At 38.3% G+C, this 72,089-nt stretch overlaps 2 protein-coding genes, 1 long non-coding RNA gene and 1 pseudogene across 3 annotated transcripts in view; 2 read left to right on the forward strand and 2 right to left on the reverse strand.

Moving 5' to 3' along the window:
- LOC148696999 (uncharacterized) overlaps window positions 1-81 on the reverse strand; it is a 1,774-nt gene extending 1,693 nt beyond the window's left edge. Inside the window, exon 1 of the long non-coding RNA XR_015962997.1 lies at window positions 1-81. This exon is cut by the window's left edge and continues 151 nt beyond it. This is a non-coding gene — a long non-coding RNA (uncharacterized LOC148696999).
- A 30,422-nt stretch (window positions 82-30,503) lies between these two features.
- Window positions 30,504-33,279, forward strand: LOC148697000 (uncharacterized; annotated as a pseudogene).
- Window positions 33,280-38,849: 5,570 nt separating this feature from the next.
- On the forward strand, window positions 38,850-59,783 carry LOC148697001 (uncharacterized). Its single transcript, XM_088693422.1, has 4 exons — window positions 38,850-38,871; window positions 46,158-46,675; window positions 47,513-48,229; window positions 59,769-59,783. The coding sequence occupies exons 1-4, from the start codon at window positions 38,850-38,852 to the stop codon at window positions 59,781-59,783; spliced, it is 1,272 nt and encodes a 423-aa protein (XP_088549548.1).
- A 3,377-nt stretch (window positions 59,784-63,160) lies between these two features.
- On the reverse strand, window positions 63,161-68,649 carry LOC148697002 (uncharacterized). Its single transcript, XM_088693423.1, has 3 exons — window positions 66,603-68,649; window positions 63,843-64,607; window positions 63,161-63,182 (listed from the first exon to the last, which is right to left on the reverse strand). The coding sequence occupies exons 1-3, from the start codon at window positions 68,132-68,134 to the stop codon at window positions 63,161-63,163; spliced, it is 2,319 nt and encodes a 772-aa protein (XP_088549549.1). The 5' UTR covers window positions 68,135-68,649.
- Between the last annotated feature and the right edge of the window lie 3,440 nt (window positions 68,650-72,089).

Here is a 72,089-nt window from a genome sequence, read left to right on the forward strand (position 1 = left end):
TTGAGACCCATTGACCACAAGTCAACCGTCGATCAAAGATCGACGGTAGGGTTTACAACCCTGTATAACTTGACCCGGAAGATCCGCACATCAGATTTCCAATCGCAACTCCCAACGATCCACAATATGTTTCTAGAATAACATATTACAGTTTCATTACGATCCAACGGTCAGATCTCCGCCAATTGCCTAAAACAAGTGGCCGTGAACATTTATTTTACTAACTTACAAATCCAATTCAGGAAGATCCGTAAGTCGGATTCCCGATCCGTAAATTCCTATGATCTTTAAATATTACGTATTATAATGTACCCAAGTTTGGTGACGACCCAACGGTCGGATCGTCGATTCACATTTTCATCAAGCAATGTATCGTAACGAATTTAGGTTCCAACGATCAACCTATGTCATTCAAATAACAAAACTGAATTCAAGATATTCGACATAGCCTAAAAATAGCATTGGCGGCCCACTGGCCACGCGTGATAGGAGCATATTCATGCGACTTAAATGGCTTGTTCTCGTGCATTTACTTTATGCTTCTTTTGTGTGTTTTTAGGTTCTAAGGGCAAAGTATGCAAAAGGATGCCTTTTGGAGCCTTTTGGAGCAAATTAGAGATTGGAATGGATATCATATGCTTGGAGCCAAGAGGATGGACGAAATTGAAGACTTGAAGTAGGAAAGTTAAATCCTAAAAGACCTCATGTTTGAGCATCATTGAAGACTCCTACGCATTTTAGAACACAAAAACAACATTCCTTGCAACCTTAGGACATTGTCGTGTGTTTCCTTGTGTCTCCCTTCCTTGCCATGAAAGGAAGGGCTTTGTTCCCTATTTTAAACACTTAAACACTTCCACATATCATTCATCACTTATCATAATCATTCATTTATCACTTAACATATCATTCATTTATCACTTAACATATCATTCATTTATCACTTATCATATCATTCATTTATCACTAAACATATCATTCATTTATCACTTATCATATCATTCACTTATCACTTAACATATCATACACTTATCACTTATCATACTCATAATCATCTACACATTTCAACCATTTAAACACATGCATTTCAACTCACATGCACACCCACCTCTTTCCACCTAATCCACATGCACATTCATCCACCTTTCTCCCAAAACCACAAACACCTAGCCGTGCAAAACACTATCATTTCATACACATTCATTTTCAGCAATCACTTCAAAGCAACAACACCACTCATTGCACATGCATTCCATCCTTTAATTCACCCACATGCCCCTTTAAATCATTCAATCACACCATCACACATTCATTCTCCAACATTGCACATGCACTTTGCCTTTCATCAATGCAGCCACACATTCACCCACATGCAATTTTAATCATCCACCAACACAAAACAGCCCATCAATGCCGTGGCTTTCATATCCCATTTCCAGCTTTCCCCCTTGCAATTGCACATGCATTCCCACTTCAATCATTCACCCTAGTTGTCAATCACATACTTTCCCATTGTATAATTCATCCACATGCATCTTTAATCATTCACTCACAAGCTTTAACCAACAAAGAAATCAGCCACAACACACAAACACACCCATGCCGTATCCACCCTTGCATTTCCAGCATTCCCATTTGCATTTTCAGATTTCCACCAACCAATCTAGTTGTCATTACACATGCATTCCCTTCTTTAATCATTCCTAGCTGCCATTCACATGTTCTCCCATCCTTTCTCTCCCTATAAAACCATGCATTGCATTCATACAATTCATTCATTCACACTTCCATTTCAGAAATTCATCCATTGTACATACCACAAACACTTCCCCCATTGCCGTGAGTTTCTCCCTTATAATCCAAACACCACTCCTCATCCATTTCCATCACTCCCCAAACCATTCACACCATCAAACTATCCTTAAACCTTGTGCTACAATAAAGAGGAAGAGAAGAGGGCCTAAACGTTCATACAATTCAAGTTTGAGTTGTTGGAATGTTTAGGTGTTTCTTTGATTTCAATGTTTAAATTCAATTCTCTTTGTTTTGTATGTTTGAGAAATGGAAGAAAAGAGTGCTTAAACGTTCATACAATTCAAGTTTGAGTTGTTGGAATGTTTAGGTGTTTCTTTGATTTCAATGTTATGAAGAACTAAACCCCCCCTTTAGCTAGGGAGTGATTCGAAACTATGTTTATGTTTGCATTATGAATTGATTAACTTTCGTTGGAATTTCATAAGTTGTTGATTCAATTTGTTTAACCGTTTGATTGATAACTTATTTATGTATGTTTATTAAGAATGCGCGCTTAATTTTCATGCATGAATATGACGCTAGAATATAAGTGAGTTTCACCTAATCGTTATGAACTTATATTCACAAGTAGTGGAGGTTGCTTATAAACAATCGCGTTAAATGAATTCTTGGCACAAGTTTCATGCTCATCATAGTAACGAATGCCTCGTCAACACTTATAGTTTTCATAATGCTTAATGATCTTTGATTGTATCTTTATTGTGCTGTTCACGTAAAGGACTTTTGGAGAATGTTGTGAATTGCGTTGTGCTAACCCATCCAATTCATTAACTTAAGGAAAACTTGACGGTTAATTTAAGCGGACCTAATTAACCCGGAGTGTTGAGTTTCATAATTTATCGAAAGACCAACTGAGAATCAATCTTGTATGCAAGTGTAACATGTGTGGAGAAGAACCCCTTAGCTAGCATTCATCCATTCAATTCCATCACATTCATATTTACATTATGCTTTAATTTACAATCTGTGCATTTAGTTTAATTTAGTCTAAAACTCAATCCCCTTTACTTTCTTATTCTTTAGTGCTTAGAATCTGTTTAGTTTATATTTTAAAGCATTTTGAGTTTTTGGTTTGTTTTAGAGTTTTAAAGTTTAGTTTTACATTCTTTGAGTCTAGTTTAGTGTTTTATATTGCGTTTTTACGTTTTTGAGTCAGTTTCCAAGTGATTAACAATCCCTCCTAATCCCTGGTCCAGAACGATCCCTACTTATACATATACTACAATTGACAAAAAGAGGGTTTAATTTGTGTGCGTATAAATATCGCATCAACGCGCCGCCGCACGCGCCGCCGCGGGTGGCGGTCAGCCGCCCCGACTCGCCGGAAAATCCAACTATTTCCAAAAATTCTCAAACTTCACTGAAATGAAGATCTCAGTGAGTGGAGCAACTTTCATACCTGCCACGAATTCCAAAAGTGGACGGAAGATGGTCAATTTTGCCCACGAAGCCGGCGGGTGCCTAAAACTTCCCGACGTCGATTCGTCGTCTACGGTGGTCCAACGGGGTCAAGGTTGGTTGGGTTTTGCTCCTGGGATGATGGGCTATAAAGCCCAAGTGGTGGCATCGGCCATTGCTTTGCCGATTTGCTGGAAAATCGAAAAGGGTGGCCGGAGCACCATTGATTTTCGTTAACTTTCGTGGCCTCAAACCTCCACATCCCATGGTTAATCAAGGTGGTTCTTGGGTGGGTTTTGTAGAGGGGAATGAGAGATTCAAGATGGTGGTGGTGGCATCGAAAAACTCCACCGGAGTTGGCCGGAATCGGCCTTGGAAAATGGGTGGTCGCGAGTGGGAAAACCCACGGGAAAAGCTGGGATATTTTTTTTTTTTTTTTTTTTTTTCTCTTTTTCTTTCTTTCCTTTTTCTGATTGGGCTTCACCTTAAATAACCAATTTCTGATTGGGGATTTAATTTAATTAACACTAAACCTTGAATAACCAATTTCGAACGTTCGTAACTATACCGTTATAATCCGGACTCACAAACGGCTTTCGCCTATGCGTTCACATCCACGAGTATTACAAGAATATATTAAAAGAATAAGTCATACGTCTCTCTAGACGATGGTCAACAGAAGTCAAAGTCATTGCCTCTAGGGCAATTTCGTAAATTCACGCTTTTAAAATAAAATAAAAACGTAAAATTTGGAACGGGTTGTCACATTACCCTTTTATATTTAGAAAGGAAAAAAATTTACTCTTATAAGGAATGCACAATGAGATTTTAAAGTACTAAAAAGTAATTTTCTAAATATATAACATGATTACATAACATTAGATGGCAAAAATTTTGGAGGCCCCTTCAAATTTGGGGCCTTGTGCGATTGCATCTTTCACTCCCCCTTAATGCCCCTCTGCTTAGTGTGTGCATAGTATGTGGATATTAGACCTAACAATTTCTTAAACGACCCGTTAACACGACACGTAAACGATACGAAAATAACGGTTTTCGGGTCAACATGATAACTGATCGGGTTATTATCAGGTCACATGATAATAAGTCGTTAATAATGGGTCCTTAACAGGTTTACAGGATAATGACACACGGGTAACCTATTTCGACACGATAAGAAAAAAAAGTTATTTTAATGATTTTAATTTTTTAAACTACTAAAAAAAACTTACTATAAAATACAATAGATATAATGAATATGTATATATTGTTTATTAATTATTATTCTATATAAATTTTAAAATTGAAGTTTTATTTATTTATTTATTTTTATAGTATATTATAGGAAAAGATTGAGATTAAAAATCATAAAACACATTAATGATAAAAATACCAAACACATTAAAAAAATTATAATAATTAATTTACATGTGCGAAAAATATGAAAAAAATATGCAAACGCTCGTAGTCGCATCCTCTACGCTTTGAGGATGGGTGTATGATCGTTTGAATTTTTAAAACCATACAAACTCTCATGAATAGTATTCTTAAGGGAGTTCAAAATAAACAAAATTCATAATCATTAATGTATAAGTTTGAAAGATGTGAAAGCATAATAAACGTTCATAATTGCATCCTCAATGCTTAGATGATGGTTACATGGTTGTTTAGATTTTTAAAACCCTTCAAATCTCATGAACAATGCTTTTTGTTTGAGTGCAAAAGTAATAATAATTATTGTAGAAGTGTGAAAAATGTAATCACTCGTAATGAAAAGTTTTACAACTTTCATGAAGGGGTTAACTCCGAAATTTAGTATGTATATACTAATTTAGCATTATGTTTTACATTTTTTTGGGTCAAATTATATTTTTCATTTTCATTTTTATTGATTTAAAATATATTTTTCTTAATGGGTAACGGGTCGGATCATATTACTGATAGGAGCATATTCATGCGACTTAAATGGCTTGTTCTCGTGCATTTACGTTATGTTTCTCTAGTTATTTTAGTCCTTTATGCTTCTTTTGTGTGTTTTCAGGTTCTAAGGGCAAGGTATGCAAAAGGATGCCTTTTGGAGCCTTTTGGAGCAAATTAGAGATTGGAATGGATATCATATGCTTGGAGCCAAGAGGATGGACGAAATTAAAGACTTGAAGTAGGAAAGTTAAATCCTAAAAGACCTCATGTTTAAGCATCATTGAAGACTCCTACGCATTTTAGAACACAAAAACAACATTCCTTGCAACCTTAGGACATTGTTGTGTGTTTCCTTGTGTCTCCCTTCCTTGCCATGCAAGGAAGGGCTTTGTTCCCTATTTTAAACACTTAAAGCATTCACTTATCATATCATTCACTTATTATAAGCATTCACTTATCATATCATTCACTTATCAAACCATTCACTTATCACTTCCATTCACTTGTCACTTATCACTTCCATTCACTTATCACTCACCACATATCATTCATTTATCACTTAACATATCATTCATTTATCACTTAATACATCATTCACTTATCACTTATCATACTCATAATCATCTACACATTTCAACCATTTAAACATATGCATTTCAACTCACATGCATCATCATCATGCAACCAACCTTGCCACATGCTTTCCAAGCTTTCCCCCTTCATCATTAAGCCACATTCACTCCCATTTCTCTCCCCTTAACAGCCCTAAACCGTGCATAATTAAAGGACACCATTCAACACAGACATGCACCAAAAGACAACATTGGCATGCATCACATGCATTTCCAACACTTCCCCCTTTGTGCCGTGCCTTCCCTTCCACTTTCCAACCACATTCTTTCAATTCCCACTTCATCATTACACCACCTAAGCCACATGCACTCCCATTCTTTAATTCAGCCACTTAATCATTCAACCACAAAACAATCACACAACACACCAACACACATGCATCCTGAAATTCTTTGCCGTGCAATCACATGCATTTCCCTTGACATTTTCAGCCATCACACTTCATCATTACACCACCATTCACTCTTTAACCCACACACACTTCACACAAACAACATTCACATGCATTCACATGCATTTCCAACACAAAACACACTCAAAACCGTGGCCACCTTTGCATTTCAGCATTCCCATTTGCATTTTCAGATTTCCAGCTTTCCAACCTAGCCACATTCACATGCATTCACTCATAATCATTCACCAAACTTGCAGCCACATTTCCACCCACCTCCTAGCTGTCATGTTCCCTCCATTACTCCTATAAATACCTTTGCATTCATTCATTCAATATCATCTCATTTCATACACAACACACCACAAACACACCACCAAACTTCCTTTGCCGTGGCTTCCCATCTCTCCCTTATAATCCAAACACCATTCCTCTTCCATTTCAATCATTCCCCAATCCATTCAACACACCAACAACATCCCTTAGACCTTATGCTACAATAAAGAGGAAGAGAAGAGGGCCTAAACGTTCATACAATTCAAGTTTGAGTTGTTGGAATGTTTAGGTGTTTCTTTGATTTCAATGTTTAATTTTAATTCTCTTTGTTTTGTATGACGAACTAAACCCCCCTTGGCTAGGGGGGATTCGAAATATATGTTTATGCTTGCGTTTTGATTTGATTAATTCTAATTGCGTTTTATAAGTTGTGGATTCAATTTGTTTAACCGTTTGATTGATAACTTATTTATGTATGTTTATTGAGAATGCGCGCTTAATTTTCATGCATGAATATGACGCTAGAATATAAGTGAGTTTCACCTAATCGTTATGAACTTATATTCACAAGTAGTGGAGGTTGCTTATAAACAATCGCGTTAAACGAATTCTTGGCATAAGTTTCATGCGTATTCCATAGTTACGAATGCCTCGTCAATACTTATAATTTTCATGATGCTTAATGATCTTTGATTGTATCTTTATTGTGCTGTTCACGTAAAGGACTTTTGGAGAATGTTGTGGATTGCGTTGCGCTAACCCATCCAATTCATTAACTTAAGGAGAACTTGACGGTTAATTTAAGCGGACCTAATTAACCCGGGGTGTTGAGTTTCATGGTTTATTGAAATGCAATTGGAAATCATTTTATTATGCAAGTGTAACATATGTGAAGATGAACCCCTTAGCTAGCATTCATCCATTTCAATTCCATTCATTCTATTTCAATTTCATATTTACTTTCTGTCTAGTTTATTAACTTGTTTATGTTTTCATGTTTAATTTAACTTGTTATTCAATTATGTTAAACATGTGGAACTAATTTCTTTTTTTAGTTAGAGGCGAATTTGAAGCCATTTACATATGTTGGTTATGATTTGATTTACTCCAGTTATGAATTCATGAACTTTAGATGTGGGTTACTTTTCTGTTTTGATTAAGAACTTGTTTATGTATGTGGGTTGAGGGTCGACACTTAATTTGCATGTCTAAACTTGATGCTAGGATATAAGGGAATTTCACATAATCGTTATGAACTTATATTCATGAGTAGTAAAGATCGCTAGTCACGATTGTGTTTAGTAAACCCTAGGCTGGATTAACATGCGTATTCCATAGTTATGAATGCCTAGTCGATGTTTATGATTTCCGTTGAACTTAATGATCTTTGTTGAATGTCTCTATCATGCGTATTCCATGGTTAGGGACTTTGATTAGGAATAATTTGGTTGTAATGCGTATCCCATTCAATCCAACGAATCTAGGGAAATCTGAAAGTTAGTTTAAGCGAACCTAATTAACTTGGAGCATTGTCATTCATCGTTTGTTGAAGTCATAACTGGGAGTCAATTTATATGCTTATGTTCATGTGTGGATAAGGAACCCTCTAACTAGTCGTTCATCATTCTATTTCTTTAATTTCGTTTTTAGAATCTGTTTTAATTCCAAGTTTCTGTTTTAGTTTAAATTCATCCAAAACCAATCCCCCATTTATTTTAAAGTGTTAGATTAGTTAGAAATACATTCATATTGTTATTTTACGTTCTTGAGTCAAATCCAAGTGATTAACAATCCCTCCTAATCCCCGGTCCAGAACGATCCCTACTTATACATATACTACAATTTGACGAAAAGAGGGTTTAATTTGTGTGCGTATAATCTACGTACCAAATTTTGGCGCCGTTGCCGGGGATTAGAAAATTTGCTAATCCCTTGGATTGTTTTATTTTCGTTTGTTTTTATTTTATTCCAGATTCTTAATCTTGTTTTGTTTCTTGTTTTAGGTACTTGTTTATGACTCGGAGTTCTCATCCGATTCGTGAACATATCCTGGAGTGATTGGGTTCTTCGTCCGGCTGCAAGACGTAAAAGAAAGCACTACTTGGGAGGCAACCCAATGCACTGAATAAAACAAAGCATGTTGAAAAAAAAAAAAAAAAAAAAAAAAAAAAAAAAAAAAAGATACTAAACATGGAGAAAGATGGAGCATTCACAAAGGATGTTTGCGTGAAGCCCCACTACGAGGCGTCGAAGCGGAAGGCTTTAAAGCAGAAGGCATCGGAGCGGAAGGCATCGAAGCGGAAGGCGTCGGAGTGGAAGGCATCGGAGTGGAAGGCATCGGAGCGGGAGGCATCGGAGCTAGAGCATTCCAAGCCTCAATACTTGGCCAAGCGCTGGATGAGCCAGGAAAAAGGTGCCTCTGGAGGAAAGACGAAAACCTTTGACGGTCACTGTGAATCCGACCTTCAGACTCTTGCAGCTCATCAAGCTTCCTCTTCATGCCCGTCGAATAGTTGTTGGCAAGCACGTGCAAACTTCTATTCTCGTACTTAAGCTGCTGGATCTCTTGCTTAAGACTTTCCACCTCTGCCATCAATGATTCCACCTGACGGGAGCGGGCAAGCAGGCGTTGGCCCATGTTGGACACAGAGCTCGCACACTGAACACTAAGTGCGAGGGACTCTTGAACGGCCAACTCATCGGACCGTCCTGACAGCAGCCTACTATCTTTTGGAGTGAGGAGGTTCCTAGCTACTATTGTAGCTGTTGTGGCGTCCTGCATCACGGAGTCTTCACCTGTGAGAGGACCGTTAGAAGATAAGAAAGAAGGGTGCCATATGTTACCTTGACGCGGCGCGCCCGTATCACTGCTAAGGCTCAATTCCAAGCTAAGGTTCGATGAGTTTGCCATTTTTCAAAAGTGTTCAAAGAGAAGGGATGGAGTTAAATTTCGAAGGGCCGGAGTCGATTTTCAAGAATGGGAAATCTTCAGAGTGTGTTTGTTGGCGGTGATCGATACCTCTATAAAAAGCCAAGGCGACGCGTCCACCGATTCAAAAAGCCGGAATTTCCGGCGTAATTTTGGCGACGCTTTCTCGGCTTTTCAGAAGACGTGTTCAACTTTGTCAAAAGATTTCTTCTTTTCAGACAACACGTGGAGGCCATCATCGCAACTACACATCTTTAGCCGACAAGCGCAAAGTTCGGCGACGGTTTCTCTGCTTTTCAGAAAACACGTACAGCTTTGTCAAAAGGAGCCGCATCCGCACTACTACGTGTCGTTCAGAAAGCAAAGAGGCGTCGTTCAGAAATCGAAGGGGCGCCTGCTCAGAAATCGAAGAGGCGTCGTTCAGATATCGAAGAGACATTTGTCGACAAGGGTAAAAAAACAGTACCACCACTTGATATTATCTCTATATATGTCGACCTTCGTCTTTTATGGCAAGGCAAACCTGAAGAAAATGCCCAACTCTCCCTCACCTCTGAGGGCGCACTCCCAGCAAAGCCTTCCGAATTACTCAATTTTTTCTTCTTCCTCAAAGATGATACCAGATGCCTGGAGTACAGATGACCCAGGAGGAAACGGCGGATTGAAGTGTGCTGATTCATTCACCGCTTCTTCAAAAGCAAAGGTATCTCATATCATCAAGGTCAAAAGCAAAAGTATCTCATATCATGCTCTTTCCCTGTCTTTTTCTTTGTCCTTGTTCTTACTCGCATGGCAAAGTAAAAGAAGCAATCAGCCGGCACTTGGAGTCAGTCTTCCGATCTGGAGCCAACTGCCTGGAATCTATTCCTGATTGCTTACCTAGCGTTGCTCTCGAGTAGTCATCTTCAACGGTTGATACACTTCCAGAGAAGGGACCACTTCTGCAAAGGGGAGCGAGTAAGGCAAGTGAAAATGATACATTGAAGCATGTGGAGACAAACATAGGCTGAGTTATCCTCCAACCCTTTTCAATACGAATTGGAAAGATTGAACAAAGAAACAGACCAAAGGGGTAAGCACAGACCTTCGGGGAAGACCAAAAGAATCCTGCTGCCCAGTTCAAGAGTAGCACAAAGGAAAATCAATGATGGGCGGAAACCAGTTCAGGAGTCAGCCTGTGGAGTCACTATGATCAAAGCCATGTTTAGTATGTTTAGTTGTTGTTTGTGTGTTTACTTATGATTTGTGTGAATCTATGCTTAAAACATTGAGGACAATGTTTGATTTAAGTGTGGGGGGGGGGTAACTAATGTTGTTAATGCAAATTCGTGGGATTTTATCACCCATAACTTCAAATGTTGTTCCTTGCTGTTTTAAGGTGTTTTTAAATTGTTTTAGAGTGTTTTAGTGTGTGTTGTTTTATAACTCCGAAAAACACATAAAAATTTGAAAAAAATGTTTTGAAAAGCCTAAAAAGAGTGTTTTGAGTCGTTTTTGTGTCGTAGGTCACCTTCCAACACAATGATAAGGATTTGGTTTCTAATTGCATGACTGTTAAAAAGAGTTATAAACATAGAGAAAAGTTTGATTTACTCTTGGTATATGCTTGGTTATGGTTATAATGTATGACTTCACATGCAATCATAAAAGAAAAAAATTCGTTTTTGTAACATGCTTGAAGGAAGGAACTCAAACAAACGCTACAACCCTGAGAGACTTGAGCCTATAACGTTCTTTGGAGAGTATAATCTGTGATTTCTTGTTTTCTAAAGTCGTTGCATGATCTCATTATTCTTTGCTTGGTTACTACTTAGAAGGCGTTTCATCATATAGTTCCAAATGCTAGAACTCATGCCCATTTCATTCAAAGCATGTTATTGATTTGCATAACATATATCAAGATGAAGTTGTGTAGTTGCCACCATAGCCAAATAGCCTCACTTCCCATATTTCGTATTTGTTGTAAGTTTTAACCCCGTTGAGCCTTGTTTAGCCTCTATTCTTTGTTTACCCATATTTTCCTCACCTAGCCTAGTTTAGGACAATCCACACCCTTGTTCTTAAAAGATAGTGAGCATGACTTAAATGAATTCCTTTTGAGTTACATTATGCAAGAAAATGAGTGTGGGGGAAGGAATGCTTGTTCTTAAGTATGTTTGAGATTCAAAAGAAAAGAAAGATAGAAAGAAAAAAAAAAAGAGCTTGAAAAAAAAAAAAATGAAAGAATGAGTGATTGAAGAAAGGGTCCAAAAAGTGAATATGGCCCTAAGTTTTGTGTGACTTTCCCTTGGGTGTTCAAAGTTGACTTCTGCGTTCTTAAGGGAATTCTAAGTGCCTGATTCAATACTTTGCTCACTATTGCTTTAAGAATGTTTGTTTATCCTTCACCTTTCATTGTTAGCCAATACCCTAGCCTCGTTACAACCCTTGACTTCTATCTTGAGTGTTATGTGTTTCAATTTGTGGAGTTTGAACTTGGTATGAGCTTATGGTGTCACTGGTTCTCGCATCTAAGTAGTAGCATTCCATTCATGAGATCATATCTAAACATGCTTATTAACTCCAGAAATTGCGTTCTTTGTGATACATATATGTGAGTGTTCGTTTTCATGTTTACATCAATCTTCTCACATATGACTAGATTAGGGTGTGTAGTTAGAAAATCTGAGTGAAAATCGAGTGCATATCTTGTAAGGAATTGAGCAAATTCTCTAAGGCATGTTACTACATTCAAAACATGGTTTTAAATGCTTAATTGTGAACTAGTATATGGTGACTATGATTAAGAATGTACTTAAGTGTGAAGATGACTAAAATCTGTGGGAATGATGATTTTTAACGTGTCATGTGCATTGGAAATCCCTAAGACGGTTGTTGGAAGGTTTAGGTTGTGTTTTACTTGTTTTGTTTCGTTTGGTTTTGTTTTGTTTTTCTTTCTGTTTTGCTCGAGGACTAGCAAAAGATAAGTGTGGGGGTATTTGATAGGAGCATATTCATGCGACTTAAATGGCTTGTTCTCGTGCATTTACGTTATGTTTCTCTAGTTATTTTAGTCCTTTATGCTTCTTTTGTGTGTTTTCAGGTTCTAAGGGCAAGGTATGCAAAAGGATGCCTTTTGGAGCCTTTTGGAGCAAATTAGAGATTGGAATGGATATCACATGCTTGGAGCCAAGAGGATGGACGAAATTAAAGACTTGAAGTAGGAAAGTTAAATCCTAAAAGACCTCATGTTTAAGCATCATTGAAGACTCCTACGCATTTTAGAACACAAAAACAACATTCCTTGCAACCTTAGGACATTGTCGTGTGTTTCCTTGTGTCTCCCTTCCTTGCCATGCAAGGAAGGGCTTTGTTCCCTATTTTAAACACTTAAAGCATTCACTTATCATATCATTCACTTATCATATCATTCACTTATTATAAGCATTCACTTATCATATCATTCACTTATCAAACCATTCACTTATCACTTACATTCACTTGTCACTTATCACTTCCATTCACTTATCACTCACCACATATCATTCATTTATCACTTAACATATCATTCATTTATCACTTAATACATCATTCACTTATCACTTATCATACTCATAATCATCTACACATTTCAACCATTTAAACATATGCATTTCAACTCACATGCATCATCATCATGCAACCAACCTTGCCATATGCTTTCTAAGCTTTCCCCCTTCATCATTAAGCCACATTCACTCCCATTTCTCTCCCCTTAACAGCCCTAAACCGTGCATAATTAAAGGACACCATTCAACACAGACATGCACCAAAAGACAACATTGGCATGCATCACATGCATTTCCAACACTTCCCCCTTTGTGCCGTGCCTTCCCTTCCACTTTCCAACCACATTCTTTCAATTCCCACTTCATCATTACACCACCTAAGCCACATGCACTCCCATTCTTTAATTCAGCCACTTAATCATTCAACCACAAAACAATCACACAACACACCAACACACATGCATCCTGAAATTCTTTGCCGTGCAATCACATGCATTTCCCTTGACATTTTCAGCCATCACACTTCATCATTACACCACCATTCACTCTTTAACCCACACACACTTCACACAAACAACATTCACATGCATTCACATGCATTTCCAACACAAAACACACTCAAAACCGTGGCCACCTTTGCATTTCAGCATTCCCATTTGCATTTTCAGATTTCCAGCTTTCCAACCTAGCCACATTCACATGCATTCACTCATAATCATTCACCAAACTTGCAGCCACATTTCCACCCACCTCCTAGCTGTCATGTTCCCTCCATTACTCCTATAAATACCCTTGCATTCATTCATTCAATATCATCTCATTTCATACACAACACACCACAAACACACCACCAAACTTCCTTTGCCGTGGCTTCCCATCTCTCCCTTATAATCCAAACACCATTCCTCTTCCATTTCAATCATTCCCCAATCCATTCAACACACCAACAACATCCCTTAGACCTTATGCTACAATAAAGAGGAAGAGAAGAGGGCCTAAACGTTCATACAATTCAAGTTTGAGTTGTTGGAATGTTTAGGTGTTTCTTTGATTTCAATGTTTAATTTTAATTCTCTTTGTTTTGTATGAGGAACTAAACCCCCCCTTGGCTAGGGGGGGATTCGAAATATATGTTTATGCTTGCGTTTTGATTTGATTAATTCTAATTGCGTTTTATAAGTTGTGGATTCAATTTGTTTAACCGTTTGATTGATAACTTATTTATGTATGTTTATTGAGAATGCGCGCTTAATTTTCATGCATGAATATGACGCTAGAATATAAGTGAGTTTCACCTAATCGTTATGAACTTATATTCACAAGTAGTGGAGGTTGCTTATAAACAATCGCGTTAAACGAATTCTTGGCATAAGTTTCATGCGTATTCCATAGTTACGAATGCCTCGTCAATACTTATAATTTTCATGATGCTTAATGATCTTTGATTGTATCTTTATTGTGCTGTTCACGTAAAGGACTTTTGGAGAATGTTGTGGATTGCGTTGCGCTAACCCATCCAATTCATTAACTTAAGGAGAACTTGACGGTTAATTTAAGCGGACCTAATTAACCCGGGGTGTTGAGTTTCATGGTTTATTGAAATGCAATTGGAAATCATTTTATTATGCAAGTGTAACATATGTGAAGATGAACCCCTTAGCTAGCATTCATCCATTTCAATTCCATTCATTCTATTTCAATTTCATATTTACTTTCTGTCTAGTTTATTAACTTGTTTATGTTTTCATGTTTAATTTAACTTGTTATTCAATTATGTTAAACATGTGGAACTAATTTCTTTTTTTAGTTAGAGGCGAATTTGAAGCCATTTACATATGTTGGTTATGATTTGATTTACTCCAGTTATGAATTCATGAACTTTAGATGTGGGTTACTTTTCTGTTTTGATTAAGAACTTGTTTATGTATGTGGGTTGAGGGTCGACACTTAATTTGCATGTCTAAACTTGATGCTAGGATATAAGGGAATTTCACATAATCGTTATGAACTTATATTCATGAGTAGTAAAGATCGCTAGTCACGATTGTGTTTAGTAAACCCTAGGCTGGATTAACATGCGTATTCCATAGTTATGAATGCCTAGTCGATGTTTATGATTTCCGTTGAACTTAATGATCTTTGTTGAATGTCTCTATCATGCGTATTCCATGGTTAGGGACTTTGATTAGGAATAATTTGGTTGTAATGCGTATCCCATTCAATCCAACGAATCTAGGGAAATCTGAAAGTTAGTTTAAGCGAACCTAATTAACTTGGAGCATTGTCATTCATCGTTTGTTGAAGTCATAACTGGGAGTCAATTTATATGCTTATGTTCATGTGTGGATAAGGAACCCTCTAACTAGTCGTTCATCATTCTATTTCTTTAATTTCGTTTTTAGAATCTGTTTTAATTCCAAGTTTCTGTTTTAGTTTAAATTCATCCAAAACCAATCCCCCATTTATTTTAAAGTGTTAGATTAGTTAGAAATACATTCATATTGTTATTTTACGTTCTTGAGTCAAATCCAAGTGATTAACAATCCCTCCTAATCCCCGGTCCAGAACGATCCCTACTTATACATATACTACAATTTGACGAAAAGAGGGTTTAATTTGTGTGCGTATAATCTACGTACCAATTACCTGATAATATTAACGGGTTGATTTCGGGTCAGGTCATATTACCCGTTTACTTTAATGGGTATTACATGACACGACCCGTTAAGCTATCAGGTATGACACGAAAACGACACGAACACGAGAAACATGACACAAATGCCAAGTTTAGTGGATATAGTGCGCATGCGTTGTGCATATAATACATATGCATGAAGGGCGGTTATCTTTAATTTACTTCTGTAATGGTATTGGGTGGTTTTGTTTTTGAATTATTACGTGCACAAGAAGTTAACTTTTTGTCATGGGAAGTTGCACCGTTTGAATTGATAGGAGCATATTTATGCTACTTAACTATGTTGATTCCTTGCATTTAGTTAGTTAATTACTACTTATTATAGTCTTTTAAGCTATTTTCGTATGTTTTTACGTCCTAATGGCAAAAGGAGCAAGAAAGTGCATTTTGGAGCCATTTGGAAAACAGTTTTGGGCATGGATTGGATAGCTTAACTATGGAGCAAAGTGGATGGACGAAATTGAAGTCAAGGGAGGCTAGGAAATCCTACAAATCTGGAGAAAGAATTTCAAATACAAAGAAGATAAGGAAAGAGCAAGAAATAAGGAACATTATCCAACCTTATCTTATCCTATCCTAACCAACCTTATCTTATCCTATCCTAACCAACCTTAACCTTTCCTAAATCTAGCATTATCCTATCTTATCTTATCCAAATCAGTTTGTGCCTTAATTCTAGCTATTTAGAAGGGATTAGTTATACATTTAAACACATAATTTAGATTCTAGAAGCCTAATCCCTTTGTGTGCCGTATATAGGCCATTCCTTGGAGGTTTAGGAGTTATAATCCCTCTTCTGCATCGATGTCGTGAGTCCTTGTCCATTTAGGTCCAGAAATATGCCCTCAAACATCCTTTCTAGAAGCCCTATCTTCTTCCTAAAAAGGTGCCGCACCTATTTCGTCTAGAAACCCCAAATCCTATGTCATGTATTCCCTATCCCTTTCCCCCTTGGTTTCTGCCAAACCTTAACCTTTTTCCCTTAGGATTGTGCAATCATTTTCCTTCAGAAATTGTGCAAAACCTAGCCTATAAATTCAAGCTTATGCCACACCATTCAAACCATCCATTCACTCATTCATTCATTCATACTTTCAGCCATCAAACACCATAATTCACACCACATCACCCTAGTGCTGCAAGCAAGGAAGGAAGGAGAACATGACTTGTACAATCTGCCATCCAAGGGAGTGCCGTGCATGCCATTGGAGTGTGGAGCGTTTTTGCGTTCTTTCTATCCTTAGTTTTAGTTTGATGTTTATATTAATTTGGTTTTCAATTATGATGAACATGTGGAACTAATTTCTTTATAGTTAGAGGTGAATTCGAAGCCATGATTATATGTTTTATATGAATTGATTACATCCAGTTATTGTTTCTTAAGTCTTGAATGTGATTTGCTTATCTAAGTTATCAAAACTTGTTTATGTATGTTGGTTGAGGGTCGACACATGAATTTGATGCTAAAGTATAAGGGAGTTTCACGTAATAGTTATTCACTTATATTCACAAGTAGTGGAGGTTGCTAGTCACAATCGTGTTAAGTGAATCCTTGACATAAGTCTCATGCGTTTCATAGTGATGAATGCCTTGTCAATGCTTATGATTTTCACAAAACTTAATGACTTTTGATATGTATCTTTATTATGCGTTTCATATAAAGAACTTGAGAAAGATAATTTGGTTGTAATGCGTATTCATTCAATTCAATGAAATAAGGAAAATCTGATGGTTAGTTGTGCGATGCAACTAACTTGGGGCGTTGTCATTCATAGTCTAAAGGAATAATAACTGGAAATTAGTTTGTATGCATATATCATGTGTGGAGAAGGACCCTCTAACTAGCCTTTCACCCATTTAATTCACCCAAATTCGTTTTTACAGAGTGTTTTATGTAAGGTTTCTGTTTTAAGTTTTAAATTCGTCAAAAACAATCCCCCTATCATTTAGTCTTGTTATTTGAGTCAAAATCTGTTTTCTTTTAGTCTTTTGAGTCAAGTTAAGTTGTATTTTCGTAAAAATCACTTGTTAGGTCTAGAATTGAGTCTTTTTTATTGTTTGTTGTTGTTTTGAGTGTTTTAAGTTAGTTTTGAGTCTATAGTGTTTGGTTTAGTGTTCTTGAGTCTTATTTGTGTTGATTAGCATCCCTAGTTAATCCCCAGTCTAGGACGATCCCTACTTGCATATATACTACAATTGTCATAAATAGGGTTTAATTTGCGTGTCAAGTTAATTTTCACATTAAATTTTGGCGATGTTGCCGGGGATTAGCAAATTTGCTAATCCCTTTTGTTTGTCTCGTGTCAAAGTGTGTATTGTGTTTCTTTGTGTCTTTTTGTTTGTGGTTGCCATGCCTCTTTAAAGAGGTTGCTAATTTGTTTTTGTTCTTTGTTTCAAGTACTTGTTTTTGACTTATCATTCTCAACCTCTTCATGCAAACATATTGGATTTTGACGACGATTTTGAATGAACTTTGAGAAGAAAGAGGAAGCAACCAGAACCTAAACCACCTAATTCAAGTTCAGAGTCCGAATCTGAATTTGAAAAAGAAGAAAGCATGGATGCAGACAATCGAACAATCAAAGAACTTTCGGCCTCGGGATTAGACAATGTCGTGCCTTTTGCATTCAATATCTTATGGCAGCCCAAGGCAAGACCGATGAGTTCGAATTGAAGTCTAGCTTGTTGCATCACATTCCCAAATACCATGGGTTGTCCATGGAAGATCCAAACAAGCATCTTAAGGAGTTTGAAGTGGTATGTTCAAGCATGACACCCATCAATGTCGATGGGAACATTTTGAAGATGAACGCCTTTCCATTCTCTCTTTTGGAAAATGCTAAAGATTGGCTATACGAATTGGCACCCAGAACCGTCACTTCTTGGGAAAGCATGAAGCGAGCATTCTTAGAGAAATTCTTCCTAACTTCACGAGTGATTCTTTTGAGGAAGAAAATTAGTGGCATTCAACAAAACCAAGGGGAGTCTTTTCCAACATATTATGAACGTTTCAAGACTCTAGTTGCATCATGCCCTTAACATCAAATGAAGGAAGAACTTTTAATTCAATATTTTTACGAGGGACTCCTTCCAATTGAGAGACAAATGCTAGATGCCTCGGCAGGGGGTGCTTTGGTTGACAAAACACCGGTGGCTGCTAAGGTTTTAATTGCAAATCGAGCCTTGAATGCACAACAATACGAAGGTGTTGGACAGAGAGACACCCCACGGCAACAAGTCCATAAGGTAAGTTCAATTTTCGAAATTCAATCACAATTAGCTAACCTCACTATGCTTGTATCTCAGGTTGCCGAAGGATGCAAGGGGCAAGGAATTACACCAAATGTGTGTGTGGCGTGTGTTCTATGCATGGGCACCTCAACGATCAATGTCCTCAATTGATAGAGAATGGAGGATGGGAAAGCGCCAATGCCATAGGTTATCAAGGCCAAAATCAACAAAGGAATGATCCATATTCAAATACATACAATCCGGGATGGAGAGATCACCCAAATTTCAAGTGGAGGGAGCCTTAATAACCTCAACAAACTCACGGAAATGGAGGAGGATTTCGTCCACCGCCCCCTGGGATATATCAATGGCCATTTGCACAATCTCAACCTCAATCACAACCTACCCAACAAAATTCAGGTTTGTCAATGAATACTGATAATATTCTTCAATTACTAACTACCTTGTCACAGGGCTATTAAAATCAAGCCAAGGAGATAGGAGAATTGAAGAAGCAAATGGGGAAAATGGCGGAATTCATGGGCCAAATCAGAGAGGAAAGTAAATTGCCTAGTTCAACAATTGTCAATCTGAAGGCAGGTTTTGAAACTGCCAAGGCAATCACGTTGAGAAGTGGTAAGGAGGTTGGAACCACCCCAAAACTGTCCAAAACAAGCTAAGAGGAGGAAAAGCTGTTGCAAGAAAAAGAACAAGGAGCAAAGGCCATGGCAAAGGAAGCCAAAACCTTGCTGCAGCCTTCTAGTACACCAAAACCGTCCCAAACCACCAAGGTAAGTCCAAATTCGAATTCTTCTAGTTCTATTTCACTAAATGTGCCCTTTCCTAGCAGGTTTAGGCAATCAAAGAAAGAAGAGAATGAGAAGGACATTCTGGAAACCTTTAGGAAAGTTCAAGTCAATATCCCGCTCCTTGATGCAATCAAGCAAGTTCCTAAGTATGCTAAATTCTTGAAAGAGCTTTGCACAACAAGGAAGAGGATTTCGAACAAGGAGGTGGTCCAGGTAAGTGAGAATGTTTCTGCGGTGTTACAAAGGAAACTACCACCTAAATGCAAAGATCCGGGCAGTTTTACAATTCCTTGTGTTATTGGCAATACTAAGTTTGAACATGCTATGCTAGAATTAGGAGCTTCAATTAATGTCATGCCTTACTCAATTTATGCATCTATGAACTTAGGAGAGCTTAAAAATGATGGTGTGATTATCCAATTGGCTGATTGTTCTAATGCCTATGCAAAAAGATTTTTCGAAGATGTTTTGGTGCAGGTTAACAATTTGATCTTTCCAGCAGACTTTTACGTGCTTGACATGGAAGATTCAACCCATTCTACACCATTGTCGATCCTACTTGGGAGACCTTTCATGAAAACAGCCCGCACCAAGATCGATGTGTTCAAAGGGACTTTAACGATGGAATTTGATGGGGAAGTTATTGATTTCAATCTTTCTGAAACTATTAAATATCCTAAAGATGATCATTCTTGTTTTTCTATTGACATATTTGATTCATTGGCGTATGACTATCTTGATTCGTTGGACAAAGACCCTCTTGAAACAACAATTGCCGACGGATTGGGTTTAAAACCCAATCTGGCCGTGCATAATGATGAAGTTGGCGAGATGGTTGCTGCACTTAAGTCATCACCACAATATCAAGGTAAGCCCCCAATCCCAATTTCAATTCCCGTTCTACTAATAAGTTGTTACCTTCAGTGATTCAGGTACCCATTCTTGAACTTAAACCATTGCCAAGTCATTTGAAGTATGTCTATTTGGGAGACAAAGAAACGTTGCCTGTCATTGTTTCTTCATCACTCACGGCAATGGAGGAGGAGAAATTGGTTCGAGTGTTGAAAGAGCACAAAACACCCATAGGATGAACCTTGGCTGACATTAAGGGAATTAGCCCTACAACATGCATGCATCACATACTTCTAGAGGAGGGGGCTAAACCAACTCGAGAGGCTCAACGTTGACTTAACCCTCCAATGATGCAAGTTGTGAAGAAAGAGATTATCAAATTACTTGATTGTGGAGTGATTTATCCTATCTCGGATAGCCGTTGGGTTTCACCAGTTCAAGTTATGCCAAAGAAATTCGGAATGACGGTGGTGAAGAATGCTGAGAATGAGCTTGTGCCAACACGTATCCAAACAGGTTGGAGAGTTTGCATTGATTGTAGGAAGCTCAACGCCACCACAAGGAAGGATCACTTCCCTTTACTGTTCGTTGATCAAATGTTGAAAGGTTAGCCGGTCATTCTTTTTATTGTTTTCTTGATGGTTATTCGGGATATAATTAAATTGTCATAGCTCCGGATGACCAAGAAAAGACCACTTTCACGTGTCCCCTTGGTACTTTTGCTTATCGTCGCATGCCATTTGGTTTATGCAATGCACCTGCCACCTTTCAAAGATGCATGGTAAGTATATTTTCAGATTTTGTGGAGAAGATTATTGAAGTTTTCATAGATGATTTTAGTGTATTTGGTGATTTGTTTGATGATTGTTTACATAATCTCACTTTAATCTTGAAACGATGCATTGAAACTAACCTTGTTTTAAATTGGGAAAAATGTCATTTCATGGTAAAACAAGGCATAGGTCTAGGGCATATAATTTCGGCCAAGGGTATTGAGGTTAATAAATCAAAAATAGATCTTGTACGCTACTTACCCTTTCCTACTTCAGTTAGAGAGGTTCGTTCTTTTCTTGGACATGCAAGATTTTATAGGCGATTCCTCATGGACTTTTCAAAGATTTCCAACCCCCTTTGTCGACTCCTCCAAAAAGATGTCCCATTCAAGTTCGATGAGGAATGTGAGAAGGCCTTCAAACACCTCAAAGAGATGCTCACTTCGGCCTCCATCATTGTTACACCAGATTGGAGCCTTCTTTTTGAGCTTATGTGCGATGCCTCAGATTATGCATTAAGAGCTGTTTTAGGCCAAAGGAAGAACAAGCAGCCACATGTCATCTATTATGCATCTCGGACCTTGAATGATGCCCAATTGAACTACTCCACAACGGAAAAAGAACTTCTTGTTGTTGTTTTTGCTTTAGATAAGTTTCGTTCTTATTTACTTGGCACTAAAGTTATAATTTACACTGATCATGCAACATTGAAGTATTTACTCACCAAAAAGGAGGCCAAACCAAGGCTTATTCAAACCAAGGCTTATTCGTTGGATGTTTCTACTTCAAGAGTTCGATATCGAAATTTGGGACAAGAAAGGAACTGAAAACGTGGTGGCTGACCACTTGAGCCGTATGGTGCATGAAGAAGATGCCGTGCCTATCCTAGAGACATTCCCAGATGAGCAGCTGCTGTCCATCGAGGTAAGTGAGCCATGGTATGCCGATTTAGTGAATTATTTGGTGTCTAACCAAGTTCCAAGCAACCTAAATAAGTACCAACGTGATAAACTTAAAAAGGAGGCTCGGTTTTATGTGTGGGATGATCCTTATTTGTGGAAATATTGCGCTGATCAAATCATTCGTAAGTGTGCATGAATCGGAGTTTAATTTAATTTTAACTTTTTGTCATACTTATGCATGTGGAGGTCACTTTGGCACTCAAAGGATTGCATGTAAAGTACTTGAATGTGGTTTTTATTGGCCTACTATCTTTAAGGATGTTAGAACTTTTTGCATAACATGTGATCGTTGTCAAATGACCGAAAATATAGGTCCAAAAGACCAAATGCCGCAGACACCTATCTATGGTGTCAAAATTTTTTATGTTTGGGGCATTGGTTTTATGGGTCCTTTTCCTTCATCTCATGGTTTCCTATATATTTTACTTGCGGTTGATTATGTGTCGAAATGGGTGGAAACAAAAGCCACCTGTACTAATGATTTCAAAGTGGTTGCAGATTTTGTCAAAACTAACATATTTGCTAGATTTGGAATGGCAAGAGTTCTAATAAGTGATGGAGGATCCCATTTTTGCAATCGAACCATTGAAGCATTGCTCAAGAAATATAACATCACACATAAGGTAGCAACACCTTATCATCCTCAAACAAGTGGGCAAGCCGAGGTTTTTAATCGGGAAATCAAGTAGATTTTGGAGAAGACCGTTGGGCCAAACCGGAAGGATTGGAGCTTGCGTTTGAATGATACATTGTGGGCATATTGTACGGCCTACAAAACACCAATTGGAATGTCCCCATTTCGGCTCATCTATGGGAAACCATGTCATCTTCCCGTTGAATTGGAGCACAAAGCACATTGGGCCGTCAAAACACTCAACATGGACATTGATGCCGCTAGAATCCATAGGAAGCTTCAATTGAATGAGCTTGAGGAGATAAGGCATGAAGCGTACAAGAACACTTTTATTTACAAGGAGGAGTCAAAGGCATTCCATGATAAGATGATTCGTAGCAAGACATTTGTTCTAGGGCAGAAAATGCTACTCTTCAATTCCTGCCTTCGCTTGTTTCTAGGTAAGTTACGTTCTAAATGGATTGGCCCGTTTGTTGTTACTAATGTATTTCCTTATGGTGCAGTCCAAATTCAAAGTTTAAAGACCGGGCAAGAGTTCAAAGTGAATGGACATCGTTTGAAGCCATACTATGAGAACTTTGAAGAGCATGTCATGGATGGTGCAAGCTTCCATGCCGTGGGCTCCAATGAAGCTTAAGAGGAAGGATCGTCCAGCTGGAAAACGATAAAGCAAGCACTTCTTGGGAGGCAACCCACACAAATAAAGTAGAACTATAAAAAGAGTTGTTTTTATAGTCGTTTTTTTTTTTATGTTTGTTTGTGTCTTAGGATACCTTCCAACACAATGATGAGGATTTGGTTTTTAATTGCATGACTGTTAAAGAAAGCTACAAACATGGATGGAAGTTTGACATGCTCTTTGGTTTATGCTTAGCTGTAGTTGGCATTTACGAATTCACATGTAATCAAAAAGGAAAAAAATAAGTTTTTGTAACATGCTTGAAGGAAGAAACTCAAACTAACACTACAACCCTGAGAGACTTGAGCCTAAACTTTGCTTGGAGAGTTATTAATCTTGATGTTTTTGTTTTCTAAAGTCGTTGCATGATCTCATTATTCTTTGCTTGGTTGCTACTTAGAATGCGTTTTATCACTATAGTTCCAAATACTAGAACTCATGCCCATTTCATTCAAAGCATAAAATTGATTAGCATAACAAATAATAAGATGAAGTTGTTTAGTTAAACCAGAGTCAAAAAGCCTTACCCCTTGAGCCTTAGTTAGCCTATTTTCTTTGTTAACCACATTATCCTTACCTAGCCTAGAATAGGACTATCCATACCCTTGTTCTTAAAGGATAGTGAAGCATGACTTAGAGGGAATTCCTTTTGATCTACACCTTGCAGAAAAACAAGTTTGGGGGGAAGAATGTTCGTTTGAAATCTTTGAAGTTGTGTTTAGTGTGCCAAAGAAAAGAATAAGGCACGGGGGACAAAAAAAAAAAAAAAAACACGTGAAAAGGAAAGAAAAGGAGTTGAAAATAAGTGGGAATGAACTCACAAGTGTTGATTGTTGAAGAAAGGGTCCAAAAGTTTGAATTTCACCCTACATTTTGTGTGAATCTTCCCTTGGTGTTCAAAGTTGATTTTTGCATTCAAAAGGGAATTCTAAGTGTTTATTTCATTACGTTGCTTACTATTGGTTTAAGAACTTTTGTTTATCCTTACCTTTCTTTGTTAGCTAGTACCTTAGCCCCGTTACAACCCTTAGACTTCGATTTTGATTGTTATGTGTTTCAGTTTGTGGAGTTTAAAATTGGTTTGAGCATATGGTATCCCTAGTTCTCGCGTCTAAGTAGTAGCATTCCATTCTTGAGATCATATATATACATGTTAACAATTCCAGAAAATGCCTTCTTTGATTATACATATGTGAGTATTAGCCTACAAGTTTACATCAATCTTCTCACATATACTTAGTGTAGGGAGTGTAGTCAGAAAATCTATGTGAAAATAGAGTGTATCTAGTGAGGAATTGAGGGAATTCTCTAAGGCATGTTACTACATTCAAAATCATGTTTTAAATTGATTAAATGCGAGCTAGTGAGTGGTAACTATGATTAAGTATGTGCTTGAGGGTAGAGATAACTAAACTTTATGTGAAGTGATGATCTTTAGTATGTCATGTTGCATTGGAAATCCCTAAGGCAATTGTTGGAAGGTTTAGATTGTGTCTTGTTTGTTTTGTTTATTTCATTTTGCTCGAGGACTAGCAAAAGCTAAGTGTGGGGGAATTTGATAGGATCATATTTATGCTATTTAGCTATGTTGTTTCCTTGCATTTAGTTAGTTAATTACTACTTATTATAGTCTTTTAAGCTATTTTCGTATGTTTTTAGGTCCTAATGGCAAAAAGAGCAAGAAAGTGCATTTTGGAGCCATTTGGAGCAGTTTTAGGCATGGATTGGATAGCTTAACTATGGAGCAAAGTGGATGGACGAAATTGAAGTCAAGAGAGGCTAGGAAATGCTACAAATCTGGAGAAAGAAGTTCAAATACAAAGAAGATAAGGAAAGAGCAAGAAATAAGGAACATTATCCAACCTTATCTTATCCTATCCTAACCAACCTTATCCTTTCCTAAATCTAGCATTATCCTATCTTATCTTATCCAAATCAGTTTGTGCCTTAATTCTAGCTATTTAGAAGGGATTAGTTAGACATTTAAACACATAATTTAGATTCTAGAAGCCTAATCCCCTTGTGTGCCGCATATAGGCCATTCCTTGGAGGTTTAGGAGTTGTAATCCTTCTTCTACACCTATCCGTGAGTCCTTGTCCATTTAGGTCCAGAAATATGCCCTCAAACATCCTTTCTAGAAGCCCTATCTTCCTCCTAAAATGGTGCCGCACCTATTCCCTCTAGAAACCCCCAAATCCTATGTCGTGTATTCCCTATCCCTTTCCCCCTTGGTTTCTGCCAAACCTTAACCTTTTTCCCTTAGGATTGTGGAATCCTTTTCCTTTAGAAATTGTGCAAAACCTAGCCCTATAAATTCAAGCTTATGCCGCACCATTCAAACCATCCATTCACTCATGCATTCATTCATACTTTCAGCCATCAAACACCATAATTCACACCACATCACCCTAGTGCTGCAAGGAAGGAAGGAAAGAGAAGAGAACTTGTGCAATCTGCCATCCAAGGGAGTGCCGTGCATGCCATTGGAGTGTGAAACATTTATGGGTTCTTTCTATCCTTAGTTTTAGTTTGATGTTTATATTAATTTGGTTTTCAATTATGATGAACATGTGGAACTAATTTCTTTATAGTTAGAGGTGAATTCGAAGCCATGGTTATATGTTTTATATGAATTGATTACATCTAGTTATTGTTTCTTAAGTCTTGAATGTGATTTGCTTATCTAAGTTATTAAAACTTGTTTACGTGTGTTGGTTGAGGGTTGACACTTAATTTGCATGCATGAATTTGATGCTAGAGTATAAAGGAGTTTCACATAATAGTTATTCACTTATATTCATAAGTAGTGGAGGTTACTAGTCACAATCGTGTTAAGTGAATCCTTGGCATAAGTCACATGCGTTTCATAGTGATGAATGCCTTGTCAATGCTTATGATTTTCACAAAAATTAATGACTTTTGATATGTATCTTTATTATGCATTTCATATAAAGAACTTGAGAAAGATAATTTGGTTGTAATGCGTATTCATTCAATTCATTGAAATAAGGAAAATCTAATGGTTAGTTATGCGATGCAACTAACTTGGGGCGTTGTCATTCATAGTCTAAAGGAATAATAACTGGAAATTGGTTTGTATGCATATATCATGTGTGGAGAATGACCCTCTAACTAGCCTTTCACCCATTTAAATTCACCAAATTCGTTTTTACAAAGTGTTTTATGCAAAGTTTCTGTTTTAAGTTTTCAATTCGTCAAAAACAATCCCCCTTTCATTTAGTCTTGTTATTTGAGTCAAAATCTATTTTCTTTTAGTCTTTTGAGTCAAGTTAAGTTGTATTTTTGTAAAAGTCACTTGTTAGGTCTAGAATTGAGTCTTTTTTATTGTTTGTTGCTGTTTTGAGTGTTTTAAGTTAGTTTTGAGTCTATAGAGTCTGGTTTAGTGTTCTTGAGTCTTTTTTGTGTTGATTAGCATCCCTAGCTAATCCCCAGTCTAGAACGATCCCTACTTGCATATATACTACAATTGTCACAAATAAGGTTTAATTTGTGTGTTAAGTTAATTTTCACATCATGAATGACCATTTTTCGTGATGGAAAGGTGCACCGTTTGAATGACCCTTATTCTCCATCTATTTAATTTGTCTTGTGGGTTTGTGTTTCATTACAAAACCACAAGTTCAATTTCCATCCTCCCAAAGAAAAAAAAAATACCAGAAGTTGAAAATGATGAAGAAAGGCCGCACCACCTCTTCCTTTATGCAGTATATTTTTGACGACGTTCTTCTCAAAGTAAAAACTAGTAGAGCTCCTTAAAATATAAGGAAAGTTTTGTCTCTATATATAAATCTCTCTTTCCCTTTTTTTTTTATTTTTTATTTTATTATACACATCTAGCTATTAATAAAAGAATAAGGATAATACTTGAATACTTACGAGGAGTACCTAAATTACTGACCAATTAAATTTATTTTGAAAAAAAAAAAAAAAAAAAAACGTCATTCATGCTGAGGAGTACTCAAAAGGTTAACGGTGTCCTACAAACGATACGGCCAAAATCAGTGTGTCAATGGCGACCTACTGTCGCTGGACAGTACACCCGAGAAGCGGATTGAGTGGTTAGTGATGGTTGGGGGTTTTTAGGGATCGAGAGGTTAGCGATGAAGGTTTGAGATGGGTTTTTGAAGTCTTAATTAATTTGAAAATCTGGGTTGTCTTGAATAATAGTGTGATCTAGGTTTGTGAAATAGGCATTGATTGTTAGCTTGGAATTTCACGAATTCAATTGGAGGTTTTCATAATTTTCTTTTATTTTCAATAGAAAATAAATTAAAATATAATAATAATAATAATAATAATAATAATATATTGTTAGTCCAACTTCTTAGTCCAACACTGCACCAAATGCTTCACTAAGTTAATCCAGCCTAGTCTAGTCTAAGCCAGTCCACCTTAGTCTCTGAAGGCTGAAGCTAGTCCAGTCTGAGATAGTCCGGTGCAACAAACGTACCCTAATAGTCCATCTCCCTCTCGCTTAGAATACCTCTCCCCTCGCTCACTACCTTGACCTCTCGCTCAGACTGCTATCTACCTAGAGCAGCGACTGTGAATTTTGAGCAACAACAATCAACAGCAAAATTTAATAGAAGAGCCAAATGATCTTGAAAAACAAGGAATCTGGTATTTTTTCGAAGATGTACAATCCAGTATTTCTCTATTCTCAATTTTTATCTTCAATTTTATTGATGTGAGCAGAGTTTTTCTCTTAGTAGGGTCTGTTCTTGTCATAGTTAATTTTGTTCCAATTAACCAATCATTAACAAATTCCATGAATTCAATTCTTTTCGATTCCCCATTTTCCTTTCAATTCCAGTGGACCTGAATGATCCATTATCTGCTGTATATTGTTATGTTATGTTTTCTGTCTTTATATAATTTGAATTTGCATTTGACATTTTAGGTGGTTGTTATAGGGTTTACTCTTGCTCTTGTCATTTTTTTTTAAATGATTGGTTAATTTTGTTAGAATTAATCATTTAAAAGTTCAGTTCAATTCAATTCTTTTCAATTCCACATTTTCTTTTCAATTCCAACGGACCCGAAGGATCCACTCTGAGCTGTATTTTTTGATGGTGTGTTTTCTGTCTTTTTATAAATTGAATTTGCATTTAAAATTTTGGGTGGTTGTTATTTTTGACAAAGTTTGCTGCTTTTGGTTTGGAAATTGTGATACTTGTGTTGAGTATGCTCTATTTCGTCTCACGTTGAGAGACAACAGAAAAAAGCAAAGAATTAATTTTCCCTTCAATACTTGCCACACCCCCTCTATCCCTTTTCCCTTGTGGATTCTAATTTATTAGGCCTTATTCCTTATGGATTTGGGTTATACAAATCCTTTTCTGAAATTAATTGGGCCAAACCCCCCTCCTAAGTGGATTTAATGACTTGTGCCGAACCCTAGGGCCCTAATCCTTAAAATCTGCTAAGTTGTAACCCTAATCTAATTAACCCTAGGTTTGGCCGAACATATATATTGATATTTTCAGCCACAATTTATGGAGAAACCCTTATGCCATTCAGAAAATCCTTGCCGCAAGCCCAAGACACCATTCTGCATCATTCATTCAATCCATTGACTTCCATCTCCAACCTGCCGTAACCTTTCACCCTAATCAGCCATCATTCATCATCCTAAGCAAGAATACACCATTCATAACCCCCAAAACCACCAACCACACCTTGTGCCACAGCAAGGAAAAAGGAGGAAAGCCCTAGACGTGCATGCCATTCGACTTAGAGTTGATGGAACGTTTTAGGTGTAATCTTTTTTGTGTTTTCAATGTTTAAATTCACTTATCCTTGTTTTGTGAGTATGAGGAACTAATCCCCTCTTAGCTAGGGGGAATTTCGAAACCATGGCTATATTTGCAATATGATTTGATTACTTCCGGTTGTGATTTCATGAATTGTGAATTCAATTTACTTATCCGTTTGAATTAAAACTTGTTTGTGTATGTGGGTTGAGAGTGCACACTTAATTTGCATGCATAAATTTGATGCTAGGATATAAGGGAGCTTCACCTAATCGTTGTGAACTTACATTCATAAGTAGTAAAGGTTGTTAGTCACAATCATGTTAAGTAAATTCCTGGCATAAGTATCATGCGCTTTCATAGTTACGAACACCTTATCAAAACTTAGGATTTTCATAGAATTTAATGATCTTTGATTGTTTCTCTATTATGCGATTTCATGGAGAGAACTGTTGAGGAATAATTTGATTGCAACGCGCTAATTCCATTCAATTCAATGACTTGAGGAAAATCTGAGGGTTAATTTAAACGTACCTAATTAACTTCGGGTGTTGAGGTTCATGGTTCATTGAAAAAGCAACTGAGATTGTTTTGTATGCAAGTATGTCATGTGGGAGAAAGACCTCCTAGCTAGCCCATCATCCATCTATTTCCACCAAATTCGTGCAAATATGCCTAGTTTTAGTTCTTGTTTTGTTTACTTTATTTTCAACCAAAACCAAATCCCCCTATATTTTGGAGTGTCTAACTAGTTAGGATATGTTTTAGATTATGTTTTCAAGTGTTTTGAGTCAAGTTAAAACCAAAATTCGTCCAAAATTGTGTTTAGAGTCAAATATGCCCAGTTTGTGTTTTTAGGCAGTTTTGAGTGTTTTTAGCTTATTTTGAGTCTTGTGATCTTGTTTTGAGTCTTTTAAGTTTAGTTAAGTGTTTTAAAGCTCAGATTTATCTATTTGAGTTAGTTTAAGGAGTTTTAGCAATTCCTCTTAATCCCCGGTTTAAGAACAATCCCTACTTACATATATACTACAATTGTCAAAAGAGGGTTTAATTTGTGTATTAAATTAATTTTCGCATCAAATTTTGGCGTCGTTGCCGGGGATTAGCAACTTTGCTAATCCCTTGTTATTTCTTTTTGTTTATTTTCGTGTGTTGTTGGTTTCAGTTGCTAACCTTGTTTTGTTTTCTTGTTTTTAGGTACTAGTTTATGACTCGGAGTTCTCAACTGGTTCGTGCGCATATCTTAGACTTTGACGACGATTTTGAGCAAACTTTGTGAAGGAAGAAGAATCAACAAGAGCCTCAACCACCTCAACCTGCACCAGATCTTGAAGAAGATGAAGTACAAGTGGAAGAGGAGACCACGGCTTAGATTTTTGAGGAAGAACAAGTTATGGCAGCAGACAATCGAACAATCAAGGAGCTTTCCACTTCGGGATTAGACAATGCCATGCCTCTATGCATTCAATATCCAAGGGCAGCCCTAAACAAGATCGACGAGTTTGAATTAAATTCTAGCTTATTGCACCATATACCTAAGTTCCATGGATTGTCCATGGAAGATCCTAACAAACACTTAAAGGAGTTTGAGGTTGTTTGCTCAAGCATGACCCCAGTGAATGTTGATGGGAGCATTTTGAAGATGAAGGCTTTTCCCTTTTCTTTCTTGGAAAAGGCTAAAGATTGGTTGTATGAACTAGCCCCCGAAACTGTCACATCATGAGAGAGTATAAACGGGCGTTTTTGGAGAAGTTTTTCCCAACTTCTCAAGTCATTCTTTTACGCAAAAGAATTAGTGGCATTCAGCAAAGCCAAGGTGAATCATTTCCAACTTATTATGAACGTTTTAAAACTCTTGTTGCTTCATGTCCACAACGCTAAATGAAGGAGGAGCTTCTTCTTCAATATTTCTACGAAGGGCTTCTACCAATTGAACGCCAAATGCTAGACGCCTCAGCGGGATGAGCTTTAGTGGACAAAACGCCCATAGCTGCCAAGACTCTTATTGCCAACCGAGCTTTAAATGCTCAACAATATGAAGGCATTGGTCAAAGAGACATACCACGACAATAAGAAGTTAATGAGGTAAGTGCTATTTCTGAACTTCAAAATCAAATGGCTAACCTTACTTCTCTTCTTTCGCAGGTGGTTGAAATACCAAAGGTACAAAGTGTGGCTGTTTATGGCGTGTGCTCAATGAATGGACATTTCACGGATAAGTGCCCTCACTTGATCGAGAACGGAGGGTGGGAATCTACCAATGCTGTGGGTTATGGGAACCAAAACCAACCAAGGAGTGATCATTTCTCTAATACATACAATCCCGGTTGGAAAGATCATCCAAATTTCAAATGGAGGGAGCACCAACAATCGCAACAACAAAGAGCATTTAGGCAGCAACCACTGGGATTCTACCAAAGGCCATATGCACCCACACAACCCCAAGCACAACCTGCCAAATCCAAATCAGGTTTGTCCATAGATAATGATTAAAATTTTCAATTACTAACTTCTATGGCGCAAGGAATGCAAAATAGGGACAAAAAGGTTGATGAATTAGAGAAGCAAGTAGGGCAGATTGCGGAGTTCATGGGCCAATTCAGAGAACAAGGCAAGTTGCCTAGTTCAACCGTTGTCAACCCAAAAGGAGGATTCGAATTTGCCAAAGCAATCATGTTGCGAAGTGGAAAACAAGTTGGAACGGCCTCACAACCATTAAATCAGCCCCAACTAAGGACGAAAAGTTGCAATTGGAGGAGGAGGAGCAAGAGCAAGCCACGGCAAGGGTAGCACCACCCATGTCGCAGCCACCCAAACGCTCCCATTTGTCTTCCAAAGGTAAGGAGGTTCCAAATTCGATCATTTCTAATGTTATTCCTCCAAATGTACCCTTTCCTCGTAGATTCATGCAATCGAAGAAGGAAAAGGCTGAAAAGGACATTCTGGAGAAATTTAGAAAAGTACAAGTCAATATACCACTTTTGGATGCAATTAAGCAAGTTCCAAGGTATGCCAAGTTTTTAAAAGAACTTTGCACCACTAGGAAGAGAATTTCGAACAAGGAGGTTGTCAAGGTAAGTGAAAATGTCTCAGCCATCTTACAACGTAAAATGCCCCCTAAATGCAAAGATCTGGGTAGTATTACAATTCCTTGTAATATTGGCAATAATCATTTTGAACATGCCATGCTAGACTTAGGTGCATCTATTAATGTCATGCCTTACTCAATTTATGCATCTATGAACCTAGGTGAGTTAAAAAATGATGGTGTGATTATTCAATTGGCCGATAGATCTAATGCCTATCCAAAGGGTGTTTTGGAAGATGTTTTGGTGCAGGTTGATCATTTAATCTTTCCGGCTGATTTTTATGTGCTTGAAATGGAAGACTCGGTTCATTCTCCACCCTCGCCACTCCTACTTGGAAGACCATTCATGAAAACAGCCCAAACAAAGATTGATGTGGCCAAGGGAGCATTAACAATGGAGTTTGGTGGTGATATAATTCAATTCAATGTTTATGACTCTATTAAGAATCCTAATGATGTTCGTTCTTGTTTTGCCATTGATGTGCATAAGGATATAGGGCAGGAACAATCCACACCTATCAAGAAGGATGCATCAAGAACCACCATTGAAGAGGGAATTGGAGTGGTTGCCCTAAAACCACCCAATCTGGCCGATAGTAGCCATAGTGACATTGTTGATAGGGCTGCCACTTTTGAGCCTCCATCACAATATTTTTGTAAGTCTCCAACCCGAATTCCAATTCCCATTTCAACTAATAGGTTGTTACCTTCTTTGGTGCAGGTACCCAATCGAATTCAAGGTGGTGGGAGCATTTACATAGACTTTAGGAACCAAAACACCACAATCAGGGAGGATCACTATCCCCTTCCATTCATAGAGCCCTACTATGAGAATTTCGAGGAGCATGTTATGGATGATGTACCTCTCCATGATGTGGGTACTAGTGAAGCTTAACATGGCATATTCGTTCGGCTGGAAGACGTTAAAGCAAGCGCTTCTTAAGAGGCAACCCATGCATTCAACAAGGAGAAGTTGGAACTTCCACTCCAAACCTATATTTGCGTTTCTAAACCCTTCTCTTTGCTGCTCTATTTTATCATGCTTAGTTGTTTGTTGTTTGTTTGCTTTTGTGTGAGTCTTCGTGCGAAACATTGAGGACAATGTTTGATTTAAGTGTTGGGGGGGGGGTAAAACAAGTGTTTTTATGCAAATTTGTGGGATTCTATCACCTATCACTTCTAATGTTGTTTCTCACTGTTTTTAAGTGTTTTTAGTGCATTTTGAGCTGTTTTGGTGTGTTTTGAAGTAAAAATCCGAAAATTTGAAAAAATAAATAAATAAATTGAAAAAAGTGTTTTGAAAATGCCAAAAAGAGTTGTTTTTGTGTGTTTGTTTGTGTCTTAGGGTACCTTCCAACACAATGATGAGGATTTGGTTTTTAATGCATGACTGTTAAAGAAAGTTACAAACATGGATGAAAGTTTAATTTACTCTTTGGTTTATGCTTGGTTATAGTTATAGTTTATGAATTCACATGTAATCACAAAAAGAAAAAAAATCAATTTTTGTAACATGCTTGAAAGAAGGAACTCAAACTAACGCTATGTCCCTGAGAGACTTGAGCCTAAAATGTTCTTTGGAGAGTATAAATCTGTGATTTCTTGTTTTCTAAAGTCGTTGCATGATCTCATCATTCTTTGCTTGGTTGCTACTTAGAATGTATTTCATCATTATAGTTCCAAATACTAGAACTCATGCCCATTTCATTCAAAGCATGATATTGATTGCATAACATACAATAAGATGAAGTTGTTTAGTTAAACCAAAGCCAAATAGCCTAACCCTTTTGCATATGTATTGTAGGATTACCCCTTTTGAGCCGTTTGAAGCCTATTTTCTTTGTTAGCCACATTATCCTCACCTAGCCTAGATTAGGACTTTCCATACTTGTGTTCTTAAAGGATAGTGAAGCATGACTTAGAATGAATTCCTTTTGATCAACACATTGCAGAAAACAAGTGTGGGGGAAGGTAATAGGGCATGGCAAAGAAAGAGAAAAAAAAAAAAAATTCGTGAAAAAAAAAAAAAGAAAAGAGAAAAGTTGTAAAAAGAGTTGAGAAATAAGTGAAAATGATCTCACAAGGGTTGGTTGTTGAAGAAAGGGTCCAAAAGTTTGAATTTGACCCTAAATTTTGCATGAATCTTCCCTCTGTGTTTAAAAGTTGATTTCTGCCATAAAAAATGAGTTTAAGTGTCAATTTCATTACTTTGCTTCCTATTGCTTTAAGATCCCTTGTTTATCCTTTACCTTTCTTTTTTAGCCAATACCTTAGCCTCATTATAAACCCCAGACTTCTATCTTGATGTTATGTGGTCAATATGTGGAGTTTGAAATTGGTATGAGCATATAGAATCCCTGGTTCTCGCTTCTAAGTAGTAGCATTCCATTCATGAGCTCATATATATACATGCATTAATAATTCCAGAACGTGCTTCCTTTGTTTAAAACATATGTGAGTGGCTCGTCTACATGTTTACATTAATCTTCTAACATATACCTAGTGTAGGGAGTGTAGTCAGAAAATATGAGTGAAAATAGAGAGTATATCCGGTGAGGAATTGAGGGAATTCTCTAAGGCATGTTACAACATTCAAAATGTTGTTTTAATTGATTAAATGTGAGCTAGTGAATGGTGACTATGATTAAGTATGCTCGAGGGTAAGGATTGCTTAAATCTATGTGAGTGGTGATCCTTGACATGTTATGTTTCATTGGAAATCCCTGAGGCAAATGTTGGAAGGTTTAGATTGTATGTTTTGTTTCTTTTGTTTGTTTGTTTTGCTCGAGGACTAGCAAAAGCTAAGTGTGGGGGAATTTGATAGGAGCATATTTATGCGACTTAGTTAGCTTGTTCTTGTGCATTTGTGTTGCTATTTCTTAGTTAATGTAGTATTTCAAGTCATTTTCGTGTGTTTGTAGGTCCAAAGGGTTAACGTGGCAAGAAAGTGCATTTTGGTGCATTTTGGAGCAGTTTTGGGCACTAAATGGATAGCACATGTATGGGCCAAGATGGATGGACGAATTTGGAGTTCAAAAGGCTAGGAATCTAATAAGAAGATGAAGAAATTAAATTCAAGACAAAGATGATAAGGAATCAGCTCAAAAGAGGAAACATTATCCAAAACCTTATCCAACCTTATCTTATCCTATCCTATCCTAACCTTATCATGCCTTAATCTTAGCTGCAAGGGGACCTAAATATATATTTCTAGAACCTATTTCTAGAAGCATTCTCTTCTAGAAGTCCCAAATCAGCCGCAAAACACATTATTTCTAGAAACCCTACAAAGGTAGCGACTATTCACTTCTAGAATGCCTTGCCTTGCCTTGCAATCTACTCCCCTTTTCCCTCCAATACTTACCGCACCCCTCTATCCCTTTTCCCTTGTGGATTCTGATTTATTAGGCCTTATTCCTTGTGGATTTGGATTATACAAATCCTTTTCTGAAATTAATTGGGCCAAACCCTCATCCTAAGTGGATTTAATGACTTGTGTCGAACCCTAAGGCTTTAATTCTTAAAATCTGCTAAGTTGTAACCCCAATTTAATTAACCCTAGGGTTGGGCGAACATATATATTGATATTTTCAGCCATAATTTCGGGAGAAACCCTTATGCCATTCAGAAAATCCTTGCCGCAAGCCCTAGACACCATGCTTCATCATTCATTCAATCCATTGACTTCCATCTCCAACCTGACGCAACCTTTCACCCTAATCAGCCATCATTCATCATCCTAAGCAAGAATACACCATTCATAACCCCAAAACCACCAACCACACCTTGTGCCGTGATAGGAGCATATTTAGGCGACTTAGTTAGCTTGTTTTCCTGCATTTATATTGTTAGTTCATAGTTATTTTAGTAGTTTAAGCTATTTTCGTGTGTTTTTAGGTTCATATGGCTAAGGAAGCAAAAAGGTGCATTTTGGAGCAAAATTGGACTTGGAATGGATAGCTTATGTTTGGAGCAAAAGGAATGGACGAAATTGAAGACCTAAAAGAGAGAGGATTCCTAATCACAAGAGTTAGGATTTCTAATCACAAGAGGATTCCTAATCACAAGAGGAGTCCTAATCAAATGAGGAATCCTAGCCAAAGAAGGTTTCCTACTTGAAGTAGGAAAGTTAAGCCAAGGTTTCCTATTTTGGTTTAACCTTTCCTAATCCTAAATGTCCTTAAATTCTAGCAAGTTTGAAGGCACCTTATGTATTTTAGGACACAAAATAAAGTTCCCTTGCAACCTAAAGTCCATGCCGTGGCCTCCCTTAGTGTTTCCCTTCCTTGCCGTGCAAGGGAGGGCCTTGTTTCCTATTCTAAATCATTAAAACACATTCCCTTTTCATCTAAAACTCAACCACAACTTACATACCTTTTCTATTCCAAAATCTTTGCCTAATTTCAGAAATAAAGCACATTCCCTTTCTTGCAATCCTTTGCTGCAAATTACCATTCCCTTTCCCTTGATTTTCTGACTTTGTGTTTCCTTTTCTTTAACAATTTGGAGTTAAATCCTTTCCTAAACTATGTAATAAAACCTTAGGATTCTTTCTTCCATATAAATACCCAATGTCGCACCCTTATTGAATGTTAATCACCCTTCCATACAACTTGCCTTCATTCGCACAGAAACACAACCTTGTCGCAGCCTTCCATCAAACTTTCCACCATTCTCCTCCTTCCATACCTTCACCCAAACCTCCATACACCATCCTTAACCCTTGCCGCACCACCCTACCCTCCTAAATCCATTCACAACCCAGAAAATCATCCACAAAACCACCCTAGACTCTTGTGCCGTGACTTAGCAAGGAATAAGAGAAGAAAGACGAAGCCTTGGACGTTTGTGCATTCAAGTTGGAGTGTTGGAACATTTTTAGGTGTAATCTATCTTTTGTTTTCAATGTTTAATTCTATTTTTTTTTTGTTTTGTTATGAACATGAGAGACTAAACTCGTTTTAGCTAGGGGATGCTTTGAAACCATGATTAGGTTTATAATATGAGTTGATTAATTCCCGTTGTGATGTCATAAATTGTGAATGCAATTTACTTAACCACTTGATGGATAACTTATTCTTGTATGTTGATTAGGGAGGCCTACTTAATTTGCATGCTTGAATTTGGTGCTAGAATATAAGGGAGTTTCACATAATCGTCACACACTTATATTCACAAGTAGTTAAGGTTGTTTTCACAATCATGTTAAGTAAATTCCTAGCATGAGTATCATGATGTCATAGTTACAAGTGCTTTGTCAATACTTATGATTTCCATTGAACGTAATGATCTTTGATTGTATCTCTATTATGATGTCATGTAGGGGACTTTTGAAGAATGCGTTGGGTTGTCGTATGATGTCATCCAATCCAATAACTTATGGGAAATCTGAGGGTTAGTGATGTCACGGTTAATCTGGGGTATTGAGGTTCATGGTTTATCGAAAAAGCAACTGGAAATGAATTTATGTTTGAATGTATCATGTGTGGGGAAGTATCCCTTGGCTATTTAATCATCCATTGGTTTTTCTCATATTCGTCAAAATATGTTTTAAGTCTTTAATTTACTTGTTTTTCTTTTAAATTCGTCCAAAATCAAATCCCCTTTACTTACTTGTTTCAAATTTGTCCAAAAGTGTGTTTTTGAGTCTTTTGAGTCAAAACTAATTGTATTTTCATCCAAATTAAGTCCTAGAGTCTAAATTGAGTCTTTTTTTATTGTTTTGAGTTGTTTTGAGTCTTTTAAGTTTGTTTTGAGTCATCCAAGTTTAGTTCAGAGTCTTTTCAGTTTGTTTACGTGTTTTGAAGCATATTTTTACATCTTTGAGTCAATTTTCATTAGATTAGCAATCCTTCCTAATCCCCGGCCTAGAATGATCCCTACTTATATCTATACTACAATTGTCAAAAAGAGGGTTTAATTTGAGTGCTATCTTTTATCACATTAAATTTTTGGCGCTGTTGCCGGGGATTAGCAACTTTGCTAATCCCCTGTTGTTTCTTTTTGTTTCTTTTTCATATAGTTTTTGTTTTAGCTACTGACCTTATTTATGTTCTTGTTTGTAGGTACTAGTTTATGACTTGTAGTTCTCAACCTATTAGTGCAAACATCTTGGATTTTGACGACGATTTTGAGCGCACTTTGAGAAGGAAGAAGAAGGACCCAGAACTTCACCCATCAAGTTCTAGTTTGGCTTCTAATCTTGAGGAGGAAGAGGAACCCATGGCAAGGGAGGAAGAAGAGGTCCAAACCATGGCAGCGGACAATCGTACAATCAAGGAGCTTTCCGCCTCGGGAATAGACAATGCTGCACCCTTTTGCATCTAATACCCAAGGGCGGCTCAAGATAAAATCGATGAATTTGAATTGAAGTCAAGTTTGTTGCACCACATTTCGAAGTTCCATGGACTGTCCATGGAGGATCCCAACAAGCATTTGAAGGAGTTCGAGGTGGTGTGTTCAAGCATGACTCTAATTAATATTGATAGTAGTATTTTGAAGATGAAGGCCTTTCCATTCTCATTATTGGAGAAGGCCAAGGATTGGTGATACGTAAAATTATACGCACACAAACTAAACCCTATTTGTGACAATTGTAGTAATGATGTAAGTAGGGATCGTTCTAACCGGGGATTAACTAGGGGTGCTAATCTATTTTGAAATGACTTGAAAACACAAAAACTAAATGTAAATACTCTTAACAAGACTACTATGACTCAGAATGGCTTTGAAAAACTCAAACTGCCTAAAACAATCAAATTGACTCAAATAGAAACTAGAACTTGATTTAGACGAATTTGAAAGTGTTTATGACTCCAAAAGCTTAAAGATACAAAAATAAAACAAATACGAATGATTAAGACTCAACGAAATATGGGGGAAATGTGTTTGGACGATATTAAATTACAAAGGCAAAATAAAAGGCAAAATGTAAATATGAATGTGATGAAAATATGGATGATGGAATAGCCAAGGGGTTCTTCTCCACACATGTTACACTTGCATACAATATTAATTCTCAGTTGGTCTTTCGATAAGTTGTGAAACTCAATGCTCCAAGTTAATTAGGTCCGCTTAAATTAACTTTCAGATTTCCCTAAATTCGTTGGATTGAATGGAATACGCATTACAACCAAATTATTCTTAATCAAAGTCCCTAACTATGGAATACGCATGATAGAGACATTCAACAAAGATCATTAAGTTCAATGAAAATTATAAGTGTTGACGAGGCATTCGTTACTATGGAATACGCATGAAACTTATGCCAAGAATTCGTTTAACGCGATTGTTTATAAGCAACCTCCACTACTTGTGAATATAAGTTCATAACGATTAGGTGAAACTCACTTATATTCTAGCGTCATATTCATGCATGAAAATTAAGCTTGCAATCTCAATGAACATACATAAATAAGTTATCAATCAAACAGTTAAACGAATTGAATCCACAACTTATGAAATTCCAACCAAAAGTAATCAATTCATATTGCAAATATAAACATAGTTTCGAATCACCCCCTAGCTAAAGGGGGTTTAGTTCCTCATAACTTTGAAATCAAAGAAACCCCTAAACATTCCAACAACTCAAACTTGAATTGTATGAACGTTTAGGCACTCTTCTCTTCCATTCTCATACGTACAAAACAAAGAGAATTCAATTTAAACTTTGAAATCAAAGAAACACCTAAACATTCCAACAACTCAAACTTGAATTGTATGAATGTTTAGGCACTCTTTTCTTCCTCGTTGTTGTAGCACAAGGTCTAAGGTGAGCCTTGGGGATTATGTGAAGTGTTTTGGAGGGATGGGAAGTGGTTGGATAGTGGCTGCAATGGAGGAGAAAAACTGCACAGAAATGGAAGGGGATTTGCGGCACAAGGGTTGTGTTTGTGTTGTGTGTTGTGTTGTGAATGAGATGAGATGAATTGTGGCTAGGTTGCATGCTTATTTATAGGTAAATGAGAGGGAACATGACAGCTTGGAATAGGTGGAAATGTGGCTGCAAGTTTGGTGAATGATTATGAGTGAATGCATGTGAATGTGGCTAGGTTGAAAAGCTGGAATTTCTGGAATTGTAATGTACCCCACGGCATTGATTAGTTTTAGGTGCATGTGGCTGCAATGTTTGTTGGTTAAAGATGCATGTGGATGTATTATACAATGGGAAAGTATGTGATTGACAATTAGGGTGAATGATTATGTGGCTACATGTTTGAATGATTAAAGTGCATGTGGGTTGATTGAATGAATGCAAAGTGAATGAATAATGAAATGGGAAAGCATGACCAAGGTGGAAATGCATGTGAAATGTTGGAAAGGGATTGGGAATGCACGGCTTTGGGGAAAGAATGAGTGGATGTGCAAATGTGTTTTAAATAATGAAAGTGTTTGGAGAATGAATGCAATGATGAAGAGTGAATAAAGAATGCATGTAGGGTTAGGAAATAAAATCATAACTTAAAGGGGGATGATTAAAGGGTGTTGAAAGGTTTTGCATGGCTTTGAAGTGATTGTGGATTGGGCTAGAGTTTAAGTACATGAAATGGACCCAAATTGCTCATCCTTGCATGGCAAGGAATGGTGTTTGTGTTAAGCCCATGGCAAGGTGTTATGTGATTGGGTTAGGGCCATTGTTTTGTGTCTTCAAGTGCATACAAGGCCTTCAATTTCATCCAACACTTGGGCTCCAAGTATAAGCTATCCATCCTTAGCCCAATAGTGCACCAAAACACTCCACAATGCATCCTTTCGTCAAACACGTCTTATTATCCTGAAAACACACAAAAGAAGCATAAAGGACTAAAATAACTAAAGAAACACAACGTAAATGCACGAGAACAAGCAAAGTAAGTCGCCTAAATATGCTCCTATCAAATACCCCCACACTTAGCTTTTGCTAGTCCTCGAGCAAAACAGAAAAACAAAATAAAACGAAACGAAACAGACCAAACACAATCTTAAACCTTCCAACGTTGCCTCAGTGATTTCCAATGCACATGACATGTTAAAAATCATTATTCCCACAGATTTTGGTTATCTTTACACTTAAGTACATACTTAATCATAGTCACCACATACTAATTCACAACTAAGCATTTAAAACTATATTTTGAATGTAGTAACATGCCTTAGAGAATTTGCTCAAATCCTTACAAGATATGCACTCATTTTTCACACAGATTTTCTGACTACACACCCTACACTAGCTATATGTGAGAAGATTGATGTAAATATGAATTCTAACACTCACATATGTTATATTAAAGAAAGCATTTTCTGGATTTACGACAATGACATGAATATGATCTCATGGATGGAATGCTACTACTTAGACGCGAGAACCAGTGACACCATATGCTCATACCAAGTTCAAACTCCACAAATTGAAATACACAACACTCAAGATAGAAGTCAAGGGTTGTAACAGGGCTTGGGGTATGTGGATAACAAAGAAGGGATATGGAAAACAAAGGTTCTTAAAGAAATAGTGAGCAAAGCATTTGAATCAACTTAGAATTCACTTTTGAATGAAAACTCAACTTTTGAACAAAAAGGGAGAATTTAGACAATTTACGCCCAGAATTGGTGTTTTTGGAACCTTTCTTCAATCACTTATTCTTTCATTTTTTTTTTTTTTTTTTTTCAAGCTCTTTTTTCTTTCTTTCTTTCTTTTCTTTTTTTTTTTTCTTTTCTTTTGCTTTTCTTTTGAATCTCAAAACATAAACACTTAAACATTCTCTCCCCCACACTTATTTTCTTTAATAATGTACTCAAAAGGAATTCAATTAAGTCATGCTCACTATCTTTTAAGAACAAGGGTGGGGATTGTCCTAAACTAGGCTAGGTGAGGAAAATGTGGGTAAACAAAGAATAAAGGCTAAACAAGGCTCAACGGGGTTAAAACTTACAACATATACGAAGTATGGGAAGTAAGTTTATTTGGCTATGGTGGTGGTCACTACACAGCTTCTTCTTGAATATGTGTTATGCAAATCAATAACATGCTTTGAATGAAATGGGCATGAGTTCTAGCATTTGGAACTATATGATGAAACGCCTTCTAAGTAGTAACCAAGCAAAGAATAATGAGATCATGCAACGACTTTAGAAAACAAGAAATCACAGATTATACTCTCCAAAGAACGTTATAGGCTCAAGTCTCTCAGGGTTGTAGCGTTTGTTTGAGTTCCTTCCTTCAAGCATGTTACAAAAACGAATTTTTTTCTTTTTTGATTGCATGTGAAGTCATACATTATAACCATAACCAAGCATATACCAAGAGTAAATCAAACTTTTCTCTATGCTTATAAATCTTTTAACCGTCATGCAATTACAAACCAAATCCTTGTCATTACGTTGGAAGGTTCCCTAAGACACAAACACACAAAAACAACTCAAAACACTCTTTTTAAGCTTTTCAAAACATTTTTTTTTTTTTTTTTTTTTCAAATTTTTATGTGATTTTCGGAGTTATAAAAACAAACATACTAAAACACTCTAAAACAACTTAAAAACATCTTAAAACAGTAAGGAACAACATTTGAAGTTATGGGTGATAAAATCCCACGTATTTGCATTAAATATACTTAGTTACCCCCCCACACTTAAATCAAACATTGTGATAGGAGCATATTCATGCGACTTAAATGGCTTGTTCTCGTGCATTTACGTTATGTTTCTCTCGTTATTTTTGTCCTTTATGCTTCTTTTGTGTGTTTTCAGGTTCTAAGGGCCTAGGGAGCAAGAAAGTGCATTTTGAGGCCATTTGGAGCATTTTTGGGCATGGATTGGATAGCTTATCCATGGAGCCAAGAGGATGGACGAATTTGAAGGCCTTGTATGCACTTGAAGACACAACACATTATGCCATACAAACCAACCTATTTTAGGCCCATTCTATGTACTTAAACCCTAGCCCTTTAAACTAGTTCATTTATCACTTATCAAACCATTCACTTATCACTCACCACATATCATATATTTATTACTTATCATATCATTCATTCATCTACATATCAATAACCACATATCATTCATTCATTACTTATCATATCATTCATTCATCTACATATCAATAACCACATATCAATAACCACTTATCTTATCACTCAACATATCATACACTTATCACTCATCACACTTCATCATTACACCACCATTCATTCTTTAAAACACAAACAACATTCACATGCAAACACAAGCTTTAACCAACAAACAAAACAGCCAACACATGCACCAAAACACCTTTGCCGTGGCCTTCACTCCCCCTTGCATTTTCAGCCATTCCACTTCATCATTACACCACCTTCTCCATCTTTAATCACATGCACCACTAATTCAACACATGCACTTGTTCCTCCATTAAATCAACCACATTCATCACCAAAGAACCTTTGTGCCGTGAGTTCCATTGCATTTCCAGCATCCTCACATGCATTCCCTTCACATTCACCCACATGCACATTCAATCATTCACACATCCACCACTCATTCTTCATCATTTCAACCACCTACATGCATTAATTATTAAACTCTTCATCATTGCATCCAGAAAATGAGCAAGAAAGCTTCCCAAACACATGCAAATCCATCCATGCCGTGGGTTCCCTTTGCTCCCCTTGTGCAATTCCAGTTTTCACATGTGTCCTAGCTGTTTTTCCATCATTCCTCCACACAAATGCTTAAACAAACAGCCATATGTTCCCTCCACTACCCCTATAAATACCCTAGCATTCATTCATTCACTCCCCATTCAATTCATATCTCATATTTCCATTCACAACACTTCACACAACACAAATACCATTCCATTGCCGTGAGTCCCACTTCATTTTCTGCATATTTTCTCTTCATTCTTCCATCTCCAACCACTCCCTACTCCATTCCACATACACCTAAAGCCCTTAAGCTCACCTTAGACTTTGTGCTACAACAACGAGGAAGAAAAGAGTGCTTAAACGTTCATACAATTCAAGTTTGAGTTGTTGGAATGTTTAGGTGTTTCTTTGATTTCAAAGTTTAAATTTAATTCTCTTTGTTTTGTACGTATGAGAAGGGAAGAGAAGAGTGCCTAAACGTTCATACAATTCACGTTTGAGTTGTTGGAATGTTTAGGTGTTTCTTTGATTTCAAAGTTATGAGGAACTAAACCCCCTTTAGCTAGGGGGTGATTCGAAACTATGTTTATATTTGCATTTTGAATTGATTACGTTTGGTTGGAATTTCATAAGTTGTGGATTCAATTCGTTTAACTGTTTGATTGATAACTTATTTATGTATGTTCATTGAGATTGCAAGCTTAATTTTCATGCATAAATATGACGATAGAATATAAGTGAATTTCACCTAATCGTTATGAACTTATATTCACAAGTAGTAGAGGTTGCTTATAAACAATCGCGTTAAACGAATTCTTGGCATAAGTTTCATGCGTATTCCATAGTAACGAATGCCTCGTCGATGTTTATGATTTCCGTTGAACTTAATGATCTTGGTTAAATGTCTCTATCATGCGTATTCCATAGTTAGGGACTTTGATTAAGAATAATTTGGTTGTAATGCGTATTCCATTCAATCCAACGAATTTAGGGAAATCTGAAAGTTAATATAAGCGGATCTAATTAACTTGGAGCATTGAGTTTCACAACTTATCGAAAGACCAACTGAGAATCAATTTTGTTTGCAAGTGTAACATGTGTGGAGAAGAACCCCTTGGCTATTCCATCATCCATATTTTTATCACATTCATATTTACATTTTGCCTTTAATTATATTCTGTCTTTTTAATTTAATATCGTCCAACCACAATTTCCCCCCCCCTATTTTGTTAAGTCTTAATCATTCGTATTTGTTTTATTTTTGTATCTTTAAGCTTTTGGAGTCATAAACAATTGCAAATTCGTCTAAATCAAGTTCTAGCTTCTATTTGAGTCAATTTGATTGTTTTAGACAATTTGAGTTTTTCAAAGCCATTCTGAGTCATAGTAGTCTTGTTAAGAGTATTTTAATTTAGTTTTTATGTTTTTAAGTCAATTTAGAAGGTTTTAGCAAGCCCTCCTAATCCCCGGTCTAGAACGATCCCTCACTTATCCATTCTACTACAATTGTCAAACGAGGGTTTAATTTGAGTGTCAAGTAAATCTCGCATCAAATTTTGGCGCCGTTGCCGGGGATTAGCAACTTTGCTAATCCTTTGTCTTTATTTTTATATTTTTTTTTTTTTTTTTTTTGTTTTTCGTGCATTCTTATTTTAGATTCTTAGTTTGTTTGTTTCCTTGTTTTTTAGGTACTGTGTATGACTCGTCGCTCTCGGCCTATTATAGAGAACATCTCCGACTTTGACGGTGATTTTGAACGCACTTTGAGGAGAACGAGGAGTCAACAAAGCAACTTTGCTAATCCTTTGTCTTTATTTTTATATTTTTTTTTGTTTTTCGTGCATTCTTATTTTAGATTCTTAGTTTGTTTGTTTCCTTGTTTTTTAGGTACTGTGTATGACTCGTCGCACTCGGCCTATTATAGAGAACATCTCCAACTTTGACGGTGATTTTGAACGCACTTTGAGGAGAACGAGGAGTCAACAAGAGCCACCACAACCTCCACCACAACCTGGGCTTGAAGAAGACGAAGTAGGTGTAGAAGAAAAGCCCACGGATCAGATTTTTGAAGAAGAACAAGCCATGGCAGCAGATAATAGAACCATCAAGGAGCTTTCGGCCTCAGGTTTGGATAATGCATTGCCTCTTTGTATCCAATACCCCACGGCTGCAGAGGGGAAGACTGAGGAATTTGAACTCAAATCCAGTTTGTTACACCATATTCCGAAGTTCCATGGCTTGTCTATGGAAGACCCCAACAAACACTTGAAGGAGTTCGAGGTGGTTTGTTCGAGCATGACCCCCGTCAATGTGGATGGGAGTATATTGAAGATGAAGGCCTTTCCATTTTCACTTATGGACAAGGCCAAAGATTGGCTCTACGAACTAGCCCCGGGAACTGTGACTTCGTGGGAGAGTATGAAGCGTGCTTTCTTGGAGAAATTCTTCCCTACTTCGAGAGTGATTCTCCTACGGAAGAAAATTAGTGGTATTCAACAGAATCATGGTGAGACATTCCCGGCTTATTATGAGCGCTTCAAGGGCCTTGTAGCTTCATGTCCTCAACATCAAATGAAGGAGGAACTTCTCCTTCAATATTTCTATGAGGGCCTCCTTCCTATCGAACGTCAAATGGTTGATGCGTCAGCGGGAGGAGCATTGGTGGACAAAACACCAAGGGATGCCAAGATTCTCATAGCCAACCGAGCGCTCAACGCTCAACAATATGAAGGAGTGGGCCAAAGGGAAGCCCCACGGCAACAAAGTGTAAATGAGGTGAGTGCTATTTCTGAAATTCAATCACAACTTGCTAATCTTACTTCTCTTGTTTCTCAGGTTGTGATTGGTCCAAAAGCACAAGAACACCAAGTTTGTGGCGTGTGCTCAATTCAAGGGCATCCATCCGACAAGTGCCCTCAACTAATCGAGAATGGTGGGTGGGAATCTGCCAATGCAATTGGTTTCCAAGGACAAAATTAAAACAACCCATACTCGAACACTTACAATGCCGGATGGAGGGACCATCCAAACTTCAAATGGAGGGAGCCACAACAAGCTGCCCAACAAGGAGGATTTAGGCCAAACCCCCCTGGTTTTTATTCCAAACCGTATGCACCCCAACAATCCCAACAACCTTCGGCATCATCTCATTCAGGTACGTCTTTGGAAAGTAATCAAGCTATGCAATTACTAACCTCTATTTCGCAGGGGTTGCAAAATCAAAACAACCGAATAGAAAATAACGAGAAGGAGATGATGGATATGAAGAAACAAATAGGGCAGATTTCTGAGTTCCTTGGACAGATTAGAGAGCAAGGAAAGCTTCCTAGCTCAACCACAGTCAATCCAAAGGGAGGATTCGAATCCGCCAAGGCCATCACCCTAAGGGGTGGAAAAGAAGTTGGGACCGAGCCAAACAATCCCAAATCTGCCCAGAAAGTAGATGAAGAGACGACACAACCTGAGGCAGATCACCCTAACTCGGCCAAATCAGGTAATTTAAGTTCAAATTCATGTACTTCACGTCCTAATCTGCCCAATGTACCTTTTCCTCGCAGGTTCATGCAAGAAAAAAAGGAAGAAAGCGAGAAGGACATTCTTGAAACGTTCCGGAAGGTGCAAGTGAACATACCGCTTCTCGATGCAATCAAACAGGTTCCAAAGTATGCTAAATTCCTCAAGGACCTATGCAATACAAAGAGAAGAAGGGCAAACAAAGAGGTAGTGAAGGTAAGCGAGAATGTGTCCGCTGTTTTGCAACGTAAACTGCCTACCAAGTGCAAAGACCCCGGTAGTTTCACGATTCCTTGTGTGATTGGACATAATCGTTTTGAACATGCCATGCTTGATTTAGGTGCATCCATAAATGTCATGCCTTATTCTATTTATGCATCTATGAATTTGGGTGAATTAAAACAAGATGGTGTAATTATACAATTGGCCGATCGTTCTAACGCGTATCCAAAAGGAGTTTTGGAAGATGTGCTTGTGCAGGTGAACCATTTAATTTTTCCGGCTGATTTCTACGTCCTAGACATGGAGGATTCAGCCCATTCTACATCTTTGCCGATTCTCCTTGGTAGGCCATTCATGAAGACGGCCCGAACGAAGATTGATGTATACAAAGGCACCTTGACAATGGAATTCGATGGGGAAGTGATTGATTTTAATATTTCTGAAACTATGAGATATCCCGTTGATGACCATTCTTGTTTTTCCATTGATGTTATCGATTCTTTGGCGCAGGTATACCTTGAAGAATTGAACGAGGACGCCCTGGAAACAACCATCACTAAGGCCATAGAGCGCAAAAATGAAGGATTTGGGCCAATGCAAGGCCACGACAAGGAGGAGGAATTCTTTGCAATGGGTTCTAGTGAAGAAATAATTGAGGTTGTGGCAGCCCTTGAGTCATTGCCACAACAATATGGTAAGGTTCCACTCTCACTTTCAAATTCAGTTTCCACTAAGATGCTACCTTCTGTTGTTCAGGCACCATCGCTTGAACTTAAGCCGTTGCCAGACCATTTGAAGTATGTGTTTTTGGGAAAAGGCAAAACATTGCCCGTCATCATTTCATCAAGTCTCACGGCAATGGAGGAGGAGAAGCTTGTGAGGGTGCTGCGAGAACACAAAACGGCCATAGGGTGGACTTTGGCCGACATTAAAGGAATAAGCCCTACCACATGCATGCACCGTATACTTCTTGAGGAGGGGGCTAAACCAACTCGAGAGGCTCAACGCCGTCTCAACCCTCCGATGATGGAAGTGGTGAAGAAGGAAATAATCAAGCTTTTGGATTGCGGAGTGATCTACCCTATCTCCGATAGCCGTTGGGTCTCTCCAGTTCAAGTCGTTCCCAAGAAGTCCGGAGTAACTGTTATCAAGAATGATGAGAATGAGCTCGTGCCTACACGCATGCAGACTGGATGGCGCGTATGTATCGATTACCGGAAGCTAAATGCCATGACTAGGAAAGATCACTTTCCTTTGCCATTCATCGACCAGATGCTCGAAAGGTTAGCCGGTCATGCTTTTTACTGTTTTCTTGATGGATACTCTGGATATAACCAAATTGTGATAGCCCCGGATGATCAAGAGAATACCACATTCACATGTCCCTTTGGAACATTTGCTTATCGTCGCATGCCATTTGGCTTATGCAACGCACCGGCCACTTTCCAAAGGTGTATGGTAAGTATATTTTCCGATTTTTTTGAAAAGATCATTGAGGTTTTCATGGATGATTTCAGTGTATTTGGGAGTTCATTTGATAATTGCTTGGATAATCTGACCTTAATTTTGAAACGATGTGTTGAAACTAACCTTGTCTTGAATTGGGAGAAATGTCACTTTATGGTGAAACAAGGTATAGTTTTAGGACATATTGTTTCAGAAAAAGGAATTGAAGTAGATAAATCGAAAATAGACCTTGTACGTCACTTACCCTCTCCTACTTCGGTTAGAGAGGTACGTTCGTTTCTTGGCCATGCAGGGTTCTATAGGCGTTTTATCAAAGACTTCTCCAAGATGTCCAACCCTCTTTGCCGATTGCTTCAAAAAGATGTGCCATTCAAGTTTGATGAAGAGTGTAATTCGGCATTTAACCAACTCAAGGAGAAGCTAGTCTCGGCCCCCATTATTGTACCTCCAGATTGGAGCCTTCCGTTCGAGCTCATGTGCGATGCATCCGACTATGCATTAGGAGCTGTTCTAGGACAAAGAAGAGACAAGCGGCCGCATGTCATATACTATGCATCTCGGACTCTCAATGATGCCCAATTGAACTACTCCACGACGGAAAAAGAACTTCTAGCTGTGGTTTTTGCTTTAGATAAATTCCGTTCATATTTAATTGGTACTAAAGTAATCGTTTATTCTGATCATGCAGCTTTGAGGTACTTGCTCACAAAAAAGGAAGCAAAGCCGAGGCTTATCCGTTGGATTCTTCTTCTTCAAGAATTTGATATTGAAATCCGGGATAAGAAAGGAAGCGAGAATGTAGTGGCTGACCATTTAAGCCGAATGATCCACGAGGAGCATGAACATGCCGTGCCTATCCCTGAAACTTTTCCCGATGAGCAGCTGCTATCCATTGAGGTAAGTGAACCATGGTATGCAGATTTAGTGAATTACTTGGTGGCTAAACAAATTCCAAATGAACTAAACAAGCACCAACGTGATAAGCTTAAAAATGATGCACGTTTCTATGTTTGGGATGACCCTTATTTGTGGAAGTATTGCTCAGATCAAATTGTACGTAGATGTGTGCATGATTCTGAATTTCACTCTATTCTAAGCTTTTGTCACACATATGCATGTGGTGGTCATTTTGGCACACAACGCACTGCCCTCAAGGTTCTAGAATGTGGTTTTTATTGGCCGACTATATTTAGGGATGCTAGAACCTTTTGTATGTCTTGTGATCGTTGCCAACGAATGGGTAACATAGGTACCAAGGACCAAATGACGCAAACCCCTGTCTTTAATGTAGAAATTTTTGATGTTTGGGGCATTGATTTCATGGGCCCTTTTCCTCCATCTTATGGTTTCACTTATATCTTGCTAGCCGTTGATTATGTTTCTAAATGGGTGGAAGCAAAAGCCACCCGTACTAACGATTCTAAGGTGGTTGCAGATTTCGTGAAAACTAACATTTTTGCTAGGTTTGGAATGCCGAGAGTAATCATAAGTGATGGAGGGTCTCACTTTTGCAATCGGACCATTGAGGCGTTGCTAAGAAAGTACCATGTCAAACATAAGGTCTCCACACCTTACCATCCTCAAACAAATGGCCAAGCCGAGGTGTCTAACCGAGAAATCAAACAAATTTTGGAGAAGACCGTTGGACCAACAAGGAGGGATTGGAGCTTACGTTTAGATGATGCACTGTGGGCATATCGTACGGCATACAAAACACCCATTGGGATGTCACCTTTTCGGCTCGTCTATGGTAAGCCATGTCATTTGCCCGTAGAGTTAGAGCACAAGGCACATTGGGCCGTGAAGATTTTCAACATGGACATAGATGCAGCGGGAGTTCATAGGAAGCTCCAATTGAATGAACTTGAGGAGATTCGGAATGAAGCCTATGAGAATGCCCGGATGTACAAAGCCAAGACCAAAGCATTCCATGATAAAATGATTCGAACCAAGACCTTCACAGTTGGGCAGAAAGTGTTACTTTTCAACTCTCGCCTACGTTTGTTTCCTGGTAAGTTGCGTTCTAAATGGATTGGCCCGTTTGTTGTTACTAATGTTTTCCCTCATGGTGCAGTGCAAATCAAAAGTTCAAAGACGCAGCAAGAATTCAAAGTGAATGGGCATCGATTGAAGCCCTATTACGAGATGTTTGAGGAGCATGTCGTGGAGGAGGTACCCCTCCATGCCGTGGAACCTAGTCAAGCTTAAACGGAGGTACCGTCCGGCTGCAAGACGTAAAAGAAAGCGCTTCATGGGAGGCAACCCATGCATCCGAATAGAGAAGAACTTGAAAACCCCTTTAAGAGACTTATTTTTATTCCTTTCTTTTTCTTTACTGCCTTTACTTTGCTTTCTTTCTCGTATTTGTTTATTTGCTTGCTCTGTTGTGACTTTCTGCTTAAAACATTGAGGACAAAGTTTGATTTAAGTGTGGGGGGGTAAACAATTTGTATTTGCATGAATTTCGTGGGATTTATTCACCTATCACTTAGAATGTTGTTTCTTGCTGTTTTAAGTGTTTTTAGAGTGTTTTATAGTGTCTTGGTATAAAACTTCGAAAATTTGATAAAAAATAAAAAATAAAAAATAAAAAATAAAAAATAAAAAAAAAAACTCTTCTCTTTGTTGCTATTTCGTTTCTGCCTTGTTAGGTTGTTTAGTTGTTATTGTTTGTTTGTTTATTAATTGTGTGAGTCTATGATTGTAACATTGAGAAAATGTTTGATTTATTGATAGGCACTGCTAAACAAAGAAAGATGGTGCTTCACAAAGGTTGTTTGCTTGAGGCCCCACTACGTGGCTTTACTCTTGAAGCGGAAGGCGTAGGAACAGAAGGCATCGGAGCGGAAGGCGTAGGAACAGAAGGCATAGGAGCAGAAGGCATCGGAGCGGGAGGCATCGAAGATAGAGCATTCCAGGCCTCAATACTTGGCCAAGCGCTGGATGAGCCAGGAAAAAGGTGCCTCTGGAGGAAAGACGAAAACCTTTGACGGTCACTGTGAATCCGACCTTCAGACTCTTGCAGCTCATCAAGCTTCCTCTTCATGCCCGACGAATAGTTATTTGCAAGCACATGCAAACTTCTATTCTCATACTTCAGCTGCTGGATCTCCTGCTTGAGACTTTCCACCTCTGCCATCAATGATTCCACCTGACGGGAGCGGGCAAGCAGGCGTTGGCCCATGTTGGACACAGAACTCGCACACTGAACACTAAGTGCGAGGGACTCTTGAACGGCCAACTCATCGGACCGTCCTGACAGCAGCCTACTATCTTTTGGTGTGAGGAGGTTCCTAGCTACTATTGTAGCTGTTGTGGCGTCCTGCATCACAGAGTCTTCACCTGAAAGAGGACCGTTAGAAGAAAAGAAAGAAGGACGCCATACGTTACCTTGACGCGGCGCGCCCGTATCACTGCTAAGGCTCAATTCCAAGCTAAGGTTCGATGAGTTTGCCATTTTTTCAAAAGTGTTCAAAGAAAAGGGATGGAGTTAAATTTCAAAGGGCCGGAGTCGATTTTCAAGAATGGGAAATCTTCAGAGTGTGTTTGTGGCGGTGATCGATACCTCAATAAGAAGCCAAGGCGACGCGTCCACCGATTCAAAAAGCCGGAATTTCCGGCGTAATTTAGGCGACGCTTTCTCAGCTTTTCAGAAGACGTGTTCAACTTTGTCAAAAGAGTTCTTCTTTTCAGACAACACGTGGAGGCCATCATCGCAACTACACATCTTTAGCCGACAAGCGCAAAGTTCGGCGACACTTTCTCAACTTTTCAGAAGACGCGTGCAGCTTTGTCAAAATGAGCCGCATCTGCACTACCACGTGTCGTTCAGCAAGCGAAGGGACGTCGTTCAGAAATCGAAGGGGCGCCTGCTCAGAAATCGAAGAGGCGTGTTCAGAGATCGAAGAGGCGCCATTATTTCAAAAAGCCGGATTTGCGGGATCAAAACGTTTGTCGACAAAGGTAAAAAGTACCACCACTTGATATTATCTCTATATATGTCGACCTTCGTCTTTTATGGCAGGGTAAACCTGAAGAAAATGCCCAACTCTCTCTCACCTCTGAGGGCGCACTCCCAGCAAAGCCTTTCGAAATACTCAATTCTTTCTTCTTCCCCAAAGATGATACCAGATGCCTGGAGTACAGATGACCCAGGAGGAAGCAGCACAACAAATACATGTGCTGATTCATTCACCGCTTCTTCAAAAGCAAAGGTATCTCATATCATCAAGGTCAAAAGCAAAAGTATCTCATATCATGCTCTTTCCCTGTCTTTTTCTTTGTCCTTGTTCTTACTCGCATGGCAAAGTAAAAGAAGCAATCAGCCGGCACTTGGAGTCAGTCTTCCGATCTGGAGCCAACTGCCTGGAATCTATTCCTGATTGCTTACCTAGCGTTGCTCTCGAGTAGTCATCTTCAACGGTTGATACACTTCCGGAGAAGGGACCACTTCTGCAAAGGGGAGCGAGTAAGGCAAGTGAAAATGATACATTGAAGCATGTGGAGACAAACATAGGCTGAGTTATCCTCCAACCCTTTTCAATACGAATTGGAAAGATTGAACAAAGAAACGGACCAAAGGGGTAAGCTCAGACCTTCGGGGGAGACCAAATGAACCATCATGCTGCCCAGTTCAAGAAGTAGCACAAAGGAAAATCAACGATGGGCGGAAACCAGTTCAAGACTAAGCCTGTGGAATCACAAAGATCAAAGCCTCAATGCAATTACCAAGGAGAAGATGGAATTTACACTCTATAACTAGATTTGCGTCTCTAAACTCTTCTCTTTGTTAATTACATTATGCCATGTTTAGTATGTTTAAGTGCTTTTTGTGTATTTACTTATGCTTTGTGTGAATCTATGCTTAAAACATTGAGGACAATGTTTGATTTAAGTGTGGGGGGGTAACTAAGTATATTTGATGCAAATTCGTTGGATTTTATCACCTATCACTTCACATGTTGTTTCTCACTGTTTTAAAACTATTTTAGTGTGTGTTGTTTTATAACTCCGAAAAGCACATAAAAATTTGAAAAATTGTTTTGAAAAGCCTAAAAAGAGTGTTTTGAGTCGTTTTTGTGAGTTTGTGTCTTAGGATACCTTCCAACACAATGTTAAGGATTTGGTTTATAATTGCATGACGGTTAGAAAGAGTTATAAACATAGAGAAAAGTTTGATTTACTCTTGGTATATGCTTGGTTTAGGTTATAATGTATGACTTCACATGCAATCATAAAAGAAAAAAAAATTAGTTATGTAACATGCTTGAAGGAAGGAACTCAAACAAACGCTACAACCCTGAGAGACTTGAGCCTATAACGTTCTTTGGAGAGTATAATCTGTGATTTCTTGTTTTCTAAAATCGTTGCATGATCTCATTATTCTTTGCTTGGTTACTACTTAGAAGGCGTTTCATCATATAGTTCCAAATGCTAGAACTCATGCCCATTTCATTCAAAGCATGTTATTGATTTGCATAACATATATCAAGATGAAGTTGTGTAGTTGCCACCATAGCCAAATAGCCTCACTTCCCATATTTCGTATATGTTGTAAGTTGTACCCCCGTTGAGCCGTGTTAGCCCATGTTCTTTGTTAACCCACTTTTTCCTCACCTAGCCTAGTTTAGGACAATCCCCACCCTTGTTCTTAAAAGATAGTGAGCATAACCTAATTGAATTCCTTTTGAGTTACATTATGAAAGAAAATAAATGTGGGGGAGAGAATGTTTAAGTGTTTATGTTTTGAGATTCAAAAAAAAAAAAAAAAAAAAAAAAAAAAAAAAAAGAGAAAAGAATAAGTGATTGAAGAAAGGTTCCAAAACACCAATTCTGGGCGTAAATTGTCTAAATTCTCCCTTTTTGTTCAAAAGTTGAGTTTTCATTCAAAAGTGAATTCTAAGTTGATTCAAATGCTTTGCTCACTATTTCTTTAAGAACCTTTGTTTTCCATATCCCTTCTTTGTTATCCACATACCCCAAGCCCCGTTACAACCCTTGACTTCTATCTTGAGTGTTATGTGTTTCAATTTGTGGAGTTTGAACTTGGTATGAGCATATGGTGTCACTGGTTCTCGCGTCTAAGTAGTAGCATTCCATTCATGAGATCATATCTAAACTTGATTATTAACTCCAGAAATTGCGTTCTTTGTAATACATATATGTGAGTGTCGTTTTCATGTTTACATCAATCTTCTCACATATGACTAGATTAGGGTGTGTAGTTAGAAAATCTGAGTAAAAATTGAGTGCATATCTTGAAAGGAATTGAGCAAATTCTCTAAGGCATGTTACTACATTCAAAACATGGTTTTAAATGCTTAATTGCGAACTAGTATGTGGTAACTATGATTAAGAATGTACTTAAGGGTAAAGATGGCTAAATTCTGTGGGAATAATGATTTTTAACTTGTCATGTGCATTGGAAATCCCTAAGACGGTTGTTGGAAGGTTTAGGTTGTGTTTTACGTGTTTAGTGTCGTTTTGTTTATTTGTTTTTATTCTGTTTTGCTCGAGGACTAGCAAAAGCTAAGTGTGGGGGTATTTGATAGGAGCATATTCATGCGACTTAAATGGCTTGTTCTCGTGCATTTACGTTATGTTTCTCTCGTTATTTTTGTCCTTTATGCTTCTTTTGTGTGTTTTCAGGTTCTAAGGGCCTAGGGAGCAAGAAAGTGCATTTTGAGGCCATTTGGAGCATTTTTGGGCATGGATTGGATAGCTTATCCATGGAGCCAAGAGGATGGACGAATTTGAAGGCCTTGTATGCACTTGAAGACACAACACATTATGCCATACAAACCAACCTATTTTAGGCCCATTCTATGTACTTAAACCCTAGCCCTTTAAACTAGTTCATTTATCACTTATCAAACCATTCACTTATCACTCACCACATATCATATATTTATTACTTATCATATCATTCATTCATCTACATATCAATAACCACATATCATTCATTCATTACTTATCATATCATTCATTCATCTACATATCAATAACCACATATCAATAACCACTTATCTTATCACTCAACATATCATACACTTATCACTCATCACACTTCATCATTACACCACCATTCATTCTTTAAAACACAAACAACATTCACATGCAAACACAAGCTTTAACCAACAAACAAAACAGCCAACACATGCACCAAAACACCTTTGCCGTGGCCTTCACTCCCCCTTGCATTTTCAGCCATTCCACTTCATCATTACACCACCTTCTCCATCTTTAATCACATGCACCACTAATTCAACACATGCACTTGTTCCTCCATTAAATCAACCACATTCATCACCAAAGAACCTTTGTGCCGTGAGTTCCATTGCATTTCCAGCATCCTCACATGCATTCCCTTCACATTCACCCACATGCACATTCAATCATTCACACATCCACCACTCATTCTTCATCATTTCAACCACCTACATGCATTAATTATTAAACTCTTCATCATTGCATCCAGAAAATGAGCAAGAAAGCTTCCCAAACACATGCAAATCCATCCATGCCGTGGGTTCCCTTTGCTCCCCTTGTGCAATTCCAGTTTTCACATGTGTCCTAGCTGTTTTTCCATCATTCCTCCACACAAATGCTTAAACAAACAGCCATATGTTCCCTCCACTACCCCTATAAATACCCTAGCATTCATTCATTCACTCCCCATTCAATTCATATCTCATATTTCCATTCACAACACTTCACACAACACAAATACCATTCCATTGCCGTGAGTCCCACTTCATTTTCTGCATATTTTCTCTTCATTCTTCCATCTCCAACCACTCCCTACTCCATTCCACATACACCTAAAGCCCTTAAGCTCACCTTAGACTTTGTGCTACAACAACGAGGAAGAAAAGAGTGCTTAAACGTTCATACAATTCAAGTTTGAGTTGTTGGAATGTTTAGGTGTTTCTTTGATTTCAAAGTTTAAATTTAATTCTCTTTGTTTTGTACGTATGAGAAGGGAAAAGAAGAGTGCCTAAACGTTCATACAATTCACGTTTGAGTTGTTGGAATGTTTAGGTGTTTCTTTGATTTCAAAGTTATGAGGAACTAAACCCCCTTTAGCTAGGGGGTGATTCGAAACTATGTTTATATTTGCATTTTGAATTGATTACGTTTGGTTGGAATTTCATAAGTTGTGGATTCAATTCGTTTAACTGTTTGATTGATAACTTATTTATGTATGTTCATTGAGATTGCAAGCTTAATTTTCATGCATAAATATGACGATAGAATATAAGTGAATTTCACCTAATCGTTATGAACTTATATTCACAAGTAGTAGAGGTTGCTTATAAACAATCGCGTTAAACGAATTCTTGGCATAAGTTTCATGCGTATTCCATAGTAACGAATGCCTCGTCGATGTTTATGATTTCCGTTGAACTTAATGATCTTGGTTAAATGTCTCTATCATGCGTATTCCATAGTTAGGGACTTTGATTAAGAATAATTTGGTTGTAATGCGTATTCCATTCAATCCAACGAATTTAGGGAAATCTGAAAGTTAATATAAGCGGATCTAATTAACTTGGAGCATTGAGTTTCACAACTTATCGAAAGACCAACTGAGAATCAATTTTGTTTGCAAGTGTAACATGTGTGGAGAAGAACCCCTTGGCTATTCCATCATCCATATTTTTATCACATTCATATTTACATTTTGCCTTTAATTATATTCTGTCTTTTTAATTTAATATCGTCCAACCACAATTTCCCCCCCCCTATTTTGTTAAGTCTTAATCATTCGTATTTGTTTTATTTTTGTATCTTTAAGCTTTTGGAGTCATAAACAATTGCAAATTCGTCTAAATCAAGTTCTAGCTTCTATTTGAGTCAATTTGATTGTTTTAGACAATTTGAGTTTTTCAAAGCCATTCTGAGTCATAGTAGTCTTGTTAAGAGTATTTTAATTTAGTTTTTATGTTTTTAAGTCAATTTAGAAGGTTTTAGCAAGCCCTCCTAATCCCCGGTCTAGAACGATCCCTCACTTATCCATTCTACTACAATTGTCAAACGAGGGTTTAATTTGAGTGTCAAGTAAATCTCGCATCACATTGTCCTCAATGTTTTAAGCATAGATTCACACAAAACATAAGTAAACACACAAAAAGCATTTAAACATACTAAACATGGCAAAATGTAATTAACAAAGAGAAGAGTTTAGGGACGCAAATCTGGTTATGGAGTGTAAATTCCATCTTCTCTTTGTTGATTACATTGAGGCTTGATCTTGATGATTCCACAGGCTTACTCTCGAACTGGTTGCCGCCCATCATTGATTTTCCTTTGTGCTACTCTTGATCTGGGCAGCAGGATTCTTTTGGTCTCCCCTGAAGGTCTGAGCTTATTCCTTTGGTCTGTTTCTTTGTTCAATCTTTCCAATTCGTATTGAAAAGGTTTGGAGGATAACTCAGCCTAAGTTTGTCTCCACATGCTTCAATGTATCATTTTCACTTGCCTTACTCGCTCCCCTTTGCAGAAGTGGTCCCTTCTCCGGAAGTGTATCAACCGTTGAAGATGACTACTCGAGAGCAACGCTAGGTAAGCAATCAGGAATAGATTCCAGGCAGTTGGCTCCAACTCGGAAGACTGACTCCAAGTGCCGGCTGATTGCTTCTTTCACTTTGCCATGCGAGTAAGAACAAGGACAAAGAAAAAGACAGGGAAAGAGCATGATATGAGATACTTTTGCTTTTGACCTTGATGATATGAGATACCTTTGCTTTTGAAGAAGCGGTGAATGAATCAGCATACTTCAATCCGCCGTTTCCTCCTGGGTCATCTGTACTCAAGGCATCTGGTATCATCTTTGGGGAAGAAGAAAAAATTGAGTATTTTAAAAGGCTTTGCTGGGAGTGAGCCCTCAGAGGTGAGGGAGAGTTGGGCATTTTCTTCAGGTTTGCCTTGCCATAAAAAAACGAAGGTCAACATATATAGAGATAATATCAAGTGGTGGTACTGTTCTTTTACCCTTGTCGACAAATGTCTCTTCGATATCTGAACGACGCCTATTCGATTTCTGAGCAGGCGCCCCTTCGATTTCTGAACGACGCCTCTTTGATTTCTGAACGACACGTAGTAGTGCGGATGCGGCTCCTTTTGACAAGGCTGCACGCATTTTCTGAAAAGCAGAGAAAGCGTCGCCGGATTTTGCGCTTGTCGGCTAAAGATGTGTAGTTGCGATGATGGCTTCCACGTGCTTTCTGAAAAGAAGAAATCTTTTGACAAAGTTGAATCACGTCCTCTGAAAAGCCGAGAACGCGTTGCCTAAATTACGCCGGAAATTCCGGCTTTTTGGATCGGTGGACGCGTCGCCTTGGCTTCTTATAGAGGTATCGATCACCGCCAACATACACACTCTGAAGATTTCCCATTCTTGAACATCGTCTCCGGCCCTTTGAAATTTTAACTTCATCCTCCCCTTCTCTTTGAACACTTTTGAAAATGGCAAACTCATCGAACCTTAGCTTGGAATTGAGTCTTAGCAGTGATACGGGCGCGCCGCGTCAAGGTAACGTATGGCGCCCTTCTTTTTTATCTTCTAACGGTCTTCTTATAGGTGAAGATTCCGTGATGCAGGACGCCACAACAGCTACAATAGTAGCTAGGAACCTCCTCACTCCAAAAGATAGTAGGCTGCTGTCAGGACGGTCCAATGAGTTGGCCGTTCAAGAGTCCCTCGCACTTAGTGTTCAGTGTGCGAGTTCTGTGTCCAACATGGGCCAACGCCTGCTTGCCCGCTCCCGTCAAGTGGAATCATTGATGGCAGAGGTGGAAAGTCTCAAGCAGGAGATCCAACAGCTTAAGTACGAGAATAGAAGTTTGCATGTGCTTGCAAATAACTATTCGGCGGGCATGAAGAGGAAGCTTGATGAGCTGCAAGAATCTGAAGGTCGGATTCAAAGTGACCGTCAAAAGCTTGCTACTTATCTCCAGAGGCACCTGTTTCCTGGGTCATCCAGCGCTTGGCCAAGTATTGAGGCCTGGAATGCTCTAGCTCCGATGCCTTCTGCTCCGATGTCTTCTGCCCCTATGCCTCCCGCTTCTATGCCTCCCGCTTCTATGCCTTCTGCTTCGACGCCTCGTAGTGGGGCTTCAAGTAAACGCCCTTTATGAAGGCTCCATCTTTCTTTGTTTAGCAGTGCCTATCAATAAATCAAACATTTTCTCAATGTTACAATCATAGACTCACACAATTAATAAACAAACAACAATAAATAAACAACCTAACAAGGCAGAAACGAAATAGCAACAAAGAGAAGAGTTTTTTTTTTTTTTTTTTTTTTTTTTTTAGGAATCTGGAATTGGAGTGCTTTCTAAGTCTTCCTTTGTTGAATGCATGGGTTGCCTCCCAAGTAGCGCTTGCTTTTACGTCTTGCAGCCGGACGGTACCTCCGTTTAAGCTTGACTAGGTTCCACGGCATGGAGGGATACCTCCTCCACGACATGCTCCTCAAACATCTCGTAATAGGGCTTCAATCGATGCCCATTCACTTTGAATTCTTGCTGCGTCCTTGAACTTTTGATTTGCACTGCACCATGAGGGAAAACATTAGTGACAATAAAAGGACCAACCCATTTGGAACGCAACTTACCCGGAAACAACCGAAGGCGAGAATTGAACAACAACACTTTCTGCCCAATAGAGAACGTCTTGGCACGAATCATCTTGTCATGAAATGCCTTTGTTTTCTCCTTGTAAATCCGGGCATTCTCATATGCTTCATTTCGGATTTCATCAAGCTCACATAATTGAAGCTTCCTATGTAAACCTGCGGCATCAAGGTCCATATTGAACGTTTTGACGGCCCAATGTGCACGATGCTCTAGTTCGACGGGAAGATGGCATGGCTTCCCATAGATGAGCCGAAAAGGTGACATCCCAATGGGGGTTTTGTAGGCAGTGCGATACGCCCACAATGCATCGTTTAAGCGCAAACTCCAATCCTTCCTTGTAGGCCCCACGGTCTTCTCAAGAATCTGCTTGATTTCCCTATTCGAAACCTCGGCTTGCCCGCTCGTTTGAGGATGATAAGGGGTGGCCACCTTATGTGTGACATTGTATTTCTTGAGCAACGCCTCGATGGTTCGATTACAAAAATGGGAACCTCCATCACTGATTAGCACTCGTGGCATTCCAAACCTTGCAAAAATGTTAGTTTTCACAAAATCTGCAACCACTCGAGAATCATTAGTTCGGGTGGCTTTTGCTTCCACCTATTTCGACACATAATCCACAGCAAGCAATATATAAATAAACCCATGTGACGAAGGAAAGGGACCCATAAAATCAATACCCCAAACATCAAAGATTTCAACACTAAAAATGGGGGTTTGCGGCATTTGCTGTTTAGGACCAATATTGCCCGTTCTTTGGCATCTACCACAAGACATGCAAAATGTTCTAGCATCCCTAAAGATGGTAGGCCAATAGAAACCACATTCTAACACCTTAAGTGCTGTTCTTTGAGTGCCAAAGTGTCCCCCACAAGCATAAGTGTGACAAAAGGTTAGAATAGCATTAAACTCAGAATCGTGCACACACCTACGTATAACTTGGTCAGGGCAATATTTCCATAAATACGGGTCATCCCACACATAAAACCGTGCCTCTTTCTTCAATTTATCACATTGGTGTTTAAGTAATTCACTAGGAACATGTTTAGACACCAAATAATTCACCAAATCAGCATACCACGGTTCACTTACCTTGACGGACATCAGTTGCTCATCTGGGAATGTCTCTATGATAGGCACGACATCCTCCTCATGCACCATACGGCTTAAGTGGTCAGCCACTACGTTTTCACTTCCCTTCTCGTCCCGGATTTCGATATCGAACTCTTGGAGAAGAAGCATCCAACGAATAAGTCGTGGTTTGGCCTCCTTCTTGGTGAACAAATACTTCAATGCTGCATGGTCAGTATAAATAATAACCTTAGTACCAAGAAAATAAGAACGAAATTTATCTAAAGCAAATACAACAGCAAGAAGTTCTTTTTCAGTGGTAAAATAATTCAATTGTGCATCATTTAAAGTCCGAGAGGCATAATAGATAACATGCGGCCTCTTTTCCTTCCTTTGCCCCAAAACAGCTCCTAATGCATAATCGGAAGCATCACACATAAGCTCAAAAGGAAGGCTCCAATCCGGTGGAACTATGATAGGGGCCGAAGTTAGTGTTTCTTTGAGGTGATTGAACGCCTTCTCACACTCCTCGTTGAAGTCAAACGCCACATCTTTCTGGAGGAGACGGCAAAGAGGGTTTGAGATTTTGGAGAAGTCCTTGATAAATCGCCTATAAAATCCTGCATGACCAAGAAACGAACGAACCTCTCGAACCGAAGTAGGAGAGGGTAAGTAGCGTATAAGATCTATTTTCGATTTATCCACTTCAATTCCTCTTTCTGAAACAATATGCCCTAGAACTATGCCTTGTCTAACCATAAAATGACATTTTTCCCAATTAAGCACAAGGTTAGTTTCTACACATCGTTTCAAAATCATTGTGAGATTTTCCAAACAACCATCAAATGAATCACCAAACACACTGAAATCATCCATAAATACCTCAATAATCTTTTCCACAAAATCTGAAAAGATACTTACCATGCACCTTTGAAACGTGGCCGGAGCATTGCATAAACCAAAAGGCATGCGACGATAAGCAAAAGTACCGAAGGGGCATGTGAAAGTTGTCTTTTCTTGGTCATCCGGCGCTATGACAATCTGATTATATCCAGAATAACCATCAAGGAAACAATAAAAAGAATGACCGGCTAACCTTTCAAGCATTTGATCAATGAACGGCAAAGGGAAGTGGTCCTTCCTTGTGGTGGCGTTGAGCTTCCTATAATCAATGCACACTCGCCAACCTGTTTGGATACGGGTTGGCACAAGCTCATTCTCAGCATTCTTCACCACTGTCACTCCAGACTTCTTTGGAACACATTACACCGGTGGCACCCAACGACTATCAGAGATTGGATAAATCACTCCACAATCAAGAAGTTTGATAATCTCCTTTTTCACAACTTCCATCATTGGAGGGTTGAGACGGCGCTGAGCCTCTCGAGTTGGTTTAGCCCCCTCCTCTAGAAGTATGCGATGCATGCACGTAGTCGGGCTAATTCCCCTAATATCGGCCAAAGTCCATCCAATGGCCGTCTTGTGCTCTTTCAACACTCGGATCAACTTCTCCTCCTCTATGGCCGTGAGTGATGAGGAGACAATGACGGGCAATGTCTCGTTGTCTCCCAAGAAGACGTACTTTAAATGATCGGGCAACGGTTTAAGCTCAAGTACGGGTGCCTGAGTCACTGAGGGTAACAACTTATTAGTGGAAACTGAAATTGAAATTGGGTTGGAAGGTTTACCAAAGTGTTGTGGCAATGACTCAAGTGCAGCGACCATCTCGGCCTCGTCTTCACTTCTAGGCACGGCAAAACCAGATTTTTGCCCAATTCCTTGTGCAATTGTTGTTTCAAGTGTATCCCTCTCCAAAGAATCGAGAAATTCCTGCGCCAAATCATCAATTATATCAATAGAAAAACAAGAATGATCGTCCTTAGGAAATTTAATACTTTCAGAAAGATTGAAATCAATGACTTCCCCATCAAATTCCATCGTTAACGTTCCTTTAAACACATCTATCTTGGTGCGGGCTGTCTTCATGAAGGGCCTCCCTAATAAAATCGGCAATGGGGTGGAATGGGGTGAATCCTCCATGTCAAGCACGTAGAAATCCGCTGGGAAGATCAAATTATTCACCTGCACTAAGACATCTTCCAATACGCCCTTTGGATAGGCATTAGATCTATCGGCCAACTGAATAATCACACCATCATTTTTCAATTCACCAAGATTCATTGAAGCATAAATAGAGTATGGCATGACGTTAATTGAAGCTCCTAAGTCTAACATAGCATGTTCGAACTTAGTTTGACCAATAATACAAGGGATTGAAAAGCTACCTGGATCTTTGCATTTTGGTGGTAACTTTCTTTGTAAAACAGCGGAAACGTTCTCACTTACCCTTACTACCTCTTTATGTGACGCCCTCTTCCTTGTAGTGCACAATTCCTTCAAGAACTTAGCGTATTTGGGCACTTGCTTTATGGCATCTAGGAGCGGGATATTGACCTGAACTTTCCTAAACGTCTCAAGAATGTCCTTCTCATGCTCCTCCTTCTTTGTTTGCCTAAACCTGCCAGGAAAGGGCACGTTCAGTGGAATAGAACCTGACAAAGTCGAATTTGGACTTACCTTAGGCGTGTTGGACGGTTTTGGCACAATAGGGGGTTGCGGCAAAGTTTCTTTCACCCTTGCCGTGGCCTTCTTTGCTTGTTCCTCCTCTTCTTGCAGCAACATGTCCTCTTCTTGACTTATTTTGGATGGCCTTGTGATGCGAGATTTATACGCACACAAATTAAACCCTCTTTTCGTCAAATTGTAGTATATGTGCAAGTAGGGATCGTTCTGGACCGGGGATTAGGAGGGATTGTTAATCTCTTGGAAACTGACTCAAAAACGTAAAATAAAGTTTAAAACACTAAACTAGACTCAAAGAATGCAAAATTAAAGTTTAAAACACTAAGACAAACCAAAAACTCAAAATGCTTTAAAAACACAAACTAAATTGAATTCTAACTAAAATGAACATTAAAGCAAAAGGGGGATTGAGGTTTTACGAAAATTGATATAACGAAACAAGTTAATAAACTAGACTGAATGTAAATATGAAATTTATGGATGAATGCTAGCTAAGGGGTTCATCTCCATACATGTTACACTTGCATACAAGATTGATTCTCAGTTGGTCTTTCGATAAATTATGAAACTCAACTCCCCGGGTTAATTAGGTCCGCTTAAATTAACCGTCAAGTTCTCCTTAAATTAATGAATTGGATGGGTTAGCGCAACGCAATTCACCACATTCTCCAAAAGTCCTTTACGTGAAAAGCACAATAAAGATACAATCAAAGATCATTAAGCATCATGAAAACTATAAGTGTTGACGAGGCATTCGTTACTATGATGAGCATGAAACTCGTGCCAAGAATTCATTTAACGCGATTGTTTATAAGCAACCTCCACTACTTGTGAATATAAGTTCATAACGATTAGGTGAAACTCACTTATATTCTAGCGTCATATTCATGCATGAAAATTAAGCGCGCATTCTTAATAAGCATACATAAATAAGTTATAAATCAAACGGTTAAACAAATTGAATCAACAACTTATGAAATTCCAACGAAAGTTAATCAATTCATATTGCAAATATAAACATAGTTTCGAATCACCCCCTAGCTAAAGGGGGTTTAGTTCCTCATAACTTTGAAATCAAAGAAACACCTAAACATTCCAACAACTCAAACTTGAATTGTATGAACGTTTAGGCACTCTTCTCTTCCATTCCTCATACGTACAAAACAAAGAGAATTAAATTTAAACTTTGAAATCAAAGAAACACCTAAACATTCCAACAACTCACACTTGAATTGTATGAACGTTTAGGCCCTCTTATCTTCCTCGTTGTTGTAGCACAAGGTCTAAGGTGAGGTTTGGGGGATTATGGAAATGGATGAGGAGTGGTGGAAGGGGGACTCACGGTTTGGATTCTAAGGGGAAGATGGGAAGCTCACGGCTAGGGAATAATGGAAGTGTTTGAGGGGTGTTGTGTTGTGAATGAGATATGGAGAGATGTGAATTGAATGAATGAATGCAAGGGTATTTATAGGAGTAGTGGAGGGAACATATGGCTATGTCATTTGTAGGTGAAGTAGGTGGATGTTGTAGGTGAAGTAGGTGGATGTTGTAGGTGAAGTAGGTGGATGTTGTAGGTGAAGTAGGTGGATGTTGTAGATGATTATGAGTGATAAGTGATAAGTGTATGATATGTTAAGTGATAAGTGAATGATTATGATAAGTGATAAATGAATGTATGATATGATAAGTGGTGAATGATAAGTGATAAGTGGTGATGATATGTGATAAGTAATGAGTGGTGATGATAAGTATGGAGCATGTGAATTAACTAATGAAGGAAATGCATGTGCAATGACAATGTGTTAGAATGGATGTGTGTTATGCATGGCATGATTGGGATTAGGAAAGGTTTTAAATGTCCTAAAACTAAAGAGAACAAGGTTCCAACACTTTGGTCTTCAATTAGGTCTTCAATTTCGTCCAACACTTTGGCTCCAAGCATAAGCTATCCATCCTTAGCCCAAAAGTGCTCCAAAAGTCTCCAAAATGCATCTTTTTGCTCCTTTAGCCCTTTGGACCTATAAACACACGAAAATAGCTTAAAGTACTAAAATAACTAAAGAAACATAACGTAAATGCACGAGAACAAGCCATTTAAGTCGCATGAATATGCTCCTATCACCTTGAGGTGGTTCCGACCTCCTTACCACTTCTCAACATGATTGCCTTGGCAGATTCGAATCCTCCTTTCGGAATCACCTGCGTTGAACTTGGTAACTTGCCTTGTTCTCTATTAAATTGCCCCATGAATTCAGCCATTTGTCCTATTTGTCTCTTCAACTCCTTCACCTCTTGAGCTTGATTCTGCACCTCATTGGCGTAATTGTGCATGTCCTTTGTTTGTTTTTCTTGCCCCTGCGCCAATGTAGTTAGCAATTGAATAACTTGAGAATTATCAAAAGACGAACCTGAGTTGTTTTGGGACGATGGTGGTTGGTTGGATTGGTATGGTCGCGGGAATCCAGGTGGGTTTTGTTGAAATCCCCTTTGTGGTGTAGATTGTTGGGCAGGTTGTTGTGCATCTCTCCATCTGAAATTTGGGTGGTCTCTCCAACCTGGATTATATGTGTTAGAATATGGATCGTTCCTCGGTTGGTTTTGATTCCCATAACCTATGGCATTGGCAGATTCCCATCCCCCATTCTCTATTAATTGAGGGCATGTCTCGGATGGATGCCCTTGCATTGTACACACGCCACACACTTGGTTTTCTTGTGATTTTGACCCCTTGACAACCTGAGATACGAGAGAAGTAAGATTAGCCAATTGTGACTGAATATCAGAAATTGCACTTACCTCATTCACACTTTGTTGTCGTGGCCCTTCTCTTTGTCCAACACCTTCATATTGTTGTGCATTTAGAGCACGGTTTGCAATTAGGGTCTTGGCTGCCATAGGTGTTTTGTCCACCAATGCACCTCCCGCCGAAGCATCGAGCATTTGCCTTTCAATGGGAAGAAGGCCCTCATAGAAGTATTGAAGGAGAAGCTCCTCCTTCATTTGATGTTGAGGACATGATGCAACAAGGGTTTTAAAACGCTCGTAGTATGCCGGAAAAGATTCTCCTTGACTTTGTTGGATTCCGCTAATTTTCTTCCTCAAGAGAATGACTTTTGAAGTAGGGAAGAACTTCTCCAAGAAGGCTCTCTTCATGCTCTCCCAAGAAGTAACGGTCCCGGGTGCCAATTCATAAAGCCAATCCTTAGCCTTTTCCACAAGAGAGAATGGAAAAGCCTTCATCATCAGAATGTTCCCATCGACATTTATGGGTGTCATGCTTGAACAAACAACCTCGAACTCCTTGAGATGCTTGTTGGGATCTTCCATGGAAAGCCCATGGTACTTCGGAATGTGGTGCAACAAGCTTGACTTCAATTCGAATTCATCGGTCTTGTCTTGGGCAGCCGCGGGGTATTGAATGCAAAGAGGGGCTGCATTGGCCAAACCTGAGGCAGAAAGCTCTTTAATGGTTCGATTATCCACGGCCATGGTTGGTACTTCCTCTTTAACCCAATCCGTGGCTTCCTCTTCTACTTCAGGTTCGGGACTAGGAGGATTAGACTCTTGCAATTTCTTGTTCCTTCTCAAAGTCCTCTCGAAATCACCGTCAAAGTCGGAGATTTGCTCACGAACAGGTTGTGAGTTACGGGTCATAAACTAGTACCTACACACAAAAGTAAACAAGATAAGTAACCAACTTAATAGACTTGGCACAAGTAAAAAAACAAGTTGCCACACACGGCACAAAAACACATACACACGGTGCAAAAAAAATTAAAACAAAACAGAAACTAAACTAAACAATTTAAACAAGACTCAAGACAAGGGATTAGCAACTTTGCCAATCCCCGGCAACGGCGCCAAAATTTGATACGTAAAATTATACGCACACAAACTAAACCCTATTTGTGACAATTGTAGTAATGATGTAAGTAGGGATCGTTCTAACCGGGGATTAACTAGGGGTGCTAATCTATTTTGAAATGACTTGAAAACACAAAAACTAAATGTAAATACTCTTAACAAGACTACTATGACTCAGAATGGCTTTGAAAAACTCAAACTGCCTAAAACAATCAAATTGACTCAAATAGAAACTAGAACTTGATTTAGACGAATTTGAAAGTGTTTATGACTCCAAAAGCTTAAAGATACAAAAATAAAACAAATACGAATGATTAAGACTCAACGAAATATGGGGGAAATGTGTTTGGACGATATTAAATTACAAAGGCAAAATAAAAGGCAAAATGTAAATATGAATGTGATGAAAATATGGATGATGGAATAACCAAGGGGTTCTTCTCCACACATGTTACACTTGCATACAATATTAATTCTCAGTTGGTCTTTCGATAAGTTGTGAAACTCAATGCTCCAAGTTAATTAGGTCCACTTAAATTAACTTTCAGATTTCCCTAAATTCGTTGGATTGAATGGAATACGCATTACAACCAAATTATTCTTAATCAAAGTCCCTAACTATGGAATACGCATGATAGAGACATTCAACAAAGATCATTAAGTTCAATGAAAATTATAAGTGTTGACGAGGCATTCGTTACTATGGAATACGCATGAAACTTATGCCAAGAATTCGTTTAACGCGATTGTTTATAAGCAACCTCCACTACTTGTGAATTGATAGGAGCATATTCATGCGACTTAAATGGCTTGTTCTCGTGCATTTACGTTATGTTTCTTTAGTTATTTTAGTACTTTAAGCTATTTTCGTGTGTTTGTAGGTCCAAAGGGCTAAAGGAGCAAAAAGATGCATTTTGGAGACTTTTGGAGCACTTTTGGGCTAAGGACGGATAGCTTATGCTTGAAGCCAAAGTGTTGGACGAAATTGAAGACCTAATTGGAGCCAAAGTGTTGGAACCTTGTTCTCTTTAGTTTTAGGACATTTAAACCTTTCCTAATCCCAATCATGCCATGCATAACACACATCCATTCTAACACATTGTCATTGCACATGCATTTCCTTCATTAGTTAACCCACATGCACTTATCACTTATCATCACCACATATCATATCACTTAATCACTTATCACTTATCATCACCACTTAACCACTTATCATATCATAACCACATATCATATCACTTATCACTTATCACTTAACATATCATCCACCTACTTCACCTACAACATCCACCTACTTCACCTACAACATCCACTTCACCTACAACATCCACCTACTTCACCTACAACATCCACTTCACCTACAACATCCACCTACTTCACCTACAACATCCACCTACTTCACCTACAAATGACATAGCCATATGTTCCCTCCACTACTCCTATAAATACCCTTGCATTCATTCATTCAAAAACATCTCATTTTCATACACAACACACCACAAACACATCCCTTTCTCTCTTAGCCTTGAGTCTCCCTTAGAATCCAAAAACCATCTTTCCATTTCCATCACTCCTCACTCCATTCCACACTTCCATTCCCCCAAACCAACTATCCTTAGACCTTATGCTACAATAAAGAGGAAGAGAAGAGGGCCTAAACGTTCATACAATTCAAGTTTGAGTTGTTGGAATGTTTAGGTGTTTCTTTGATTTCAATGTTTAATTTTAATTCTCTTTGTTTTGTATGAGGAACTAAACCCCCCCTTAGCTAGGGGGTGATTCGAAATATATGTTTATGCTTGCATTTTGATTTGATTACTTCTAATTGCATTTCATAAGTTGTTGATTCAATTTGTTTAACCGTTTGATTGATAACTTATTTATGTATGTTTATTAAGAATGCGCGCTTAATTTTCATGCATGAATATGACGCTAGAATATAAGTGATTTTCACCTAATCGTTATGTACTTATATTCACAAGTAGTGGAGGTTGCTTATAAACAATCGCGTTAAATGAATTCTTGGCACGAGTTTCATGCTCATCATAGTAACGAATGCCTCGTCAACACTTATAGTTTTCATAATGCTTAATGATCTTTGATTGTATCTTTATTGTGCTGTTCACGTAAAGGACTTTTGGAGAATGTTGTGAATTGCGTTGCGCTAACCCATCCAATTCATTAACTTAAGGAAAACTTGACGGTTAATTTAAGCGGACCTAATTAACTTGGAGTGTTGAGAATTAATGATTTATTGAAATGCAATTGGAAATCGTTTTATTATGCAAGTATAACATGTATGGAGATGAACCCCTTAGCTAGCATTCATCCATTCAATTCCATCACATTCATATTTACATTCTGTCTAGTTTATTAACTTGTTTCGTTATTTCAATTTTCGTAAAACCTAAACCCCCCTTTACTTTCTTGTTCTTTAATGCTTAGAATCTGTTTAGTTTATGTTTTAAAGTATTTTTGAATTCTTTGAGTCTAGTTTAGTGTTTTATATTGTGTTTTTATGTTTTTGAGTCAAATCCAAGTGATTAACAATCCCTCCTAATCCCCGGTCCAGAACGATCCCTACTTATACATATACTATAATTTGACGAAAAGAGGGTTTAATTTGTGTGCGTATAAATCACGCATCAAATTTTGGCGCCGTTGCCGGGGATTAGAAAATTTGCTAATCCCTTGGATTGTTTGTTTCTGTATTGTCTTTTAGATTTAGTTTTTTTTATTTGTGTTTTGTTTGTTAAGAACAAGATGGCACTTGATAATGCTTCTCTTTTGTCACAACTCATGGAAAGGTCCCAAATGCAAAGAGTTGATATATTTAATCTTCAATCAAGGAATAACGTGTTTTCCAATACTTACAATTCGGATTGGAGTGATCATTCAAACTCTATGTGGTGGGAACCTCAAAATGCTCAACAAGGAGGATATTGGCAGCCACCACAACCTCATATTCAATATGCCCAACCAAATTTATGTTCGTCAATAAATTATAATCAAAAGCTTGATGAATTAATTTGTTTGGTGCAGAGCTTACAAAATCAAGACAATGAGGCTCAACAAGAAGGATATTGGCAGCCGTATGAGGAGCTCTATTCAACGCCTATGCAGCCACCACAACCTGCCCAAAGTAATGTAGGTAATTCAAATGATAATGATACGATTTTTCAAATACTTACTACTCTGGAAAAGCAAATTGGGCAGATAGCGGAGTTCGAAGGACAATTTTGCGACCAAGGCGAACTCCCTAGTTCAACCATTGCAAATCAGAAGGGAGAATTTGAAACTGCCAAGGAAATCATGTTGAGCAGTGACAAGGAGGTTGGAACGGACCCTCAACCATCAAAATCAAATCACAAGGAAGAGGAATACACCCAACCCACGGAAAGGGTGGAAACACCTTTACCGGAGGCTCCTATTGCTCCTATGCCATCTAATACAGGTATGGTTGTTCCAAATTTCATTATTTTTAACCCTATTCCTTGCAGATTCATGACTTCCAAGGAAGAAGAAGGTGAAAAAGACATCTTGGAAGCCCTTCCAAAGGTGACAAGTAGGGAATGTCATGAATCCATCAAAGAGGACGTTCTTGAAACCACAAAATCCAAAAAAGTTAAATTTGATGACATTGGACAAGTAATAACCATCACTTGCAATCTGGCCAAGTCCAATATCCCTGAAACTTTCAAAGGAGTGGTATTTGTCATTGAGTTCTTGTCAGACAAAACAA

The sequence above is a fragment of the Pyrus communis genome, chromosome 5 (genome assembly GCF_041283825.1).
Source record: "Pyrus communis isolate YQ-2024b chromosome 5, ASM4128382v1, whole genome shotgun sequence".
NCBI lineage: Eukaryota > Viridiplantae > Streptophyta > Magnoliopsida > Rosales > Rosaceae > Pyrus > Pyrus communis.

What these genes read in the sequence shown, in the direction of transcription:
- LOC148697001 (XM_088693422.1), top strand. Translation starts at nt 38,850, where the DNA reads ATGACTCTAATTAATATTGATA. An exon ending in GACTCTAATTAATATTGATA is followed by an intron (nt 38,872 to 46,157) that starts GTAGTATTTTGA and finishes CCACGGCTGCAG; the next exon opens with AGGGGAAGACTGAGGAATTT. An exon ending in CACCAAGGGATGCCAAGATT is followed by an intron (nt 46,676 to 47,512) that starts CTCATAGCCAAC and finishes ACTTCACGTCCT; the next exon opens with AATCTGCCCAATGTACCTTT.
- LOC148697002 (XM_088693423.1), bottom strand. Translation starts at nt 68,134, where the DNA reads ATGACCCGTAACTCACAACCTGTTCGTGAGCAAATCTCCGACTTTGAC. An exon ending in GAGGTCGGAACCACCTCAAG is followed by an intron (nt 64,608 to 66,602) that starts GTGATAGGAGCA and finishes TCGCATCACAAG; the next exon opens with GCCATCCAAAATAAGTCAAG. An exon ending in ATAGATGTGTTTAAAGGAAC is followed by an intron (nt 63,183 to 63,842) that starts GTTAACGATGGA and finishes AATCTCTGATAG; the next exon opens with TCGTTGGGTGCCACCGGTGT.